The 60948-nt window shown below is 40.9% G+C and overlaps 1 pseudogene; it reads left to right on the top strand.

The window, feature by feature from the left end:
- Positions 1–606: 606 nt before the first annotated feature.
- LOC142172103 (putative purine permease 22) lies at positions 607–43340 on the top strand (annotated as a pseudogene).
- The last annotated feature ends 17608 nt before the right edge of the window (positions 43341–60948 follow it).

The raw sequence follows: 60948 nt of genomic DNA, 5'->3' as shown, positions 1-60948 counted from the left end.
AATGATTTGTTTTAGGTTTGTAAGATATTAAAAGGAAGGAGAGACTCTGCTAGGAAAGAAATTATCTTTTAACGTATATAAACTACTCTCTCCTCCATTTTATGTAGCTGGTTCGGACAACAGAATAAAATTACTTAACTTTTGGTATGAATATAGACTTAGATTCTTTAGTTAATTGAAATAAAATTTAGTACATATATATATAGATCACATAAAAAATTACTATAAGTCACAATAATTAATAATTAATAATTCAAATTATTCAAAAGTACTTGAAAAAATAGTTCCAATTCCATCAACCTGCTCTTATCAGTTTCTGCTCTAATTGTTAGATGAAATGACAGAGAAAATGGAAAAATAAACAGAGAAGCAAGATTCTTGCAAATAATAACGTAGGAAGATTGACCAATTGTAACTTTGCCTTGAAATTCTTTCAGAGTTTTCAAGAGAGTACTGTTATCTTTCTTAGGTGACATGACTGACTATACAATGAGTTTCACAACTCAACGATTGTGTCTTTTCTCTATCCTTTTATTATTTTACTTTCTTTATATATACATATTTACTCCATTTTATTTTTGTTTATTATGCATTAGAATATTGATTTTGTCTTTAGCTCACATGGGCGTCCCAAATAGTATTCCTTCAATAACAATACTTTGCTCTGTTTCTTTCTAAACTTGCTCCTGCCGTCCAAAAGCAACTCCTTTCTCAACTAAAATAAGAAAAAGAGTAGCAAGTACTTTGATAATTGTACTTCTTTTGCTTGAAGAGTAGAGGATCTTGACAAATCTGAAGCACTTGGCTATATATCATTTTCAATGGGAGAAGCTCAAGAAAAGCAACTCAATATTTTTTGTAAGCTTTCTCACATTTTTGTAGTCATACCCCCAACTTTCTTGATCTCCTTTTCTTTTTGTTCATCATCTTTTATGAAATCTCACCAATATATTAAGATTATATTTAAAAGAGGAGTTGATCTGGCTTGTGTACATTTCAATTTGCATATTAATTCATATATAGTTCAAGAAGAAGCTAAGGACGCAGATCATACGGAGAATATTAATGCAAATGCTTTCCCTCAATCCTTCACTTGGTGTTGGTGGTATGTAAAATACAATAAGTGGATTGAAATATTTTTCAATATAGTGTTGGTCCTGACTTGCCAATCCGCTGCTACACTCCTTGGCGAACTTTATATTTACTACAAAGAGGGTGGTAAAACCACATGGTTGATTTCACTTTTGCAAAATGGGGGATTTCCATTACTTCTCCCCATTTATTTCTTGAATAAAATTCCTAATAAAAGTACTCCTACTAGTGTTGACGACGTCTTTAATTTCTTGGTACTCTACTAGGTGGATCGATGTTGTATGTTGAGTGCTGTGGGCCTGTTATACCTTCCTGTTTCAACATTTTTCCTCATTAACACAACCCAATTGGAATTCAGCACTTTGTTCTCATTCTTTCTCAACTCTAAAAAGATAACTTCTATATTCCTACTCACAATCTCCTCCATTCTTCTTGTGTTGCAACGAGATGACTACTCTTCAGACAATTATAAGAAAGGCGGGAAACATATATTATACAATAGGATTTATATGCAAGCTATTTGCCTCAGCAGGTTATGCATTGTTGTTATTCAGGAACATCATTAAGAAACGCACAATGAAAGAAATAATAAATTAAACTTAGTGATTTGGCAATCGTTTTTCGCCACTTGTGTCATTCTCATTGGCCTTTTCGCGAGCGTAGGATGTAAAGGGCTTAATGATGGGTCCATCCCAGGTGAAATGAAGACATCTTGTTTTGGCTTTGAAATGTGAAGCCAACCCAAAATCCAACTATGGTCGTGATGACGCCTATCGTATTACAAGGCAAGTCTATTTCCCAAAATATTACTACTAAATCGATTATAAGAATTTAATAAAATATTTCCAACATTTGAATTTTTCATAAACTAAATCAACCCTAAATATAATTATAGAAAATACGGAAACGAGCCCCAAATATCGGGGTGTCACTAAGTCATGAGCGTCTAAAACTATAAATTAAGATATATAAATTGTCTAACTGTCCAAAAGAAGAAATGACAAAAGGAGTAACAAGGTCCTGCGGACACTAGCAGCTACCTTGCAATCTCCACAGATAGCCAGCCTGAACTCAACGATCGCCGCGCTCTAACTCACCTGGATCTGCACATAAAGTGTAGGGTGTAGTATGAGTACAACCGACTCAGTAGTAACAGAAATAACTAAGGAACTGAGCAGTAGTGACGAGCTAAGTAAAACAGTCCAATTATTTATTTTCACAATTTAAAAATAAACAGAAATAAACAGGTAAATTTCATAACTCAGTAAATGCCACAAAGAAGTTTAACAGATAAATACAGTAATAACACAAATAAATACAAACTCACAACAGTGTCACTTCATCACTCATCACTCGCACTCAGCACTCAACACTCAAAACACTCAACACTCTGCGCTCACTGGGGGTGTGTACAGACTCCGGAGGGGCTCCCAAAGCCCAAGCTCTAAGCACGGATAACTCACGTGCCATCATATCAATACCTGGATCCGCACGGTCAACTCACGTGCTACTCTTTTAATCACGCGCTATGGTATCAATACATGGACCCGCACGGTCAACTCATGTGCTACGCGGACAACTCACGCGCTATGGTATTAATATCCTCACAACCAGGCCCTCGGCCTTACTCAATCATGTACCTCACTAGCCTCACCATCATCAACAAATAAGGGAACACAGTCCACATCAAGTATCACAACATATTAGCAAATAATAGAGACTGAGGTAAACATGTACAATAATTTCTATGACTGAGTACAAATAATGTGAGCATGAATAAAGCCTAAGCATGATCTCTAACATGAAGGCAGGCAAGTTCAACAACAAGTAATTACATAAACACAGATGATGGACATGAGGCCTCACGGGACGGACCAAGTCTCAATCCCTCGAGGTATACACCCACACGCCCGTCACCTAGTGTGGGTATCACCTCCAAACAGTCACACGATATCAAATTCTCCGGGTTTATACCCTCAAAGCCAGAGTTAAAACTGTTACTTATCTTAACAATGTAAAATCCTACTCCGGGATGCCCTCGTCTCTGGACTCGGTCTTCAAAAGCTCCAAATCTAACCATAATCAGATTAATACCATCAACATAGGCTAACGAATTGAATTCCACAATAAAAACTACAAAATATGCCAAAAATCTGAAACCGGCCAAAACCCCACCCCCGGGCCCACGTCTCGAAATCAGTCAAAAATGGCAGAATAATAAACCGCGTCCTTTTCTGAGTCTAACCATATAAAATTCATCAAAATCGGACTCCGTTTGGTCCCTCAAATCCTCACTTAAACTCTCAAAAACTCAAACCCTAACTCCCTCAATTTCACTTTGAAATTATCAATCAAATCCCAAAAACGAAGATGGATTCATGAAATATAATCAAAACTGAGTAGAGAACACTTACCTCAATCCTTATGGTGAAAATCGCCCCCAAAATCGCCCAAATCAGAGCTCCTCAACTCAAAATATGACAGAATGAACAAACCCTCGTTTTATATATTTTTCTGCCAGCTATTCTGCCTCGTTTCTCATGCCAAATGATCCCAAAACTCACGTTTTATGCCTCCAATGGATTTTTTGTGAAAGTTTAGTCAAGTTAGACTTTTGAATCACTCAATTTGACCTTATAATAAAGGAGATATGTAGGTTTTAATATTTGCAAATCGTGCAGATTTTTAAATACACCGTTAGTGGCAATTTCGTAATTAATCTAAAAATTTGGTAACCTAATTCTTAGTAAAATGACCATAAAATTCTCATACGATGTCCAAATTCAACAATTCTTTTTGCTACAGGTCCGTAATTACGATACGGATCTAATGCTGCAATCAAAAAAGAAATCGGAGCTCATTTGTTCAATATGATATCATTTATGCTTGAAGAAACGACGCCAAAACATAAGAAAAACGAGCGCAACACAACCCAAACCTATCCGAAACTCACCCAAGGCCCTCGGGACCTCAACCAATAATTCCAAAAAGTCATATATCACTACCCAAACTTAGTCGAACCTTCGAAACACCCAAAACAACACCAAAACACCAAATCAACCTCAGATTCAAGCCTAAGAACTTCTAAACTTCCGACTTTTGCCAATTCAAGACTAATTCTACCACAGACCTCCAAATTGCATTTCGGACACACTCCTAAGTCTAAAATCACCCAACGAAGCTAATCAAATCATAAAAATCTACATTTCCGAGGTCGTTTACACATAGATCCATATCCAGTTGACTTTTCTAACTTAACTTTCTAACTAAGAGACTAAGTGTTCATTTCACTCCAAAACTACTCCGGACCCAAACCTACCAACTCGATACAACTCAACACCGCTGAACAATACATAAAGAAGCAGGAATGGGGAAACATGGCTATAACTCTCGAAACGACTGGCCGGGTCATTACAATCAATCTTTCACTAAATCGAAAATGATAATTATAGAGTCACTAATGGAATTAAGCATTATTACATCGAAATCTAATCTAGTCTAAAAATCAGTAAAAAACATTATCTCCTGGTCTAGTTGGTCCTTAAAGGACCTAACAAAGAGAGTGATTTACAGAGTAAGAAACAAAATACTCCGTGAGGAAAAAATATAGAGAGTTTGAGCGGTATTGTAGTGAGGTAGAAAAATCAAAAGAGGGTTATTTCTTTTGAGTGTTTAGTGGTCTTGGAATATTTTACTCGGTACCACAAATTGTAAAATCCTTGCTATAGTGAAATCAGTTGCTCCTCTCGGGCCGTGGTTTTTCCCTTATTCAGAAGGGTTTTCCACTTAAAAATCTGGTGTTCTTGTTTCTCTTATTATTGCCATTGATTACTGTATGTTAGTAATCCGTATTTATTATAGTCGTATACAGTAAATATTATTTTTGTGGGAGTTAAATTTCCCAATACTTAAAACAGAGATGCAATAATATAAGCTCGGGAAATTGTCCTATGTTATGACACTGGTATGGATGCTTTGTGTTGGCAGATTTATACAATTTTGTTCTTGTATGGGACAAAATCTACCCTAGAATATTTAGGGTAATATAACATTAAGGGAATAGTTAGCCGAGGTCGACCAGGGAGCAGCAAGATTCGTGGTCGAGACGTCAATAATGACCGAGGTCGAGCACCACTGACAGAGCAGTAACGACTAATTTTTGAAATAGGATATTAAAGAAAATATTCTAGTGAATATTCTTTGCACTTGTACCATTAGGGTTTGTTAGAGATATGTCTCAAATAAATAAGAAAAGAGAGGGGGAGAAGGCATGTAATATTCACTTGATAAGAACACTTTTCAGAAGAAGATTCTCTCTCTCTTGTAAATATACAAAGCTTACCTTTTTATCAAGATTCTTGCCCATATTATTCCACACTTTTTCACCAGATCCGAGAATAGTTCAGACAAACCTTGAATTTATTTGTCATTCATCATTGTCAGGAGAAACATTCGTCCAATCCACCCTTTATTGGGTGAATCATTCCTCTTATTTACTTAAATGCCATTTATTGTTATTTATTGCTAGTGTAACACCTCAAAAAATTTTGAAGTACTTAAGTGTAAAGCCCGATAAAATTTACAAAGAAAATAATGTTTTATTGTGCCGGACTAGGCTTACGGGTTTAAGAAAATTTTTTGTCGGAAAAGTGCATTTATGCGGTCAATTATGCGACCACATAATCACTCTGCGCGCCGCAGAAGTGAGCAGGAGAGGGCTATTCTGGAAGCAGCTATACGGTCGACTATGCGTCCGCATAGTGACCGCATACACAGGCAGTTCTTTTGGCTATTTTGTAACCAATTATGTGACCGATATGTGGTCCGTATAACCATTATGCAGTCGCATATGCGACCGTAGAACCTGTTCCGGAGCTTCATTTTTGGGTTTTTAAAACCGACCCTATTTCGTTAAATACACATTTTGGGCCATTTTTGAGATATAATCTGATATTTTAGAGTGAGACAGAGTGCCCTAGAGTGAGAAGGTGTTCTTCAATAATTGTTCTTCAATTGCTCAAGTTTTGGAAGATTAAGAAGGCAAGCTCACTAGGTCTTCATCCTAGAGGTAAGATTCTACACCCTAAACCCTAATTTTGAAATCATCTGAAAGTGGGTAATTAGCAAGATAATTTTTGGGCATGAGAGTTGATTTTTTTACATGCATGTGATATCAAGGGGTGTAGGAAGATTGTTGAACTAAGTATGGTAAAGATTGGGTTGTGGGATGATGGAATCCTCCATAAAAGGACCTTGAAACCTTGTGCACATCTAGTGTTTGATAAAATGCTCAAATGAGCTAGAACCATGATCATCTTCATAATTTTGATTCAATTTGTTATATTTCTAAAATAGATTGAAGTTGCTAAGAATTCCGGAATGTTTTAGAGTTTAAGGAAGCTCAATTGAGGTATGTTGGCTAACCTCTTCTCTTAGAATTGAATTCTACGATATTCATGTAAATTATGTAAGTCCCAAGTGATTCATTATGAAATTGGCGATCCCGAGTAAGATTGGGTTGAAAGATATATGTTCAACAAGGATCCCAAATGCTCTATTCATGTTATGTTACCAATTGAGGATGTGTTAAAATATGGGCTGTGCATTAATAATTTTCCGACTTTAAGTCAAGTTCGAATGAAGGCTATTATGCCAAATTTTGTAAAATATCTCTATGTGCATTAGTCTCTAAATTGCTCACATGTGTACTACACACCTTGATTTGAATTGTATTTGTCGTTGATGATGTGGATGATATTTGAAATCGATAAGGTGAGCATGAAATACTGAATATGGCTAATGTGCCAAGAATGATCTTATAATTATGACCACTAGTGCCAATGAAATGAAAAAAAGGTGAAAGTATTATGAAATTCGATGATTGATATAAAAAGGTTGATGTCTCTAATGGATGTCCTAGCCGATCGGGTCGTGATCGGACTCCGTGTTAAAAATGGTGGTATTGATATTGAGAGTAATTGTGGCTAATGTCCCTAATGGATGGCCTAGCCGATCGGGTCGTGATCGGACTCCGTGTTAAAAATGGTGGTATTGCTATTGAGAGTAATTGTGGTTGATATCCCTAATGGATGGCCTAGCCGATCGGGTCGTGATCGGACTCCGTGTTAAAAATGATTCTATTAATATTGAGGGCAATTGTGGTTGATGTCTCTAATGAGATAGCCTAGCCGATCGGGTCGTGATTGGACTCTGTACTGAGAATATGGTGGTACTAGTATTGTGGACAATAGTATATCGATACTAAAGATCTCCCAATGTGAGATGTGGAAATTAATTTGAACACTGTCTTGATCCTAAATTGAGGTTTAATGTTGATTATGGTTTTCATTGATATTATGATAATCTTGTTTGTATTAATTGTCATTCTATTGAGAGGGTGTTTAGTTATACATACTAGTGCTATTCGACGGTACTAACGTCCCTTTTGCCGGGGGCGCTGCATCTTTAAATGGATGCAGGTGGTTCCACAACAGGAGATATTGATCAGTGATAGCAGTGCACCTTCTTCCCAGCTAACTTGGTGAGCCCCACTTCATTCCAGGGTCATAAATCTTTTGTACTTTATGTATTCTGTTTGAGGTATAGCCGGGGACTTGTTGCCAGTATTATCATTGTACTCTTCTTTATCTATAGAGGCTCCATAGACATAGTGTGGGTTGTGTATTGGTGCTGGAGAAAGACAAACTATGTTATGTTGTGGATGTATTACTTGTCCATTTGAGACTTTAAAAATGATGAAACAATTGGAAATGAATTGGTATTGTAGACATGAACACATTTTCATCTATTTAATGATAATATGTATTATCTCTATTCATGGATGAGTTTGGGTAGAATGAAATCTAACAGGCTTACTCGGTCGGGTTCACTCGGTTGAGCGCCGGTTGTGCTCCTTGGTTTTGGGGCGTGACAAACTTGGTACTAGAGCCTAAGGTTTTAAAGTGTCCTAGGATGTCTCAGAGCCGTGTCTAGTAGAGTCCTTATTATCGGTGTGTTGTCGACCAAATCTATAATTAGGATGCTACATGGGCATTTAGGAATATTATCCTTCTTTGATATTCTGAATCGTGCGATGAAACTAGTTATGAAACTGTTCTTCCTCCAACTCGTGCGTTGAGGTTCAAGGTAAGTTTAAATGCTCTTTGGTTTATTCCAAGTAATGTTGTCATGTGACATGACGAAAAGGTAAAGGCTTGAATATTAAACAGATGGCACATGTATCATGTTGAATGAATAGTATGACATATGAGACAAGTATATCGTACCATGAGCATACTTTATATGGAAAGAGTGCTAGAAGTGATTACCCACCTCGAAAGAGGCAGTGACGTGATAAATGAGACATAAGCTTAACTAGTACATGTGGATAGTGTGGGAACCACGTATATGATTCTAAGATGTAAACATGTTACATAGGGACGTGATATATGAAAGACATGGCCTGGAGAGTAATGATAAATGTGTAGGTCTCTCACGGGAGACAAGAAGTTATGAAAGGAGAGTTGATTGAACCCACAATGAGAAGACCCTAGCACTATGAATGTTATAAGAATCCTAGGAATGTGCGAAGTGGTGTTACACTCCAAAAAGGATATTGACATGAGGGAGTTGGATCCCAAGCCTATGTGGCTGAATAAGAGTAGAGAACGTATGAGGTTAATACCATGGTGACTTAAATCTCCCTAATAGTCGAACGTATATATGAGGGATAGAGACATGAGACATATGTCCCCGAAGTTACTAAATTCAAGACTTGTGTCAAAATATGAATCATTCACCCCAAGTGGGGGAGGAAAGGCCATAGAGAGGCCACTTAAATACAATGAAACAAGAGTAAGACCATGTAGCTATGATGTTTGAATATTTTGTTGAAGACATGTGTAGTCTAGAAAAGAGATAATGGGTAGCATGATTCTCTGAAAGGATATGCTAATGATAGACCACTAGTACCCCAAAAATAAGGTGGAAGGTCGAGAAATGCAAATTCTTCGTACGTGGCAATATACATGACAAGGTCAACGATACTAGAAACTAAGAGTGAGGTTTGCAATAGGGTTTTATACATGTCAGAGAGTTAGGGACAATGGAACCCAAGGAAGTACTACAGATCAAATGTGAAAGGCTTGCGAGTTCTTAGAATGAGTTAATCACGGATTTGGGATTTAGCTAAAGTTCCAAGGCTTTAAGAAAGACAGAATGAGTGGGAGATATAAATGTGATGTTATAATAACCCAAGAGCGCATCTGGGCTTGATAGAGAGTCTCTTAAGAATCTTACAAGCAAGGAAGTGTTAAGTGATACATGGATGGACACACTTTCCCACTGATATCCCAACAAATGTCGAGAGGTGAGCAACATGAATTCCCAACTAAGGGAAAAGATCATGTAATGTATGGAAGAGCGCATAGCTATTCACTAATTAGGAGGAATGAGGCGAGAAGAATTGGAAGAAAATCTATAAATTGAGATGGTCATGGTTATTGCAAAATAGTTTGTATCATAATGGTGGACTCACCTAGAGCACAAGTGTTAATAGAAAATATAAAGGATCAACCGTAATGCAACTGACTTGAGTGACACCGAATATCAACTAAAAGGTTTAGAGGGAGTTCATGTCTACATATTACTTTGGAAAGTGAGACTACTGGTGATGAAGTGGTGGTGTGATAAACTTAACAAACCAGGCACAATGATACTACGAGTTCATGGGAGGCAAACAAGTGTGTGGCACAATAAGATTGTCAACTATGAATTAAGTGAAAAATGGGATGGGAGTGAATGTTCTAGTCACAAAGGAAATATAGTACCAACATATTATCTAGACCAAAGGGGAAATGTTTGAAACATATTAAGAGAGGATGAACACTTGTTACGAACCAAACATGTTTAACATGATAGCTCTTAGGCTGCAATACTAGGAAACACTATTGGTAACTACAATACTGGGAATAAGGTGAGTTACTCATCGAGGATGGAATAAGGTGTACTAAGTCCTACACTTATAAGGAAAACAAGAAGTCGTCGTTGAAGAATTTAGGAGGATCTCAAGTTTCATAAAAGGCCCTGTTTGGGCCAATGAGTTTGGTTGAATTAAATACATATGAAGGGTGTTGATATGTGCTTTGGGAAGTGTTTAGTAGTTAAGAGGGATCGTGAGAATGTTCACAAGGGAAATAAAGTGGTTCCTTAAATTCTTATAAGATTTCTAATGAGGAAAGAGGGTGGCTGGGAAAGATTTGAGCACGATGTTATTTCACATTTGAGGCTATGCCATGCAAGTTGATGTTATCAGTGTGTGCGTGCAAGATAGTAGATGTTATTCATTTGAAACAGATGGTCCCATATGAAAACTGACTTAGAGATGTCTTTTGTTGAGAAATTTGGAAAAATAAGTTGCAAGTACTAATAAGATCGTAACCGTATCAAGGAAATTTTGTAGAGCTGAATTTCTAGGAGGTCATATGAAAGGTAAATATGATATAGATGTTTCACTAATGATGAAATATGACAAGATGATCATTTATACCTCTAGGAAACTAAAGAATCATGAAAAGAACTATCCAACACATGATTTAGAACTTGCGGCAGTGGTATTTGCATTGAAAATTTGGCGTCATTTTTTATATGGGGTCCATGTGGATATATTCACGGACTATAAGAGCCTTCAATATATTTTCAAACAGAAGGAATTGAATCTGAGGCAGAGAAGATGGCTTGAATTACTCAAGGATTATGACATTGATATTTTATACCATCCGGGGAAGGCTAATGTTGTAGCGGATGCTCTTAGCCGAAAATCTATGGGTAGCTTAACACACTTGGAGGCATATCAAAGGCCATTGGCTAAAGAAGTTCACCGATTGGCTAGTTTGGGAGTTCGTCTTACGGATTCTAGTGAAGAAGGAGTAATTGTGCAAAATAGGGCTGAATCATCGCTTGTTGTGGAAGTCAAAGAGAAGCAATACAACAATCCATTGTTGGTGCAATTGAAAGAGGGGATTCATAAACATAAGACCATGGCCTTTTCTCTTGGCATGGATGATGGTACACTAAGGTACCAAGGCCGACTGTGTGTTCCAAATGTGGATGGTCTCCGTGAAAGAATTTTGATTGAAGCTCACACTACTAGGTATTCCGTGCACCCGGGCTCTACAAAAATGTATCATGATCTTAAGGAAGTCTATTGTTGGAATGATATGACGATATATGTGTCATACTTTGTGGCAAGATGTCCGAATTGTCAGCAAGTGAAGGCCGAACACTAAAGGCCCGGTGGGTTGGCACAGAACATAGAAATTCCAATGTGGAAATGGGAAATAATTAATATGGAATTTGTGGTAGGATTACCGCGCACTCCGCGCAAGTGTGACTCAATTTGGGTGATTGTGGATCGACTCACGAAGTCAGCACACTTTTTGCCGGTTAAGTCTACCAACACAGCGTAGTAGTATGCTCAGTTGTATATCAAAGAAATCGTCAGGTTGCATGGCACCCCAGTTTCCATCATTTCTGATCGGGGAGCACAATTCACTGCTAATTTTTGTAAGAAATTTAAGCAAGGTTTAGGTAATCAGGTGAATCTCAGTACAGCCTTTCACCCGCAGACTGACGGGCAGGCAGAGCGGACTATTCAAACGTTTGAGGATATGTTGCGTGCTTGTGTGCTAGACTTCAAAGGTAGCTGGGATGATTATTTACCACTTATAGAAATTACGTACAACAATAGCTATCATGCTAGCATTTAGATGGCACCGTTCGTGGCTTTATATGGTAGGAGATGTAGATCTCCCATTGGGTGGTTCGAAATTGGGGAAGCAGATTTGATAGGGCCAGACCTTGTGCATCAGGCTATGGAAAAAGTTAAAATCATTAAAGAGCGGTTGAAGACTACTCAGATTCGTCAAAAATCCTATTAGGATCTTCGTCGTAGGGATTTGGAGTTCAAAGAAGATGATTGGGTATTCTTGAAAGTTTCCCCCATGAAAGGTGTAATGCGATTTGGTAAGAAAGGGAAATTGGGTACGAGGTATGTCGGACCGTACAAAATCATTCATAGGATCGGTGAGGTGGCGTACAAGCTTGAGCTACCACCTGAGATGTCATTATTACACCCGGTGTTTCATGTGTCTATGTTGAAGAAAGTAGTCGGAGATCTAACACTCATTGTTCCGGTTGAGACTATTGAGGTAAATGAGAAATTGACTTACGAAGAGATTCCGGTTTCTATTATTGATCGGCAAGTCCGAAAATTGAGAAATAAAGAAATTGCCTCCGTGAAAGTGTTGTGGCGAAACCAACAGGTTGAAGAGGCTATTTGGGAGGCCGAGGAAGAAATGAAGAAAAAGTATCCTTATTTGTTTGAATGACCATGTATTTAAAATTGTGATATAGGAAAAAATTATAAGATTTACTTTTTATGAATTTTATATCATGTGAACAATTGGCATTAAGGGTGTTCTTTTCTGGATATATATTGCTTATGAGACACAATTTGGTGTTGTTTTGTATTATGTTATGTCGTTGGAATACGTATATGTTGTAAGGATATGTTTCTGGGGCTCTCTGACAGGCGGATAGGCCTAGTTACAAGGGAAACTCTTGCGAAATATTTGGAAATTTTGGGAGTTAGTCAAATTTGGGGCTGCTCGAAATTGGTATGAAACAAACTGAGTTGCATAAGATGCTAATGACGGATTTTTACCCTCATTCGAGGACGAATGATCCTAAGCGGGGGGGGGGGGGGAATGTAACACCCCGAAAAATTTCGAAGTAATTAAGTGTAAAGCCTGGTAAAATTTGCAAAGAAAATAATGTTTCATGGTGCCGGACTAGGCTTACGGGTTTATGGAAAATTTTTGCCGGAAAAGTGCAATTATGCGGTCCATTATGCGACCGCATAATCACTTTGCGCGCCGCATAATGGCCGCAGAAGTGAGAAGGAGAGGGCTATTCTGGAAGCAGCTATGCGGTCGACTATGCGACCGCATAGTGACCGCATACACAAGCAGTTCTTTTGGCTATTTTGTAACCAATTATGCGACCGATATGCGGTCCGCATAACCATTATGCGGTCGCATATACGACCGCAGAACCTGTTCCGGAGCTTCATTTTTGGGTTTTTAAAACCCGACCCTATTTCGTTAAATACACGTTTTGGGCCATTTTTGAGATATAATCTGACATTTTAGAGTGATAGAGAGTGCCATAGAGTGAGAAGGTGTTCTTCAATAATTGTTATTCAATTCTTGCTCAAGTTTTGGAAGATTAAAAAGGCAAGCTCACGAGGTCTTCATCCTAGAGGTAAGATTCTACACCCTAAACCCTAATTTCGAAATCATATGAAAGTGGGTAATTAGCAAGATAATTTTTGGGCATGAGAGTTGATTATTTTACATGCATGTGATATCAAGGGGTGTAGGAAGATTGTTGAACTAAGAATGGTAAAGATTGGGTTGTGGAATGATGAATCCTCCATAAAAGGACCTTGAAACCTTGTGCACATCTAGTGTTTGATAAAATGCTCAAATGAGCTAGAACCATGATCATCTTCCTAATTTTGATTCAATTTGTTATATTTCTAAAATAGATTGAAGTTGCTAAGAATTCTGGAAGATTTTAGAGTTTAAGGAAGCTCAATTGAGGTATGTTGGCTAAACTCTTCTCTTAGAATTAAATCCCACGATATTTATGTAAATTATGTAAGTCCCGAGTGATTCATTATGAAACTGGCTATTCCGAGTAAGATTGGGTTGAAAGATATATGTTCAACAAGCATCCCAAATGCTTTATTCATGTTATGTTACCAATTGAGGATGTGTTAAAATATGGGTTGTGCATTAATAATGTTTCGACTTTAAGTCAAGTTCAAATGAAGGCTATTATGCCAAATTTTGTGAAAATATCTCTATGTGCATTAGTCTCTACATTACTCACATGTGTACTACACACCTTGATTTGAATTGTATTTGTCGTTGATGATGTGGATGATATTTGAAATCGATAAGGTGAGCATGAAATACTGAATATGGCTAATGTGCCAAGAATGATCTTATAATTATGGCCACTAGTGCCAATGAAATGAAAAAAGGTGAAAGTATTATGAAATGCGATGATTGATATAAAAAGGTTGATGTCCCTAATGGATGGCCTAGACGATTGGGTCGTGATAGGACTCCGTGTTAAAAATGGTGGTATTGATATTGAGAGTAATTGTGGTTGATGTCCCTAATGGATGGCCTAGCCGATCGGGTCGTGATCGGACTCCGTATTAAAAATGGTGGTATTGATATTGAGAGTAATTGTGGTTGATATCCCTAATGTATGGCCTAGCCGATCGGGTCGTGATCGGACTCCATGTTAAAAATGATGGTATTAATATTGAGGGCAATTGTGGTTGATGTCTCTAATGAGATAGCCTAGCCGATCGGGTCGTGATTGGACTCCGTACTGAGAATATGGTGGTAATAGTATTGTGGACAATAGTATATCGATACTAAAGATCTCCCAATGTGAGATGTGGAAATTAATTTGAACACTGTCTTGATCCTAAATTGAGGTTTAATGTTGATTAAGGTTTTCATTGATATTATGATAATCTTGTTTGTATTAATTGTCATTCTATTGAGAGGGTGTTTAGTTATACATACTAGTGCTATTCGACGGTACTAACGTCCCTTTTGCCGGGGGCGCTGCATCTTTAAATGGATGCAGGTGGTTCCATAGCAGGAGATATTGATCAGTGATAGCAGTGCACCTTCTTCCCAGCTAACTTGGTGAGCCCCACTTCATTGCAGGGCCATAAATCTTTTGTACTTTATGTATTCTATTTGAGGTATAGCCGGGGGCTTGTTGCCAGTATTATCATTGTACTCTTCTTTATCTATAGAGGCTCCGTAGACATAGTGTGGGTTGTGTATTGGTGCTGGGGAAAGACAAACTATGTTATGTTGTGGATGTATTACTTGTCCATTTGAGACTTTAAAAATGATGAAACAATTGGAAATGAATTGGTATTGTAGACATGAACACATTTTCATCTAATTAATGATAATATGTATTATCTTTATTCATGGATGAGTTTGGGTAGAATGAAATCTGTCAGGCTTACTCGGTCAGGTTCACTCGGTTGAGCGCCGGTCGTGCTCCTTGGTTTTGGGGCGTGACAAACTTGGTACTAGAGCCTAAGGTTTTAAAGTGTCCTAGGATGTCTCGGAGCCGTATCGATTAGAGTCCTTATTATCGGTGTGTTGTCAACCACATCTATAATTAAGATGCTACATGGGCATTTAGGAATATTATCCTTCTTTGATATTCTGAATCGTGCGATGAAGCTAGTTGTGAAACTGTTCTTCCTCCAACTCGTGCGTTGAGGTTCAAGGTAAGTTTAAATGCTCTTTGGTTTATTCTAAGTAATGTTGTCATGTGACATGACGTAAAGGTAAAGGCTTGAATATTAAACAGATGGCACATGTATCATGTTGAATGAATAGTATGACATATGAGACAAGTATATCGTACCATGAGCATACTTTATATGGAAAGAGTGCTAGAAGTGATTACCCACCTCGAAAGAGGCAGTGACGTGATAAATGAGACATAAGCTTAACTAGTACATGTGGATAGTGTGGGAACCATGTATATGATTCTAAGATGTAAACATGTTACATAGGGACGTGATATATGAAAGACATGGCCTGGAGAGTAATGATAAATGTGTAGGTCTCTCACGGGAGACAAGAAGTTATGAAAGGAGAGTTGATTGAACCCACAATAAGAAGACCCTAGCACTATGAATGTTATAAGAATCCTAGGAATGTGCGAAGTGGTGTTACACTCCAAAAAGGATATTGACATGAGGGAGTTGGATCCCAAGCCTATGTGGCTGAATAAGAGTAGAGAACGTATGAGGTTAATACCATGGTGACTTAAATCTCCCTAATCGTCGAATGTATATATGAGGGATAGAGACATGAGACATATGTCCCCGAAGTTACTAAATTCAAGACTTGTGTCAAAATATGAATCATTCACCCCAAGTGGGGGAGGAAAGGCCATAGAGAGGCCACTTAAATACAATGAAACAAGAGTAAGACCATGTAGCTATGATGTTTGAATATTTTGTTGAAGACATGTGTAGTCTAGAAAAGAGATAATGGGTAGCATGATTCTCTGAAAGGATATGCTAATGATAGACCACTAGTACCCCAAAAATAAGGTGGAAGGTCAAGAAATGTAAATTCTTCGTACGTGGCAATATACATGACAAGGTCAACGATACTAGAAACTAAGAGTAAGGTTTGCAACAGGGTTTTATACATGTCAGAGAGTTAGGGACAATGGAACCCAAGGAAGTACTACAGATCAAATGTGAAAGGCTTGCGAGTTCTTAGAATGAGTTAATCACGGATTTGGGATTTAGCTAAAGTTCCAAGGCTTTAAGAAAGACAGAATGAGTGGGAGATATAAATGTGATGTTATAATAACCCAAGAGCGCATCTGGGCTTGATAGAGAGTCTCTTAAGAATCTTACAAGCAAGGAAGTGTTAAGTGATACATGGATGGACACACTTTCCCACTGATATCCCAACAAATGTCGAGAGGTGAGCAACATGAATTCCCAACTAAGGGAAAAGATCATGTAATGTATGGAAGAGCGCATAGCTATTCACTAATTAGGAGGAATGAGGCGAGAAAAATTGGAAGAAAATCTATAAATTGAGATGGTCATGGTTATTGCAAAATAGTTTGTATCATAATGGTGGACTCACCTAGAGCACAAGTGTTAATAGAAAATATAAAGGATCAACCGTAATGCAACTGACTTGAGTGACACCGAATATCAACTAAAAGGTTTAGAGGGAGTTCATGTCTACATATTACTTTGGAAAGTGAGACTACTGGTGATGAAGTGGTGGTGTGATAAACTTAACAAACCAGGCACAATGATACTACGAGTTCATGGGAGGCAAACAAGTGTGTGGCACAATAAGATTGTCAACTATGAATTAAGTGAAAAATGGGATGGGAGTGAATGTTCTAGTCACAAAGGAAATATAGTACCAACATATTATCTAGACCAAAGGGGAAATGTTTGAAACATATTAAGAGAGGATGAACACTTGTTACGAATCAAACATGTTGAACATGATAGCTCTTAGGCTGCAATACTAGGAAACACTATTGGTAACTACAATACGGGGAATAAGGTGAGTTATTCATCGAGGATGGAATGAGGTGGACTAAGTCCTACACTTATAAGGAAAACAAGAAGTCGCCATTGAAGAATTTAGGAGGATCTCAAGTTTCATAAAAGGCCCTGTTCGGGCCAATGAGTTTGGTTGAATTAAATACATATGAAGGGTGTTGATATGTGCTTTGGGAAGTGTTTAGCAGTTAAGAGGGATTGTGAGAATGTTCACAAGGGAAATAGAGTGGTTCCTTAAATTCCTATAAGATTTCTAATGAGGAAAGAGGGTGGTTGGGAAAGATTTGAGCACGATGTTATTTCACATTTGAGGCTAAGCCATGCAAGTTGATGTTATCAGTGTGTGCGTGCAAGCTAGTAGATGTTATTCATTTGAAACAGATGGTCCCATATGAAAACTGACTTAGTAATGTCTTTTGTTGAGAAATTTGGAAAAATAAGTTGCAAGTACTAATAAGATCGTAACCGTATCAAGGAAATTTTTGTAGAACTTAATTTCTATGAGGTCATATGAAAGAGAAATCTGATATAGATGTTCCACTAATGATGAAATATGACAAGATGATCATTCATACCTCTAGGCAACTAAAGAATCATGAAAAGAACTATCCAACACATGATTTAGAACTTGCGGCAATGGTATTTGCATTAAAAATTTGGTGTCATTATTTATATGGGGTCCATGTGGATATATTCACGGACCATAAGAGCCTTCAGTATATTTTCAAACAGAAGGAATTGAATCTGAGGCAGAGAAGATGGCTTGAATTACTCAAGGATTATGACATTGATATTTTATACCATCCGGGGAAGGCTAATGTTGTGGCGGATGCTCTTAGCCGAAAATCTATGGGTAGCTTAGCACACTTGGAGGCATATCAAAGGCCATTGGCCAAAGAAGTTCACCGATTGGCTAGTTTGGGAGTTCGTCTTAAGGACTCTAGTGAAGGAGGGGTAATTGTGCAAAATAGTGCTGAATCATCGCTCGTTGTGGAAGTCAAAGAGAAGCAATACAACAATCCATTGTTGGTGCAATTGAAAGAGGGGATTCATAAACATATGACCATGGCCTTTTCTCTTGGCATGGATGATGGTACACTAAGGTACCAAGGGCGACTATGTGTTCCAAATGTGGATGGTCTCCGTGAAATAATTTTGATTGAAGCTCACACTACTAGGTATTCTGTGCACCCGGGCTCTACAAAAATGTATCATGATCTTAAGGAAGTCTATTGGTGGAATTTTATGAAGAGAAATGTGTCAGACTTTGTGGCAAGATGTCCGAATTGTCAGCAAGTGAAGGCCGAACACCAAAGGCCCGGTGGGTTGGCACAGAACATAGAAATTCCAATGTGAAAATGGGAAATGATTAATATGGACTTTGTGGTAGGATTACCACGCACTCCGCGCAAGTGTGACTCAATTTGGGTGATTGTGGATCGACTCACGAAGTCAGCACACTTTTTGCCGGTTAAGTCTACCAACACAGCGGAGCAGTATGCTCAGTTGTATATCAAAGAAATCGTCAGGTTGCATGGCACCCCAGTTTCCATCATTTCTGATCGGGGAGCACAATTCACTGCTAATTTTTGTAAGAAATTTAAGCAAGGTTTGGGTAATTAGGTGAATCTCAGTACAGCCTTTCACCCGCAGACTGACGGGCAGGCAGAGCGGACTATTCAAACGTTTGAGGATATGTTGCGTGCTTGTGTGCTAGACTTCAAAGGTAGTTGGGATGATTATTTACCACTTATAGAAATTACGTACAACAATAGCTATCATGCTAGCATTTAGATGGAACCGTTCGTGGCTTTATATGGTAGGAGATGTAGATCTCCCATTGGGTGGTTCGAAATTGGGGAAGCAGATTTGATAGGGCCAGACCTTGTGCATCAGGCTATGAAAAAAGTTAAAATCATTAAGGAGCGGTTGAAGACTACTCAGATTCGTCAAAAATCCTATTCGGATATTCGTCGTAGGGATTTGGAGTTCAAAGAAGATGATTGGGTATTCTTGAAAGTTTCCCCCATGAAAGGTGTAATGGGATTTGGTAAGAAAGGGAAATTGGGTACGAGGTATGTCGGACCGTACAAAATCATTCATAGGATCGGTGAGGTGGCGTACAAGCTTGAGCTACCACCTGAGATGTCATTAGTACACCCGGTGTTTTATGTGTCTATGTTGAAGAAAGTAGTCGGAGATCTGACACTCATTGTTCCGGTTGAGACTATTGAGGTAAATGAGAAATTGACTTACGAAGAGATTCCGGTTTCTATTATTGATCGGCAAGTCTGAAAATTGAGAAAAATAGAAATTGCCTCCGTGAAAGTGTTCTGGCGAAACCAACAGGTTGAAGAGACTACTTGGGAGGCCGAGGAAGAAATGAAGAAAAAGTATCCTTATTTGTTTGAATGACCATGTATTTAAAATTGTGATATAGGAAAAAATTATAAGATTTACTTTTTATGAATTTTATATCATGTGAACAATTGGCATTAAGGGTGTTCCTTTCTGGATATATATTGCTTATGAGACATAATTTGGTGTTGTTTTGTATTATGTTATGTTGTTGAAATACGTATATGTTGTAAGGATGTGTTTTTGGGGCTCTCTGACAGGTGGATAGGCCTAGTTACAAGGGAAACTCTGGCGAAATATTTGGAAATTTTGGGAGTTAGTCAAATTTGGGGCTGCTCAAAAATTGTATGAAACAAACTGAGTTGCATAAGATGCTAATGACGAATTTTTACCATCATTCGAGAACGAATGATCCTAAGCGGCGGCGGCGCCGGGGGGGGGGGGAGGGGGGGGGGAATGTAACACCCCGAAAATTTTTGAAGTACTTAAGTGTAAAGCCTGGTAATATTTGCAAAGAAAATAATGTTTCATGGTGCCCGGACTAGGCTTACGGGTTTAAGGAAAAGTTTTTCCGAAAAAGTGCGTTTATGCGGTCCATTATGCGACCGCATAATCACTCTGTGCGCCGCATAATGGCCGCAGAAGTGAGCAGGATAGGGCTATTCTGGAAGCAGCTATGCGGTCGACTATGCAACCGCATAGTGACCGCATACACAGGTAGTTCTTTTGGCTATTTTGTAACCAATTATGCGACCGATATGCGGTCCGCATAACCATTATGCGGTCGCATATGCGACCGCAGAACCTGTTCCGGAGCTTCATTTTTGGGTTTTTAAAACCCGACCCTATTTCGTTAAATACACGTTTTGGGCCATTTTTGAGATATAATTTGACATTTTAGAGTGAGAGAGAGTGAGAAGGTGTTCTTCAATAATTGTTCTTCAATTCTTGCTCAAGTTTTGGAAGATTAAGAAGGCAAGCTCACTAGGTCTTTATCCTAGAGGTAAGATTCTACACCCTAAACCCTAATTTCGAAATCATCTGAAAGTGGGTAATTAGCAAGATAATATTTGGGCATGAGAGTTGATTATTTTACATGCATGTGATATCAAGGGGTATAGGAAGATTGTTGAACTAAGCATGGTAAAGATTGGGTTGTGAGATGATGGAATCCTCCATAAAAGGACCTTGAAACCTTGTGCACATCTAGTGTTTGATAAAATGCTTAAATGAGCTAGAACCATGATCATCTTCTTAATTTTGATTCAATTTGTTATATTTCTAAAATAGATTGAAGTTGCTAAGAATTCCGAAACGTTTTAGAGTTTAAGGAAGCTCAATTGAGGTATGTTGGCTAAACTCTTCTCTTAGAATTGAATTCTACGATATTCATGTAAATTATGTAAGTCCCAAGTGATTCATTATGAAATTGGCGATCCCGAGTAAGATTGGGTTGAAAGATATATGTTCAACAAGCATCCCAAATGCTCTATTCATGTTATGTTACCAATTGAGGATGTGTTAAAATATGGGCTGTGCATTAATAATTTTTCGACTTTAAGTCAAGTTCGAATGAAGGCTATTATGCCAAATTTTGTGAAATATCTCTATGTGCATTAGTCTCTAAATTGCTCACATGTGTACTACACACCTTGATTTGAATTGTATTTGTCGTTGATGATGAAGATGATATTTGAAATCGATAAGGTGAGCATGAAATACTAAATATGGCCATCGTGCCAAGAATGATCTTATAATTATGGCCACTAGTGCCAATGAAATGAAGAAGGTGAAAGTATTATGAAATGCGATGATAATCTTGATAATCTTGTTTGTATTAATTGTCATTCTATTGAGAGGGTGTTTAGTTATACATACTAGTGCTATTCGACGGTACTAACGTCCCTTTTGCCGGGGGCGCTGCATCTTTAAATGGATGCAGGTGGTTCCATAGCAGGAGATATTGATCAGTGATAGCAGTGCACCTTCTTCCCAGCTAACTTGGTGAGCCCCACTTCATTGCAGGGCCATAAATCTTTTGTACTTTATGTATTCTATTTGAGGTATAGCCGGGGGCTTGTTGCCAGTATTATCATTGTACTCTTCTTTATCTATAGAGGCTCCGTAGACATAGTGTGGGTTGTGTATTGGTGCTGGGGAAAGACAAACTATGTTATGTTGTGGATGTATTACTTGTCCATTTGAGACTTTAAAAATGATGAAACAATTGGAAATGAATTGGTATTGTAGACATGAACACATTTTCATCTAATTAATGATAATATGTATTATCTTTATTCATGGATGAGTTTGGGTAGAATGAAATCTGTCAGGCTTACTCGGTCAGGTTCACTCGGTTGAGCGCCGGTCGTGCTCCTTGGTTTTGGGGCGTGACAAACTTGGTACTAGAGCCTAAGGTTTTAAAGTGTCCTAGGATGTCTCGGAGCCGTATCGATTAGAGTCCTTATTATCGGTGTGTTGTCAACCACATCTATAATTAAGATGCTACATGGGCATTTAGGAATATTATCCTTCTTTGATATTCTGAATCGTGCGATGAAGCTAGTTGTGAAACTGTTCTTCCTCCAACTCGTGCGTTGAGGTTCAAGGTAAGTTTAAATGCTCTTTGGTTTATTCTAAGTAATGTTGTCATGTGACATGACGTAAAGGTAAAGGCTTGAATATTAAACAGATGGCACATGTATCATGTTGAATGAATAGTATGACATATGAGACAAGTATATCGTACCATGAGCATACTTTATATGGAAAGAGTGCTAGAAGTGATTACCCACCTCGAAAGAGGCAGTGACGTGATAAATGAGACATAAGCTTAACTAGTACATGTGGATAGTGTGGGAACCATGTATATGATTCTAAGATGTAAACATGTTACATAGGGACGTGATATATGAAAGACATGGCCTGGAGAGTAATGATAAATGTGTAGGTCTCTCACGGGAGACAAGAAGTTATGAAAGGAGAGTTGATTGAACCCACAATAAGAAGACCCTAGCACTATGAATGTTATAAGAATCCTAGGAATGTGCGAAGTGGTGTTACACTCCAAAAAGGATATTGACATGAGGGAGTTGGATCCCAAGCCTATGTGGCTGAATAAGAGTAGAGAACGTATGAGGTTAATACCATGGTGACTTAAATCTCCCTAATCGTCGAATGTATATATGAGGGATAGAGACATGAGACATATGTCCCCGAAGTTACTAAATTCAAGACTTGTGTCAAAATATGAATCATTCACCCCAAGTGGGGGAGGAAAGGCCATAGAGAGGCCACTTAAATACAATGAAACAAGAGTAAGACCATGTAGCTATGATGTTTGAATATTTTGTTGAAGACATGTGTAGTCTAGAAAAGAGATAATGGGTAGCATGATTCTCTGAAAGGATATGCTAATGATAGACCACTAGTACCCCAAAAATAAGGTGGAAGGTCAAGAAATGTAAATTCTTCGTACGTGGCAATATACATGACAAGGTCAACGATACTAGAAACTAAGAGTAAGGTTTGCAACAGGGTTTTATACATGTCAGAGAGTTAGGGACAATGGAACCCAAGGAAGTACTACAGATCAAATGTGAAAGGCTTGCGAGTTCTTAGAATGAGTTAATCACGGATTTGGGATTTAGCTAAAGTTCCAAGGCTTTAAGAAAGACAGAATGAGTGGGAGATATAAATGTGATGTTATAATAACCCAAGAGCGCATCTGGGCTTGATAGAGAGTCTCTTAAGAATCTTACAAGCAAGGAAGTGTTAAGTGATACATGGATGGACACACTTTCCCACTGATATCCCAACAAATGTCGAGAGGTGAGCAACATGAATTCCCAACTAAGGGAAAAGATCATGTAATGTATGGAAGAGCGCATAGCTATTCACTAATTAGGAGGAATGAGGCGAGAAAAATTGGAAGAAAATCTATAAATTGAGATGGTCATGGTTATTGCAAAATAGTTTGTATCATAATGGTGGACTCACCTAGAGCACAAGTGTTAATAGAAAATATAAAGGATCAACCGTAATGCAACTGACTTGAGTGACACCGAATATCAACTAAAAGGTTTAGAGGGAGTTCATGTCTACATATTACTTTGGAAAGTGAGACTACTGGTGATGAAGTGGTGGTGTGATAAACTTAACAAACCAGGCACAATGATACTACGAGTTCATGGGAGGCAAACAAGTGTGTGGCACAATAAGATTGTCAACTATGAATTAAGTGAAAAATGGGATGGGAGTGAATGTTCTAGTCACAAAGGAAATATAGTACCAACATATTATCTAGACCAAAGGGGAAATGTTTGAAACATATTAAGAGAGGATGAACACTTGTTACGAATCAAACATGTTGAACATGATAGCTCTTAGGCTGCAATACTAGGAAACACTATTGGTAACTACAATACGGGGAATAAGGTGAGTTATTCATCGAGGATGGAATGAGGTGGACTAAGTCCTACACTTATAAGGAAAACAAGAAGTCGCCATTGAAGAATTTAGGAGGATCTCAAGTTTCATAAAAGGCCCTGTTCGGGCCAATGAGTTTGGTTGAATTAAATACATATGAAGGGTGTTGATATGTGCTTTGGGAAGTGTTTAGCAGTTAAGAGGGATTGTGAGAATGTTCACAAGGGAAATAGAGTGGTTCCTTAAATTCCTATAAGATTTCTAATGAGGAAAGAGGGTGGTTGGGAAAGATTTGAGCACGATGTTATTTCACATTTGAGGCTAAGCCATGCAAGTTGATGTTATCAGTGTGTGCGTGCAAGCTAGTAGATGTTATTCATTTGAAACAGATGGTCCCATATGAAAACTGACTTAGTAATGTCTTTTGTTGAGAAATTTGGAAAAATAAGTTGCAAGTACTAATAAGATCGTAACCGTATCAAGGAAATTTTTGTAGAACTTAATTTCTATGAGGTCATATGAAAGAGAAATCTGATATAGATGTTCCACTAATGATGAAATATGACAAGATGATCATTCATACCTCTAGGCAACTAAAGAATCATGAAAAGAACTATCCAACACATGATTTAGAACTTGCGGCAATGGTATTTGCATTAAAAATTTGGTGTCATTATTTATATGGGGTCCATGTGGATATATTCACGGACCATAAGAGCCTTCAGTATATTTTCAAACAGAAGGAATTGAATCTGAGGCAGAGAAGATGGCTTGAATTACTCAAGGATTATGACATTGATATTTTATACCATCCGGGGAAGGCTAATGTTGTGGCGGATGCTCTTAGCCGAAAATCTATGGGTAGCTTAGCACACTTGGAGGCATATCAAAGGCCATTGGCCAAAGAAGTTCACCGATTGGCTAGTTTGGGAGTTCGTCTTAAGGACTCTAGTGAAGGAGGGGTAATTGTGCAAAATAGTGCTGAATCATCGCTCGTTGTGGAAGTCAAAGAGAAGCAATACAACAATCCATTGTTGGTGCAATTGAAAGAGGGGATTCATAAACATATGACCATGGCCTTTTCTCTTGGCATGGATGATGGTACACTAAGGTACCAAGGGCGACTATGTGTTCCAAATGTGGATGGTCTCCGTGAAATAATTTTGATTGAAGCTCACACTACTAGGTATTCTGTGCACCCGGGCTCTACAAAAATGTATCATGATCTTAAGGAAGTCTATTGGTGGAATTTTATGAAGAGAAATGTGTCAGACTTTGTGGCAAGATGTCCGAATTGTCAGCAAGTGAAGGCCGAACACCAAAGGCCCGGTGGGTTGGCACAGAACATAGAAATTCCAATGTGAAAATGGGAAATGATTAATATGGACTTTGTGGTAGGATTACCACGCACTCCGCGCAAGTGTGACTCAATTTGGGTGATTGTGGATCGACTCACGAAGTCAGCACACTTTTTGCCGGTTAAGTCTACCAACACAGCGGAGCAGTATGCTCAGTTGTATATCAAAGAAATCGTCAGGTTGCATGGCACCCCAGTTTCCATCATTTCTGATCGGGGAGCACAATTCACTGCTAATTTTTGTAAGAAATTTAAGCAAGGTTTGGGTAATTAGGTGAATCTCAGTACAGCCTTTCACCCGCAGACTGACGGGCAGGCAGAGCGGACTATTCAAACGTTTGAGGATATGTTGCGTGCTTGTGTGCTAGACTTCAAAGGTAGCTGGGATGATTATTTACCACTTATAGAAATTACGTACAACAATAGCTATCATGCTAGCATTTAGATGGAACCGTTCGTGGCTTTATATGGTAGGAGATGTAGATCTCCCATTGGGTGGTTCGAAATTGGGGAAGCAGATTTGATAGGGCCAGACCTTGTGCATCAGGCTATGAAAAAAGTTAAAATCATTAAGGAGCGGTTGAAGACTACTCAGATTCGTCAAAAATCCTATTCGGATATTCGTCGTAGGGATTTGGAGTTCAAAGAAGATGATTGGGTATTCTTGAAAGTTTCCCCCATGAAAGGTGTAATGGGATTTGGTAAGAAAGGGAAATTGGGTACGAGGTATGTCGGACCGTACAAAATCATTCATAGGATCGGTGAGGTGGCGTACAAGCTTGAGCTACCACCTGAGATGTCATTAGTACACCCGGTGTTTTATGTGTCTATGTTGAAGAAAGTAGTCGGAGATCTGACACTCATTGTTCCGGTTGAGACTATTGAGGTAAATGAGAAATTGACTTACGAAGAGATTCCGGTTTCTATTATTGATCGGCAAGTCTGAAAATTGAGAAAAATAGAAATTGCCTCCGTGAAAGTGTTCTGGCGAAACCAACAGGTTGAAGAGACTACTTGGGAGGCCGAGGAAGAAATGAAGAAAAAGTATCCTTATTTGTTTGAATGACCATGTATTTAAAATTGTGATATAGGAAAAAATTATAAGATTTACTTTTTATGAATTTTATATCATGTGAACAATTGGCATTAAGGGTGTTCCTTTCTGGATATATATTGCTTATGAGACATAATTTGGTGTTGTTTTGTATTATGTTATGTTGTTGAAATACGTATATGTTGTAAGGATGTGTTTTTGGGGCTCTCTGACAGGTGGATAGGCCTAGTTACAAGGGAAACTCTGGCGAAATATTTGGAAATTTTGGGAGTTAGTCAAATTTGGGGCTGCTCAAAAATTGTATGAAACAAACTGAGTTGCATAAGATGCTAATGACGAATTTTTACCATCATTCGAGAACGAATGATCCTAAGCGGCGGCGGCGCCGGGGGGGGGGGAGGGGGGGGGAATGTAACACCCCGAAAATTTTTGAAGTACTTAAGTGTAAAGCCTGGTAATATTTGCAAAGAAAATAATGTTTCATGGTGCCCGGACTAGGCTTACGGGTTTAAGGAAAAGTTTTTCCGAAAAAGTGCGTTTATGCGGTCCATTATGCGACCGCATAATCACTCTGTGCGCCGCATAATGGCCGCAGAAGTGAGCAGGATAGGGCTATTCTGGAAGCAGCTATGCGGTCGACTATGCAACCGCATAGTGACCGCATACACAGGTAGTTCTTTTGGCTATTTTGTAACCAATTATGCGACCGATATGCGGTCCGCATAACCATTATGCGGTCGCATATGCGACCGCAGAACCTGTTCCGGAGCTTCATTTTTGGGTTTTTAAAACCCGACCCTATTTCGTTAAATACACGTTTTGGGCCATTTTTGAGATATAATTTGACATTTTAGAGTGAGAGAGAGTGAGAAGGTGTTCTTCAATAATTGTTCTTCAATTCTTGCTCAAGTTTTGGAAGATTAAGAAGGCAAGCTCACTAGGTCTTTATCCTAGAGGTAAGATTCTACACCCTAAACCCTAATTTCGAAATCATCTGAAAGTGGGTAATTAGCAAGATAATATTTGGGCATGAGAGTTGATTATTTTACATGCATGTGATATCAAGGGGTATAGGAAGATTGTTGAACTAAGCATGGTAAAGATTGGGTTGTGAGATGATGGAATCCTCCATAAAAGGACCTTGAAACCTTGTGCACATCTAGTGTTTGATAAAATGCTTAAATGAGCTAGAACCATGATCATCTTCTTAATTTTGATTCAATTTGTTATATTTCTAAAATAGATTGAAGTTGCTAAGAATTCCGAAACGTTTTAGAGTTTAAGGAAGCTCAATTGAGGTATGTTGGCTAAACTCTTCTCTTAGAATTGAATTCTACGATATTCATGTAAATTATGTAAGTCCCAAGTGATTCATTATGAAATTGGCGATCCCGAGTAAGATTGGGTTGAAAGATATATGTTCAACAAGCATCCCAAATGCTCTATTCATGTTATGTTACCAATTGAGGATGTGTTAAAATATGGGCTGTGCATTAATAATTTTTCGACTTTAAGTCAAGTTCGAATGAAGGCTATTATGCCAAATTTTGTGAAATATCTCTATGTGCATTAGTCTCTAAATTGCTCACATGTGTACTACACACCTTGATTTGAATTGTATTTGTCGTTGATGATGAAGATGATATTTGAAATCGATAAGGTGAGCATGAAATACTAAATATGGCCATCGTGCCAAGAATGATCTTATAATTATGGCCACTAGTGCCAATGAAATGAAGAAGGTGAAAGTATTATGAAATGCGATGATTGATATAAATAGGTTGATGTCCCTAATAGATGGACTATCCGATCGGGTCGTGATCGGACTCCGTGTTAAAAATTGTGGTATTCATATTGAGAGTAATTGTGGTTGATGTCCCTAATGGATGGCCTAGCCGATCGTGTCATGATCGGACTCCGTGTTAAAAATGGTGGTATTGATATTGAGAGTAATTGTGGTTGATGTCCCTAATGGATGGCCTAGCCGATGGTCGTGATCGGACTCCGTGTTAAAAACGGTGGTATTGATATTGAGGGCAATTTTGGTTGATGTCTCTAATGAGATAGCCTAGCCGATCGGGTCATGATCGGACTCCGTACTGAGAATACAGTGGTACTAGTATTGTGGACAATGGTATATCGATACTAAAGATCTCCCAATATGAGATGTAAAAATTAATTTGAACACTGTCTTGATCCTAAATTGAGGTTTGATGTTGATTAAGGTTTTTTTGATATTATGATAATCTTGTTTGTATTAATTGTCATTCTATTGAGAGGGTATTTATTTATACATACTAGTGCTATTCGACGGTACTAACGTCATTTTTTTCGGGGACGCTGCATCTTTAAATGAATGCAGGTGGTTACACAGCAGGAGATATTGATCAGTGATAGCAGTGCACCTTCTTCCCAGCTGACTTGGTGAGCCCCACTTCATTCCGGGGTCATAAATCTTTTGTACTTTGTGTATTCTGTTTGAGGTATAGCCGGCGCCTTGTTGCCGGCATTATCATTGTACTCTTCTTTATCTATAGAGGCTCCGTAGACATAGTGTGGGTTGTGTATTGGTGCTGGGGAAAGACAAACTATGTTATGTTGTGGATGTATTACTTGTCCATTTGAGACTTTAAAAATGATGAAACAATTGGAAATGAATTGGTATTGTAGATATGAACACATTTTCGTCTAATTAATGATAATATGTATTATCTTTATTCATGGATGAGTTTGGGTAGAATGAAATCTAACAGGCTTGCTCGGTCGGGTTCACTCGGTTAAGCACCAGTCGCGCTCCTCGGTTTTGGGACGTGACAGATAGTTACACCTCCATTATTGCTCATTCTTTATGAACATTTTGTGCCTATGATTGTCAACATTTCAATGGATTTGTCCCATCTCACGCATGTTTTTAAGATTCACATCTAGAGTTATTATCTTTAACTAAGTTTAACCCATTATTACATAAATTTAATAGTTTAGCCAAAATTTACACTTTTTGGTCAAACAATTTGGTGCCGTCTGTGGGGATTACCTAGTTAACTCTTTTAGTTACTTCTAGATCTACAACTGACACTGGTCACTAACATAGAAAAAAACACAAGAACAAGAACTCTTTTCCCTCTGCATACATAGATCTAACATGGCAGGTAAAAGAGAAGAAAGAACGAGAATAATGAGTGACCCCCAACCAACCTCATGAACATCATTCATGAGAGCTCTCAGTGGACAAGGACACAACACCCAATACCTCCCCCAGGCGAGGTGGGTCACCCCTCCCCACTGCAGCATCACAAAATCTCTTGGTAAGATATCCTACACATCCGCGGTAGAGGAAGCACCGCCAGCAATAAAGAAGCTCCTTGAGGCCTGGCTAACTGATACACTAACCAGCGTCCTCCATAAGCCCATTCGAGATACACCTACAGAAAACGCAAGGACTTGTGTTATACCACCAGTGGAAGAGCAACATGATCAACCTCCTCCTCCCGCAACGACAGGTATTACTCACAATGTTGTTAGCAATGCAGGTGACGATGCCCTCACGACCATTCTGAAAAGGATGGAGGAAATGGAAAATGAGAACAAGGTACTTCGGGACCAAATGAGAGAACACCAAGAAAGAGTAGATTAAATACCGGGCGCTCCTAAGCTCTTTCCAAAGAGGGATGCCGGTCGGTTCATCGAGCAACCATACAGTGACAGTGCTGCCCCACATGCCATACCAAAGACCTTTAAAATACCACCCTATCTGAAAATATACGATGGTACAACCGACCCCGAAGATTTTGTGACTCACTACGTCACCGCCGTGAAAGGCAATGACCTCGCTAAAGAACAAGTATCCTCCGTTCTACTAAAGAAATTCGGCGAGACCCTCACGTGAGGCGCGTTAACTTGGTATTCACAAATGCCCGCACGTTACATTAAAACCTTCAAGGAAATGGCCGATAAGTTCGTAACGGCCCATACCGGGGCCAAGAAGGCCGAAGCAAGAGTAAACAACGTCTTTGCTATTAAAAAGAGTCCGGGAGAAGGGCTGAGGGACTTTCTCGCCCGCTTTAACCGAGTAAGAATGACCTTGCCAAATGTATTTGAAGGAATGGTGGTAGCAACATTCCAAAATGGGTTGAGCAAAAATGGTTCAAGGGTGACAAGAAAGTTATTAAGTCAGCTTATGAAGTATCCCCCAATGACTTGGGACAAAATACATAACGCATATTATGCCGAAGTCCGAGCAGACGAGGACGACCTCAATGGGCCGACCCATCGACTGACCTCAGTGCAAGCAGAATCCAGTAAAGATCGAAGAAATGATATCAGAAGAGATCCCGCGGCCTCACGACCAAACCGGGAACGACATCTCCCATATGTCAGAACCATCGCTGTACCCTTATCCCACCATGAAGAAGGCCTACCCCGATCAAGAACAGGGACTCACCGGAACGAGAGAGGTATGCCTCCTTTACTATCCGCTCACAATTTTTGTGTGTCAACTATAGAGATAGTATTCTCCTTGGAGAAGCTCGGACCAAAGGTGAAATGGCCACAAAAGATGAGGTCAGACCCGAACACCAGAAAATCAGATACCCTCTGCGAGTTCCATCAAGAGCGAGGACACAAAATCGGAGATTGCATCGCCCTAAGACAGGAGGTCGTAAACATGCTGCGACAGGGACACCTCAAAGAATTGCTGAGCGATCGGGGAAGGACCGACTTTGCCATAGGATGTGAACAACATCAAGGACCGCCGAAACTGCCTTCTCTAGCCCGCACCATCCATATGATCATCGGTGGTGGGTACGACGCTTCCATCAATAGTGTAAAGTTCACCACAACCCACAATCTCAAACGGTCGATCACCCACAAACGGTATGATGAACTCGAAGAAAGTATCATCTTCGATAAGTCAGATACCAACGGTCTGGCTTTCCCTCACTATGATGCCCTTGTTATCACTTTATGAATTTTAGATACCGACATGAGATGGATTATGGTAGACGATGGGAGCGGCGTGTGTATTATCCATCCTCGAGTACTTGCACAAATGAAACTCAAGGACAAGATAGTGCCATGTTGCATCACACTAACAGGTTTTAACAATGCAGTTGAGCGAATATCAGGCAAGATCACACTCCCCATCCTAGCAGGTGGTGTCACTCTGGAAACCACATTCCATATCATGGACCAGGACACAGTGTAACAATGCCATAATAGGGCGACCAAGGATACACACCATGAGAGCCACCCCTCCAGCCTGTACCAAGTCATCAATTTCCCTACTCCATGGGGAATATTCAGTATACGAGGGGAGCAACACATGTCCCAGGAATGCTACCGCATCGCCTTAGACTGTATGACCACCCAACAAACAAAGGATAAATAAAAAGAGGCATAACAATCAACATGGTCGAGGTCAATGTGCGACGACAACGAGGACATCATCAGAGACCCCGATATGGTCGAGGCCGCAGGATCGACCATAGAGGACCTCGCCCCCGTTCAGTTAGATGGCAACAACCACAACAAGAAAGCTTACAACGGCTACAAACTTTAGGAACCAAGTAAGTTTCGTGAATTTTTAACTGCTAACGCCAATTTGTTTGCCATTAGCCACGCAGATATGCCAGGTATCCCAAAGGAGATTGCCATGCACAAATTGAACGTCAATCTACTCTACCTCCCGGTGTGGCTAGGCTAGGCATAAGTTAAACTCCGCAATTAATGACGCAGTACACGAAGAAGTGGAAAACGTGTTGGAAAATGGCTCTGTCAGGGAGTCGAAGTACCCCCCAATTGGTCGCCAACATAGTCTTGGTAAAAAAGAAGAACGGCAAATGGCGGATGTGCGTAGATTTCACTGACCTGAATAAAGCTTGTCCCAAGGATTCATTTCCATTATCCAATATTGACCAACTCATCGACGCAACGGCCGGGCACGAGCTACTAAGCTTTTTGGATGCCTACTCGGGCTATAATCAGATCCTCATGGAGGAAGAGGATCAGGAGAAAACCACCTTCATCACCCACCAGAGGACATACTGCTTCAGGATCATGCCCTTCAGACTGAAAAATGCGGGGGCAACTTATCAAAGGTTGGTGACGAAGATGTTCAAAGACCAACTCGGTAAACCGATGGAGGTCTACATAGACGGCATTCTGGTCAATTCCAAAAGGAAATAAGATCACATCGACCACTTGAGGGAAGCCTTCGGTATACTCAGGCAATGCAGCATAAAACTGAACCTCGAAAAATGTGCATTCGGAGTGGCCTCAGGAAAATTCTTGGGTTTCCTAGTGTCGCAGCGAGGTATCGAGGTCAATCCCGATCAAATTAAGGCCATCGAGGGGATACCAGAGTAATTGAACACCAAACAAGAGGTCCATAGGTTAACTGGCGGTATCGCCGCCCTTTCGAGGTTCATTTCACGATCCTCCGATAGGTGCCATAAGTTCTTCGGCGTACTAATTAAGGATAACAGCCTCCAATGGACCCCTGAGTGCATCAAAGCCCTGAAGGAGTTAAAGATGTACTTGTCATCACCACCGTTGCTATCAAAATCAGAATCGGGACAACCTCTCCTCGTCTATCTCACCGTGTCCGAAGTATCTGTGAGTGTTGTGATGACCAAAAATGTCATCTTTAAATTTAATAATTAATTATGTGTTCTAAGACCTCAAAAAGCACTATTTATCATTCCTCGACTTGCGTGCATAGTCCGTAAAATTTTTTTGGAAAGTTTTTATGTGAAAAATGGATTAAAATGTAAATTAGAGCTTTAAAACTCAACTGAGTTGACCTTGGTCAACATTTTTAGAAAACAGACTCGAATAAGTGTTTTGATAGTTTTGGTAGGTCCGTATCGTGATTTGGGACTTGGGCGTATGCCCGTAATCAAATTCGGAGGTCCCTAACCTGAGATATGAAATTTTGAAGAAAGATTAAAAGTTTAAATTCAAATAGTGACCGGATGTCGAATTATGTGCAAATGACCCCGGAATAAAATTTTGATGATTCCAACAGCTCCGTATGGTAATTTTGGACTTAGGAGCGTGATCAAAATTTTATTTGGAAGTTCGTAGTGAAATTAGGCTTGAAATGGCCAAAATAGGAATTTAAGTTTGGAAGTTTGACCGGGGAGTTAACCTTTTGATATCGGGGGCAAAATCCATTTCTGAAAATTTTCATAGCCTCGTTATGTCATTTATGACTTGTGTACAAAATTTGAGGTCAATCAGACTTGATTTGGTAGGTTCCAGTGTTGTTTGTAGAAATTGAAAGTTTCAAAGTTCATTAGGCTTAAATCTATGAGCGATTCGTGTTTTTAGTATTGTTGGATGTGATTTGAAGACTCGACTAAGTCCATATGGTGTTTTAGGACTTGTTGGTATATTTGGTTGAGGTCCCGAGGGGCTCGGGCGTGTTTCGGATGGTATTCGGAGTATTTTCCTTCATTTTGGCACTGCTGGTAGCTGCTGATTTCTGGTATTTAAAACCTTCTTCGTGATCGCGAAGATTGGGACGCGATCGCGTAGGCTTAGTTGAGGCAGTGTTAATTTTGTTCTTCGTGATCGCGTGAGGTCAACCGCGATCGCATAGGTTTGGCAAGCTGTGCATCGCGATCGCGTGGCATTGTTTGCGATCGCGTAAGGTTAATTGAGGGATGCTAAGTTTTGTGCTTCGCGATCGCGTGAAGCGGGATGCAATCGCGTAGCTTTGAGACCTTTTGACTCGCAAATGCGTGAAGAGGACTGCGATCGCGTAGAGCTGGGAATTCTATGCTCTGCGACCGCGTGAGGATATATGCGATCGCGTAGAGTTAATTTGGACAGTGGTAATTTTTGCTTCGCGATCGCGTGTGGATGTTCGTGATCGCGATGAGTAAAAGCCTGGGCAGAATGTTTAAGTTCTGAAAATGGGACTTCGTCCCATTTTCCATTTTTAATGAATTGGAGCTCGGATTGAGGCGATTTTTGAGAGATTTTCAGTGAAAACATTGGGGTAAGTGTTCTCAACTCAATCTTTGTTAGATTACCCGAATCTATCACTATTTTTAACATTTAATTGATGATTTAAGTTGGAAAATTTTGAAAACCCTCTTGGATAGATTTGAGGATTTGAGGGTCGAACTGTTATTGAAATTTAGTCATTTTGATATGGTTAGACTCGTGGTTGAATGTGCGTTCATATTTCGTAACTTTTGCCGGATTCCGAGACGTGGGCCATTTTTGAGTTAATTTCGGATTTTTATTGAAAAATATAGTATTTTCTTACAGAATTAATTCTATAATTTTTGTTGACTGTATCGAATTAATTATGACTAGATACGAGTCAAACGGAATCGGAAAACCGAGGAAAAAGCATACTACTTGGTTAAATTGGAGTAAGTCGAGGTAAGTGACTTGTCTAACCTTGTGTGGGGAAAATTTCCCCTAGGATTGGTATTAATTGTAATGTGATGAAAGTCGTGTACATGAGGTGACGAGTGTGTACACGGACTAAATGTGAAGGATTATGTTTTTAAATTGTGAAGATCACTGTTGCATATTAATTAATTTATTAAATCTTGTTATATTCTCCATCATTGATTTGATTTGTATACTTTAAATTTGCTTGACCTTTTTCTGCTAATTGTTTTACCTGTTTGGTTGAAACTTGGTTTCTTTTATTATGTGCATTATTTGAAATTGATTTTCTTTAAATTAAATATTATTAATATGAAGTATTTGACATTTTAAATTTGGTATTGAAGCAACGCATTAAAGATTTTGAAATATTATTTTGCTAAATTATTTATTCCTGAATATTTTTGTAAGATTTTTGTACTCATTGTGATGGAGCCGTAGGCTCTTTATTGTAGAAAAATATTATTGATGATTTGTGTTGGTATGAGCCGTGAGCTCTTTATTGTGGAAAATATCGTTGATTTATTTTGGCAAATTGAAATATTTGGGCACTTGAGGTGCAAATTATGATATATTATGATATTGATATGCATGCGGTGGTATAAGGTCTGGGTATTGAAACACATGCGGTGAGATAAGGGTGGTTTGATACGCGTGGCTAGTAAGGGGAACTACTAGAAGTCATGCGATGTGATAAGGATAGCTAAAATGCGGGATGCTATTTCGGGAAAAATATTTTCTTTAAAATAAATTGTGAAGGCTCCCGCGGTGAGATAAGGAAATGAGATATTGTGAATTTATTTATGATTTGGGACTACGAGGCGGTACCTCGGTAGTTCCCTTGTTGATATTGATTTATGGCCATAGTTGCCTTCGATTAATATTTGTGATTTTCATAAAGTTGAAAGGAATTCTGTTTTGATTCCACGAGATATTACTTGCAATTATTTGGTGTCATTAAATGTGACATACTATTTGATTCATTTCCATAGTCATTTTATCTTATTAAATTGTTTGAACATTTTTCCAAGTCATTATCTATTCTCCAGTAGGGCCTGACCTGACCTCGTCACTACTCTACCGAGGTTAGGCTTGACACTTACTGGGTACCGCTGTGGTGTACTCATACTACGCTTCTGCACATCTTTTTGTGCATATCCAGGTACATCTTACCAGTCTAGACGTCAGTGAGTTACCTGCGCACGAAGACTTCGAGGTATATCTGCCAGCGTCCGCAGACTCTGGAGTCCCCTTCTATCATTTTATGTTGCTTCCTTATTTTTCTTTAGACCTTGATACATAGAAACATTGAGAATAAATTTTTAGAAGCTTGTGACTTATTTCTACCAGGTTTTGGGAGTTGTAATTATTTGAATTGTAGTTTATTTATTTCAGATATTTATGATTATTTCGCATTGACATGCTTACCTAGTCTTAGAGACTAGGTGCCATCACGACCTCCTACGAAGGGAATTTGGAGTCGTGACAAGCGTGGTCCTGGTACGAGAAAATAAAGGTACGCAATCCCCGATCTATTACATTAGCAAAACACTATTCGATGCTGAGACAAGATACCCCCACCTCGAAAAACTAGCTCTGACCTTAGTCGTAGATTCACGAAAGCCTAGACCATATTTCCAATGCCACCCCATCTCGGTCGTCACGACTTTCTCCTTAAGAAGCATTTTGCATAAACCCAAACTATCAGGCATGTTGGCCGAATGGGCCATCGAACTGAGCGAGCACGATATTACATATCGGCCGCGAACGGGGATAAAGTCACAGGTCCTCGCAGACTTCGTCGCTGACTTCAGTGCAAAAATAATGCCCGAAGTCGAAAAAGAAGCCATCCACGCTTCTCCCCAAACACAAGACCTCTGGGTCCTGTACACTGATGGCGCATCTAACCCGTCAGCGTCTGGCTTGGGACTAGCGCAACCGTATTGTTACATATTTGCAGGATGGAATACTCCCCAACGATAAAAAATAGGCCAAGAAGCTGCGAATGCAAGCAGCCAGATACAACATCATTCACAACGACCTATACAAGAGGAGATATGGCGGCCCTCTGGTGGAATGCTTTGGCCCAAATCAGACGCGACGCGTCCTTGAAGAAGTACACGAAGGCCACTGTGGAGCTCACTCAGGCAATCGAGCTTTGGTCAGATGCCTCATATGGGCAGGGTATTACTGGCCCACCATGAAAAAGGAGGCCGCGGATTTCATGAAACAATGCGAGCAATGCCAGAAGTATGCCCCAATGATCCACCAAGCAGGCAAACACCTACACTCAGTAACTTCCCTTTGACTATTCATCAAATGAGGAATGGACATCGTGGGCCCCTTCCCGGCAAGACGAGGTAACGTACGATTTCTTTTAGTTTTAACTGACTATTTTTCTAAATGGGTAGAGCATGAGAATTCGCCCAAATACGCGAATAGGAAGTGATCGCCTTCATATGGAAAAACATCATATGCCGTTTCGGTCTCCCCAAAGATATCAGCTGTGACAACGGTCCCCAGTTTGCGGGAAAAAGGTCGATGAGTTTTTTTGAAAAAATGGCACATCAAAAGAATACTCTCAACGACATACCACCATGCGGGCAACGGGCAAGCGGAATCCTCCAATAAATCGATACTGAACATCATGAAGAAGAAAGTCGAAGACGCCAAAGGACTGTGGGCGAAAATATTGCCAGAAGTACTATAGGCCTACCGTACAATGCCAAAGACGAGCACAGAGAGATGCCATACTCATTAGTCTATGGGACTGATGTAGTAATACTGGTCGAGGTCGGGGAGCCCAGCCTAAGATACTCCCACGAAAGATGACCCCAGAACGATGACAACAGAAGGCATGAGCTTGACGAAGTAGAGGAACAAAGAGATATGTCCTACGTAAGAATGGTCACCCAAAAGCAACAAGCAGAACGCTATTATAAAAAAAAGGTCACGATCAGGCCACTCAAAGTTAGGGATTATATGCTTAAAGCTAAAACACAAGCGAGCAAAGACCCACAGGAAGGCAAACTAGGAACAAATTGGGACGACTCGTACAAAATTACGGCAACAGCAAACAAAGGGTCATTCCAACTAGAAACGATGGAAGGAAAGCGACTACTAAGAAACTAGAATATTACACACCTCAACTACTTCAACTTCTAACAGATGAAGCGCCCCAAAGTCGTACTCTTTTTTCCTCACTTGAGTTTTGTCCCAATTGGGTTTTCTCGAGGAAGTTTTTAACGAGGAGACAAGGGGGACACTTCACGTCGAAATATGCATAGAACGGCTAGTTCATTGCTTGAATTCTCAATACTTCTCCAGCTCAACCAATGAATAGACTAGATAGACTGGGACTGAAATGCCAGCCATCGCCCGAAAAATATGTAAATTTCTCCAAGTGTATGTACAAAGAACAAATGCATGAAGTTTATTTCTATTTCCTCTAAGTGTACAACCAAAGCAACGTCGCCTTAAAATCATACCGCCGACAAGTGTAACACCTAATCGGCCCTTGGCCATAATTAAGCATAGGTGATATTCGACCTCATTCAAATCAACTCCTTATCGGGCCTCGACTATAATCAAGCATAGGTGATATTCGACCTCGTTCGAATCAACACCTAATCGGACCTCGTCCATAATCAAGTATAGGTTATACTCGACCTCTTTCGAATTAATGCCTAATCGGCCCTCGGTCATAACTAAGCATAGGTTACATTCGACCTCATTCGAATTAATGCCTAACCGACCCTTGGCCATAACTAAGCATAGGTTACATTCGACCTCGTTCGAATTAATGCCTAACCGACCCTTGGACATAACTAAGCATATGTTACATTCGACCTCGTTCGAATCAACACCTAATAGTCCCTCGGCCATAACTGAGTATAAGTTACATTCAACCACGTTCGAATCAACACCTAATCGGCCCTCGGCCATAAGTAAACACACGATATGCTCAACCTCATTCGAACTAATGTCCACTGGCCCCCGGCCATGATCAAACCTAAGTTTGTTTCGACCTTGTTTGACCCCACTCGAGCTAAATCATTACGACCAAGAAAACCAAGGCAACAAATTCAAAAAGCATACAAACTCAAACAGAAGAAAAAAGCTTCAGGTACAAATAACGAAACTGGTATTTCATACTTAAAATATATTTTTACAAAAGCTCGAGAAGATGCCTACCAAAAAGTGCACAAGTCTGTGGCAACACAAAAGAAGGAAAAGAAAAGCTACTAATCGCTGCGTGGCTCAACCGCACCATCGGCCTGGTCGCCTAGACCATTGTCATCCGCCCCTTCACTGTCACCATTGCCATCAGGATACTCATCTTCATACCAGGCGTCCTCTTTAATCTGGTCCACGCCCGCATCCTCCTCGTCGTCATCGGCCTCCGGTGTAGCAGGATCGTAGCCACATGCTATCCGAGCTTCACGGGCCTTAACACAAGCATCCTCAAGGACGGCTTCCGAAATGATTCCCACCTTCATCAAATCTCTGAATATATCCAGCTGGGCCTCAGCGTGAATCCGCTCCTCGTATAAATCTCGAGGAACATCAGGGACGTTAGAAACATGGGAAGAGGATGGTCAAGCCAATAATTGTGCCTTCTCGGCCTCTAGAGCGACGACACGTTCACAAAGGCCAGAAGCCTCTTTCTCCAATTCTCCAATTCTCCAATTCGTTCATCAAGCTACTTTTCTTTAAGTCTGGCCATCTCTAAGGCATTCTCTTGCTCGGATCGGAGAACACATATGACGATCTCCAAAGCCTCCATCTTCCTCATTGCCCCCGACCGAGCTAACTCTGCCTTCTCAAGATCCGCTGCCTTCTCAGCGACCTCGCCTCTTAAAGTATCGGCTTTGAATTCACACCCCTCAATCTCAGCGCGCAATGAGAGCCCATGGGCTTGGAGATCGCTGTACTGGGCTTCGACCCCTCTACTAACTTCCAGTTCCTCCTCTTTGTCCCTTAGTGCCCCCTCGAGAACACTGCATTTTTTGCTGACCTTCACTAGCTCGTCATCTTTTTCCTTTAGCTCGTCCCTAAGAGCTCAGAAGTTTCCGCTTTCGCCAAACCACATACAAATCTCACGATACTTACCGCGGTATTCACGGTATTTTCTCTCCATCTTCAGAAAAATAGCCTTATGCCTCTCCTTTCTTCGGACGCTTTCAATCTCCAAAATCATAGTCTGAAAGAAAGAGGAAAAAATAACAAAGAGTAAGAATGAAACAAAATTTGAACTCGACAAACAAAAATGAGAGGGATCGAAAAGCCTACCCTAAGAGTGAGGTCGGATATTCTCCTGGATAAGGTAGCATCCTTCAGCTTTTCGAGGGTTTTATCCTCCACATCAGAGTAGAGGGGACCGAGAGAAGGGACCACGTCCTCCGTGTTGACCAACAAATCTCGATCTATGGGGATCGCAATAGTCCGCGTGGACCCCTCCAACCTTACTTCGAGTCGGGTAAATCCCTCCCCCATTATCATCACCTCATCGGCATCCACGTCAGATCCCGTCTTGTAACCATCCTCAGCTATGAACTTTCCTTTTATGTTGGCCATCGAAGAAGAATCCTCGGCCAGTCACGAGGCTGATGGCTCATCCCGCCACAAGTTATCAGGGACTCTCGCCGACGGCCTTTCAACTTCCATCGTGGTTTTAGAAAGAGACATATCCTCTATGGCTTCAGTCGATGGCGAAACCACGGGCGATAACTCGGTGTCATCTTCAAGCTCTATAGTTGCCGTTTATCGGATGACAAAATCGCCCGTCACTGAATCCACTGCCTGAACAACCCCTTTGCCGACACCACCAATCTCTTCTTGTGGGGAACCAAATTACCACCACGCAATGACAATTACTCTTCCTCATCCTCTTCCACTAGATGAAGCCAACGAGAAGTCAGAAACTCCGTCGTCAATATATCCGTGGGCACAGAAGAAGATGGTGCTAAAATAACAGTAGGTATGGTCGACGAACGAGTAGGCCTGGCTGCGGCAGAAGAACGAACAAAGGTAGATGATCAAGCAGGCATAGCCACAGTCACAGCAGGAACATACTCCAAAGCAGAATCGACTTTCCTCTTGCGAAACAAGGAGCCCTCAGCCTCCTCGAAGACCCTCGAACTGAAAAAGGATAAGTTTCGCCTCCACCAATAATGAACTGTAGCGTGCAATCTATCATGTGGTCAAAAGAGAATTGAAAATAATAGACGAACTCACCAGCCAAGGAAGAAGCAGGCCCGAACCCCTTGAGAAAGCCCGGCCACTCACGAATCTCCACCGTGTGAAGAAGAATCCGGCCAACCCAGTCGGAAATGTCCCCGACCAAAGGAGGAAGCACGACTTTGGTTGTACAGGGAAGAGAGAATGTTAGAACCTACTACTAGGAACAAACAAATCAAATACCTCTCACAAAAAACAGGTACTTACGAGCATGATTCCAGGTCTCAGGAAAGTCGTCCGCGTTGGCTACCACGTCCTCGGTTTTGACGAAGAAGTTGTTGAGCCAGAACTGACGATTCACTTTATCGTCCATCTTTACCACCAAGCATTTACTTCCTCGGTGGTGAAGATGCACCATCGTCCCCCTATAAAAGCTAGGGGCGAAGAGATGCATCAGATGGCAGAGTGTGACCTCGACTCCGACCGACTCAGCAAATTTTGAGAGCATCCTGATAAGCTTGTAAATGTATGGAGAGAGTTTGGCCGGGCAGACACCGTAATAGCGGCAAAGTTCCTCTGCCAATGGGAGAAGGGGGAGAGTATTGCCGACCTAGAAAGTATATGCGTAAAACGCGCCTTTGAGAAATTGGACCTAACTTTCTCACTCCGAGGGATTATTTCCTCTATCGTAGGAAAGTTCTCTTCCTATATGGCAACAGAAACCCTTCAACATGAGGGGGTATAAGCACCGCCAAAGGGACATGATCAGTTGCCATACTAGAAATAGAGGACACATTAGTCATGTTGATTAAGGGAGGGTATTCAAGCAATGAAGTGTTAGAAGCAGCGAGAATCGCTAAAATCGGTAAGAAAATACACGACAATGGAGGAAGAAGAAGAAGAAAAAGATAGAGCTCTTTGATGCTAGGGTTTTGTAAAAATTGAAACATTACCCACACACCCCTATTTATAGAAGATCAAGCGTCGAAACCAAGAAATTAATCATCATTACCTGGAACTGTAACCGAAGCGGCAGACTCAATCAGGAGACGTGTGCGAAACAAAGCAACGTCTCAGGAAATCATGCCATAATGATGTCAGTCGCCATGACGTCACCCTAATTCATGGGATTTACAACCCCAAAAATTATGGCTCATAAAAGGACACGTTACCAACTCGCCACAATCATCACGACACGTTTAGGTCGTCCAAATGCTTCAATCACATTATACAATATCCGCTCATCGAGCCCGCCTGAGGCCGGCCTTAATAAGTGGAGGGACTAACTGTATGAGATAAAATCTACCCAAGAATATTTAGGGTAATATAACATTAAGGGACGAGTCAGCCGAGGTCGGCCAGGGAGCAGCAAGATTCGTGGTTGAGACGTCACTAATGACCGAGGTCGAGCACCGCTGACAGAGCAGTAACAACTAATTTTTGAAATAGGATATTAAAGAGAATATTCTCTGCACTTGTACCATTAGGGTTTGTTAGAGATATGTCTCAAATAAATAAGAAAAGAAAGGGGGAAAAAGAATGTAATATTCACTTGATAAGAACACTTTTCACAAGAAGATTCTCTCTCTCTTGTAAAGATACAAAGATTACCTTTTTGTTAAGATTCTTACCCATATTATTCCTCACTTTTCCACTAGATCCGAGAATAGTTTGAACAAACCTTGGATTTATCTGTCATTCATCATTGTCAGGAGAAACATTCGTCTAATCCACCCTTTATTGGGTGAATCATTCCTCTTATTTACTTAAATATTATTTATTGTTATTTATTGCTAGTTACACCTCCATTATTGCTCATTCTTTATGAACATTTTGTGCCTATCATTGTCAACATTTCACTGGATCTGTCCCATCTCATGCACGTTTTTAAGATTCACATCTAGAGTTATTATCTTTAACTAGGTTTAACTCATTATTACATAAATTTAATAGTTTAGCCGAAAGTTACACTTTTTGGTCAACCAGTTCTTAGCTTAATTACGAAGGTGTCTGCCCTATTTGCTAATGTCATTACTGCATTGACTATACCTCTTATTCCAATTCTTGCTGTTATTATATTCCATGAACAGATGAGTTGGGTAAAGGTTGTTTCTATGATTTTGGCCATTTGGGGATTTTTGTCCTATGCTTATCAGCAATATCTTGATGAACTAAAGCTCAAAGCTGATATTTCAAAGGCCAATGAAGAATATGAAGTTTCCCTTGTTGAACAAGGATGAATTGGTGAGTGTCACGACCCGGAATTCCCACCTTTGGGATTGTGATGACGCCTAACATTTCACTTGCTAGGCAAACGAGTGCTAGAGGAATCTTTAAACCAATTTTGGTCAATTTAAATAACATAATCAATTAAAATAAATAGAAGCTAAAACTGAAATGCCGAATAACATAAAGCCCATAATATCTGATACAATTTGGATCTAGAGTCACAACTCACGAGCTTCTAAGATTTTCTACAAAAAGAGTCTGAAAGAAATACAACTGTTATGAATGAAAAGAAACAGTAAAATGAGGGAGATAGAAGGGGACTCCAAGGTCTGCGGACGCCATCAGATCTAACTTGAGTCTCCAATAAGCAAGTCCAAGCTGCTAAGCCTCAGGATCAGCTAGGACCGGTACCAAAATCTGCACAAGAAGTACAGAGTGTAGTATGAGTACAACCGACCCCATGTACTCGTAAGTGTCGAGCCTAACCTTGACGAAGTAGTGACGAGGCTATGACAAGACACCCATATAATAAACCTGTGCAGATAATAGTATATGTACAAGAAAACAACAATAACAGCTAAACATGTACTATTGGGAGGGGGGACATGCTAAAGGGGCACAAGATATAAGATATACAGCGGAAATGATAACTAGAACAATCAGCATGCTTTTAACCAGTGAAAACAACTAAACATAATGAAGAAAATTGAAAGGCATCACCCTTCGAGCTTTTACTCTCAACCTCACAATGAAACAATAGATACGGCACAACATTACCCATCATGCATTAACTCTCATAACATGGCACGACATTACCCTTCGTGCATTAACACTCACAATATGGCACGACAACACCCTTCGTGCATTAACACTCACAATATGGCACGACATCACCCTTCGTGCATTAACACTTACAATACGGCACGACATCACCCTTCATGCATTAACACTCACAATATGGCACGGCATCACCATTCGTGCATTAACATTCTCCCTTACCATATAACAATGAACAAGTAATAGCAGGGAGATAAAATCAACAAGAACAAGCCTTACTTCAACAATGGTTCCACAATACCAATCTCAACTTTGGAATCAATACTTAATTATCACAAAAGCTGCAAACACGATAAGAACAATCAAGTTAGTAAGTAACTAATCTAAGCATGGATAACAAGATCAAAGTAAGCAATAAACTACAAGGAACAAGTCCCACCCGCATGCTTTAACCCGACAACAACACATAAGTACTCGTCATCCCACACATACGTTATACCCAACATCTAAACATGTAGCAAATAGACAAAACAAGTCCTAATCCCTCGAGTCAAGGTTAATCACGACACTTACCTCACTCCAAAAGGTCCACTTAAAGCTCGATCACAGCTTTGCCTTTCAAACAAGCCTCCGAACCAATAGGATCTAGCAAATTACCAACCAAACGATTCAAATTAAGCCTTAGGAACTACCCACGATTGCAAAGGATTTAATTTAGGTTATTATTGAAAAAGTCAACAAAAGTCAACTCTCGGGCTCGCTTGGTCCAATCCCAAAATTCGGACCAAAACCCGATTACCCATTCACCCCTAAGCACGGTTATATAATTTGTTTTGAAATCCGACCTCAATTTGAGGTCTAAATCGCCATTTTATAAAAAACCCTAATTCTACCCAAACCCCCAATTCCCACCATGAAAACACTAGATTTTAGGTTGAAATCTTAAGAAATATAGTGAAAGATTGAAAGAAACTAGTTTAGAATCACTAACCAATGATTTGGGGAAGAAATGTTCTTTGAAAAATCGCCTCTAGGGTTTCTTGTTTTGAAAATTTGAGAGAATGAACCAAAATCCCGTCTAAATTGATAACTAGGGATTTTGACTACTTATTTGCACTCTTTTACTTTAGTTTTAGCTCAAAAATACTTAAAGCTATTCCCGAAAACTGATAAAATGTGCTTACTTGCAGGAGCATTGAAAAAAGAGTCAAAACGATGAAATTTGGACAAGGACTAAAACCAAGCAAAAAGAGCAAAGTGCAGACCGCACAATATTGAGTGCGGCCGCTGACTATGAAGGATCTCTGACAGAATGCCTTTGCAAAGTGCTGACCGCACAATTATTGTACGGCCGCAGAAGATGAGATTCAAAGAGATGGAGTTCTGAGTCCATGAAGAAGTACGGACCACACTATTATTGTGCGGAAACAGAATTCAAGAGTGCGGCTGCACTCAGAAATGTGCGGTTCGCAGAAGTCCCTCCTGTCAAGCTCAAATTTAAGAGTGCAGCCGCACTTAGAAATGTGCGGTCCGCAAAATCCGAGGACGTGCGGCCGCAACCCAGAATTGTGCGACCGCAGAAGTCCATCCTGTCAAGCCCAGCTTCAAAGTGCGGACCGTACACAGAATTGTACGGCCGTAGAACCTCCACAGGGGCAATTTTGTTCGATAATTTTGGCTGTGTATAAATAGTTCTTTTTGTCAAATTTAGGTTAAGTTTGAACTCCAAAAAGCAGATAGTCATTTTTCCTTTACTGCTTTGGGAAACTTTGTATTAGTTTATCATTTTAACATTGGATTTTCATCCCTTTATCATCTATTATGAGTTTAATCTTATTTTCTTCCTTAGTGTCTTCAGTTTTGCCTATGAGTAGCTAAATCTCTAGCTAGGTTTGTTACCCAACCCTAGTGTGGGTACCTAATGGGTGTTTGATTTAGAGCTTGTTTAAGGTTGGGTGTCTGATATTTAGCCTAATTCTTGCTTGAATTTAGGAATTAATGGTTGCAAACATTGATTCATGCCTAATTGACTTAGTCTCTACTTGAGAAAGAGAGATTAAGTCTAGGAAAACTTGGCCAACAAGAAATTGAGTGAACTCAAGAAATTGATAGCCCCAATTAAAGGGTTGAATCTAGAGATAGTAAGACCCGACTTGAGCATATATCAACGGTTTATTGAATTACCCATTTGGACTTGAGAAAGCCAAATTGGGCAAAACCACTCTAACTATCGAGAGGTATCGAGTGGGTAATCGCGTGTTGAATGCTATATTACACCCCGACTAACGAAACATGACCTAAATCCCAAAACCCGTTAGGTAACCACCTAGGTGGAAGTCACAGCCCTTCTACAGGGGGATCAATACTACCAATCAATGCATGGTCAACCAACTTGCCGGTGGAAATTTCATGACAACACCATATGCCGAAGCTTGTGAGATTTTAGATGAAATGGCGGATACTTCATCGGCATGGCAAAGTAGAGCTAATGTTCCTCAAGGTGATCCAAATATGATTCACCTATACAAAGAATTGCATGATCATGGGCAAGCAATTGCCGAGTTGACCCTAATAATGAATCAATTAGCCAAAGCTCAACTTCAACAATTTCAAGGTCCTAAGCAAATAAATGCAATGGAAGGTGTCAACATGATGGTGAACAAGCGAAGGCAAAAGGGTCAACAAGTGCAAAACCGTGTGGAACAATTTGTGTAAGATGATAGTGGGTTTGACCAAGACGAATCATACAATGAGCAAGAGGAAGAAGTGCAATATATGGACAACTCTCAAGGCTCGAATAAAAAACAATGGCAATCTCAAGGAAATTGGAACAATCAAAACCACCAAGGCAATTGGAGTGGTGATAACAACAATCAAGGTAATTGGAAAAATAACAATAATCAAGGCAATTGGAATAATCAAGGCAACCAAGGCAATTTGGGTGGCAACAATCAAGGATATTGGGGAGGCAACAACCAAGGTGGTTGAAATAATAACTAAGGGAATCGGGGGTCGGGCTTTCAAAGCCCCTCGATGTATCAACAACCAAGCAACCCGCCTCCTTATCCATCTCATGGTTCTAGCTCTTCCAATAATGAGATGGGATGGATTGAAAATATGTTCAAAGCTTCTCATAACAGCCTCTCACAACACTTCAATCCGCAATTTGGAGGTTCAATTAGGACAAATCTCGCAAGCTTTAAACACTCGTCCTAAGAGGGTACTACCTAGTGACACGATGGTGAACCCAAAGGGTGGGAACAACACGGGACATGCCATGGCCGTAACCACAAGGAGTGGAAAAGGTGGAGAGGCAACAATCTCAAACCAATGAAGAATTGTGGATGATGATGTAGTGATTCAAGAAGATGAAATTCCAAGCAATGTGGTTCAAGCTAATGATGAAGTGAGAATTGATATTGATGAAAATGTGGAGGAGACTCAATAAGAAGTGAACCCGTCTAGGGAACACGTAATTGACATACCGGAACTGGTAGTGCCAAAGACCAAGGCACCAATGCCAAGGCCTCCTCCTCCATACCCTTAAAGGCTCGCCAAGAAAAATAGCAAGAACCAATTCAAGAAGTTTATTGACATGATGAAGAGCTTATCCATTAATGTGCCATTGGTTGAGGCGTTGGAACAAATGTCCGGCTATGCAAAGTTCATGAAGGATTTGGTGACAAAGAAAAGATCAATGAATTGTGAGACTATCAAGATGACACATCAAGTGAGTGCTATTGTGCACTCAATGGCTCCGAAATTGGAAGATCCCGGCACTTTCACAATCCCTTGCACTATTAGGAGCGCCGACTTTACCAAAGCTCTATGTGATCTAGGGGCGAGTATCAACTTGATGCCCTACTCGGTGTTCAAAACTTTGGGAATTGGGCAACCAAGACCCACATCTATGAGGTTACAAATGGCGGATCGTACTATAAAGAGACCATTGGGTATTATTGATGATGTGTTGGTTCGTGTTGATAAGTTCATCCTCCCGGCGGACTTTGTGATTCTTGATTTCGAAGTGGACTATGAGGTGCCTATTATCTTGGGTAGACCTTTCCTTACTACATGGAAGGATCTTGTTGATGTGGAAGCCGGTGAGCTCACCTTCCAGGTGGGCGATGACAAGGTGGTTTTCCATGTATGCAAATCTATGAGGCAACCGAATAGCAATGAAGTTTGTTCGTTTGTGGACTGTGACCGAGGTGATTGTTGATGATGTTAAGGCCATGATGAATGTTGATGATACTTTGGAGGCCGTATTGCTTAATCATGATGATGATTAGAAGGAAGGCTATGTGGAATGTGTTAATGCATTGCAAGGAATAAGGTCATACACTTATGAACCTCGAAAATTGTCCTTAGATCTTGAGAACCATAAGACTCATCCAACAAATCCCTCAATCGAAGAGCCTCCCACTTTGGAGTTAAAGCCATTGCCTCCACATCTAAGGTATGAATTCCCTGGGCCATGTTCTACTTTATCGGTTATTATTTCCTCTTGTTTGACTAACGTGCGGGTAGACTCTACTTTGGCAGTGCTACAAAAGAGGAAGAAAGCTATAGGATGGACATTGGCGGACATTCAGGGTATAAGCCCCGCCTTTTGAATGCACAAGATTATTTTGGAGGAGGATGCCAAACCCTCCGTTGAACATCAAAGAAGATTAAATGAAGCAATGCAAGAGGTGGTGAAGAAGGAGATCATAAAATGGTTGGATGCCGGGGTTGTTTACCCCATTTCCGATAGCTCGTGGACCTCTCTGGTGCAACGTGTCCCAAAGAAAGGGGGCATGACTGTTGTCACAAATGACAAGAATGAGTTGATCCCCACAAGAACGGTGATCGGGTGGAGAGTGTGTATGGACTATCGGAAGCTCAACAAAGTCACTCGGAAAGATCATTTCCCACTCCCATTCCTTGATCAAATGCTTGATAGGTTGGCCGGTCGAGCTTTATATTGTTTCCTTTATGGATATTCCTGCTACAATCAAATTCTTATTGCTCCGGAGGACCAAGAGAAGACTAATTTCACTTGTCCCTATGGTACTTTCGCATTCTCGCAAATGCTATTTGGGTTATGCAATGCACCAGCGACTTTTCAACGGTGTATGATGGCCATATTCACCGACATGGTGGAGGATTTTCTTGAGGTCTTCATGGATGACTTTTCCGTGGTTGGAATTTTTTTTGATGATTTCTTGAACAACTTGGATAAGGTCTTGGTAAGATGTGAGGAGACAAACTTGGTTTTGAATTGGGAGAAATATCACTTCATGGTCGAGGAGGGCATTGTCCTCATCCACAAAATTTCAAAGCATGGTATTGAGGTCGACAAGGCCAAAATAGAGGTAATCTCTAAAATCCCACCCCTTGCATCTGTGAAGGGAGTGATGAGCTTCTTGGGTCATGCAGGGTTCTATCGCCGATTCATCAAGGATTTTTCCAAAGTGGTGAACCCCTTGTGTAAACTGTGGAGAAGGATGCCAAGTTCCATTTCAACGAGGACTGTATGAAGGCATTCGAATTGCTCAAGTTCAAATTGACTACTACTCCCATTATCATCACACCAGATTGGAGCTTGCCTTTCGAGCTCATGTGTGATGCAAGTGATGTGGCGGTTGGAGCAGGTTTGGGGAAACATATCAACAAAATCTTCCATCCGATATACTATGATAGCAAGACCATGAATGATGCCCAAGTCAACTATACAGTGACCGAAAAAGAGCTACTTGCTATTGTCTTTGCTATGGAGAAGTTTCGCCCGTACTTGATGGGTACAAAAGTGATTGTCCACACCGATCATGCGGCGCTTCGGTAGTTAATGAGCAAAAATGATTCAAAGGCAAGGTTAATGCGATGGGTGCTTATATTACAAGAGTTAGATCTAGAGATTCAAGACCGCAAGGGTAGTGAAAACCAAGTGGCGAAGCACTTGTCTCATTTGGAGGAGGAGGGGAGGCCACATGACGGCCTTGAGATAAATGATTTCTTCCCCGACGAGCAACTTCTAGCCATTTCAATGACCGGGATGCCATGGTTCACCGACTTAGCAAATTATCTTGTGAGTAATATTGTACCGAATGAGTTCTCTTCAAACCAAAGGAAGAAGCTCAAACGGGATTGCCTTGACTATTATTGGGATTAGCCGTATCTCTTCCGGATTTGTACCGATGGTGTGATTCGACGATGTGTACCGGAGGAAGAACAAGTGGAAATTCTTGAGGCTTGCCACTCTTCACCATATGGTGGTTACCATGATGGAGCTAGAACTGTAACAAAAGTGTTGAGTTGTGGATTCTATTGGCCTACTCTTTACAAGGACGCTAGAGATCTCATCAAGCATTGTGATGAATGTCAAAGGGCCGGTGGGATTTCTAAGAAAAATGAGATGCCCCTAACCACCATCTTGGAGATTGACATTTTTGATGTGTGGGGCATTGATTTCATGTGTCCGTTCGTGAGCTCTTATGGGAACACTTACATTTTGGTAGCTGTGGATTATGTGTCAAAGTGGGTTGAAGCCGTGGCTTTACTCAACAATGAAGCTCGAAGTGTGGTGGCATTTTTGAAAAAGAGCATCTTCACAAGATTCGGTACTCCAAGGGCCATTATTAGTGATGGGGGATCGCACTTTTGCAACAAAACTTTTGATACCTTACTCACCAAGTATGGTGTCACTCACAAAGTCTCGACCCTTTATCATCCTCCAGCAAACGGGCAAGTGGAAGTCTCCAACCGGGAGATCAAGAGTATTTTGTCAAAGACAGTGAATGCCAACCGGACGGATTGGTCAAAGAAACTTGATGATGCTCTTTGGGCTTATAGGACGGCTTACAAAACACCGATTGGTATGTCTCCATACCGGTTAGTGTTCAGGAAAGCTTATCACCTTCCGGTGGAACTAGAGAACAAGACTATGTGGGCATTGAAGAAGCTTAATCTTGAATGGGATATTGCCGCCAACTTAAGGGTGGCACAATTGAATGAGCTTGATGAATTCCGGTACTATGATTATACAAGTTTGTCCTTATATATGGACAAGATGAAGTACCTCCACGACAAGTACATCCGGAACAAGGAGTTCAAAGAAGGTGATCTTGTGTTATTGTTCAATTCTCGGTAACGAATGTTCCCGGGAAAGTGGAAGTCTAAGTGGAGTGGTCCGTTTGAGGTTGTGAATGTGACACCATTTGGTGCATTAGACTTGAAGAACAAAAATGATAAAGTGTTTAGAGTCAATGGTCACCGGGTAAAACATTATCTTGGAAAAGTTGATGATGGCCACGTCGTGGGGTTAATTCATTTCAAGTGATTGATGGTAATCTGCGTTATGCCGCGACGTTAAATCAAGCGCTTCTTGGGAGGCAACCTGTGTTTCTTTTCATTTTTTTATTTTCTTCTTTTTAGATAGGTTTTGTATTGAGCTAACTAGTTTTGAAGTGAATTGCAGGAATGAGTGCGCATTGCAGGTACTGTGTTCAAAATAATTGGCCAAGTGTTGAAAAAATGCGGACCGCACAATTTTGTATGCCACAGCAGAGAAGAATCTGCGGCCACTCAATTCTTTGTGCGGCCGCACAACTGGAGACCCAAAACTCCAACTCTCTGAAGTTTTGAATTGTAGAGAAAAGGCCATTCTGCGGCTGCACACAAAATTGTGCGGACCACACAAATTTCTTCGGCCACACTCACTTTTGTGCGGACAGCAGAACTTCAGCAAGGTTTAGGTAAAGAGTGCGGAACACACTCAAAATTGTGCGACCGCACTCAGCTTCAATTTTGACAGACGTTGGTCAACCTATAAATAGGATCTCATTGCACTATTCACAACTTTACACACTCTGAACTTTTGAGACCTAAGCAAGCACAGTGCACACAAAGTACCTCACAATCCACATTCATTTCATCAGTGTAGATTCTTACTTGCATCCTTCATCACTGGTATGTTCAATTCATGTTTAGATTTTTTTTTTTTTAGTTTTTGTTCTTAATTAGTATAGTTATTTTTAGGCCTAAAATGTCAAATGTTCTTCGTGTGTGCTTGAAATTGTGTGTGTAATTTCATGTGTGCTCATTGGGGACTGGGTAGATCATTCATCATATTTAATTTGCAAATACCATGTTTAAATTGTGCAAAAATTGCAAAATCTAAGTTAGTGCCGTTTTATTTTTGATTGTGTGGCCGCACACAAAATTGTGCGGTCCACAGATCTTGAGTTAGGGCAAAATGTGATACATGAAAAGTGCGGACCGCACTCAAAATTGTGCGGTCCGCAGAAAAATTGTGCGGTCTGCAGAAAAATGTGTGCGACCGCACTTTGGAACTTCAGAGAACCAGTAGTTTGAACCTGGTTTTGTGCGGCCGCACTCAAAATTGTGCGGTCCGCACTTCAGCATGTGCGACCGCACTTTGAATTTGTGCGGTCCGCACAAGGCAGTCTGCGGCCACACTCAATATTTTGCGGTCCGCACTGTCTATTTTGTACACCGATTTTCTGCAACTATTAACATGCTTCTGAACTTTAACTGATTTATGTGCGTTGTATTACAGACAATGGTTCGATCACGAGGCAGAGGTGATACATCTAAAGGGAGGGGTGAACCCTTCCGAGGCCGAGGAAAGGGCACTCAACCTCTGGGAGTGCAATAAAAAACAATAGCCAAAAGGCTGACCATTGGGAGAGGTAGGGCCACAGAGCCCTCAGAATCAAGCTCGTATGTCCCGTCTAGGGAAGCCTCCGAGGGTCACTCAGTGGAGGTACAGCCTGAGGCCCCGTCCCAACCACCACAATTCACTGGGAGATACCAACTGCGCAACGAACCCTCTACCACAGCAAGTTCTTCTGAGGGTTCCGATGCTGGTAGCCAGGGTTCAGAGCCCTCCTCTACACACACTCCATCTGCACCAGTTGCAGTAGATGATGATGATGTTCCTGATGATGGTAGGGAGGTGACACTAGAGTGGGCGGCCTAGAGAGGTCGAAGAAGAAGGAAATATGGGAAGATAGGTTCGTGAGTTTGACTGCCTTCACAAAGTTTAGAGAGTGGTAACCCTAGAGATCGCTCACACTTGAGCGGCAATTCTTGCTGAAGGATTTGGATAAATACAATCCAAATGTCCTCAAGCAGTTCATGGAGCGCAAGGGGTGGATGCGGTTCACCCAGAGTGTTATGGATGCCAAAGAGCACATAGTATGGGAGTTTTATGCCAATGTGGCACACATCCAGAAGGGTACCAAAGTGACCAAAGTGAGAAATTTGAAAGTCAGATTCGACCCAAGCACTTTGAACACGTACCTGGGATTCGAGGAGGTAGAGGCAAGCCAGTACTTGGAGAAGCTTGCTATGGGTGATGCAGCTCGCCCTTGGTTAGCAGAGAATTTGGCTCCTCTAGGACCACCACCACCGTGGATCACAGCAGGGGTTCCCATTGCACGGGCCATCCTCAACTTTGAAGCAAATGGGTGGCAAACTTTTGTGTGCAGCCGTATTGACCCAAGCCAGAATGAGAACAATCTTCCGATTCCCCGAGCAGTTTTGGTGGCATCTATCATGGTCGGGTACCCAATCAATGTGGGTGCCATCATGTCAGCCAATATGTCAGTGGTTGTCCGGAAAGGTGAAAGCTCCTACCCATATCCCAACACCCTCACAAAATATCTTACGGATGCAAAGGTGGAGCCGAGGAGTATTGATACAAAAGTGCGGGCCAAGAAGCCCTTCTCATGGTACTCCTTGCAAGGTTTTGGAAAACCAAAGTTCAAGGGTAAGGAAATTGCCACCGTTGGCCAGTCTGATGAGCTATCGGTGGTGGTTACAGATTCTGCTGCTGAGCCATCTATAACTCCCATGCCTTCCACATCGGCCGGTCCTTCCACCGAGACAACTAACATGCTACCACCTTGATCTTCTAGACCATCAGCATCAGTACCAGTGCCTGCCTCATCCACATATCCACTGACTGCGCTGCGAGTCTCCCAGACATTGGCGAGTCTCAACAACTGGATACAGATAGCTACTTCAAAGCTATCTGACATATCCAATGCTGTTGCAGCACAGTCTTCTACACCAGCAACACCACAGGTTCCTCCGTTAGTAGAGGAAACATTGAAGAAGATCATGGATAACCAGAAGACCATTATGGATGCACTGGTGGCACGTGGGGGAGCTATTGAGGAGTTGGGCAAACAAGTGAAGAAGATGAGGAAATCCCAGGCCTCGAAGAAATCAGTGGAGAGATTGAGAAATGAGGTGACAAAGATTGCAACAGATGGTGATTTACCATTTGACCTACTGATGGAGACAGATCCATCAGTACCAGCAGACCAAGCAGCACCATCAGTAGAGGCACCAGCTGGCCAGTCTGACGAGCCAAACCTTGTTGCCCATATTGCCGAGAAGGTGCTTTAGATGTTCACCAACCCCATTGTTCCCCGAGCAGAGGATGGTGAGATCCAGTTGGATGAGCCCGAGGGTGGTGATGCTACCATGCACCCTGAGACCACATAGGGAGTTTTCTTTACTCTCTACCCTCCCTTATTTTGATTTTGCTAAGCATTGAGGACAATGCTTATTTTTATTCAGGGGGTGGTCTATTTTGGTAGGTTTGATTTGATGACATTGTCCTGTAATAACTTTAATACTATTTTTCTTTTATCTTTATTTTCTCTTTCATTATGTATATATTCCTCCCTCTCTTTTGATGTATATATTCTATTCCCCTCGGTTTGTATGTTCATTTGTCTTACTTTCAGTAGCTTATTTCATAGCTTTTTTATTTTATTTTCTTAGTAGTCTAACTTCTTATTTATGTTAATAACTTCTTTTTGATTCGGCAGCTTCTTTTTTTTATGTTTAAGTGAGCAATAAACCTTTGGTTTTCTTAATGCCACGGTTCTTTCCAAAGGTGGATTTTGTGTGAACTGGGTGGCTCTTCCCAACGATGGATGGCGTGACAACCTTCTTAAGGGATTGAGTCCGTTTTTGATATTTAGGTAGAAACAGTAGTATTAATGAATAAAAAAAGGGTCAAGCATACGTCACTTGGTACCAACACACTTAACTACACGCTTATGGTTAAAAACAAGCTTTTGGAAAGAAATGGCTCTAGTTAGTGACCTTGTGACTCTTGTGTTGACTTAGGCAATCATCGGGTGGTTTAGTTGAACCATTAGCGATCTTCAATCTTGAATACAGTTGTTGTGGGCACTCGACTCTATCCTCTTTAATAATCCGGTTGTGTGAGAGGTGAGATATTTTGTTACAAGTCTAAGTACCTATGCGAATGGTCTAGAATTTTCCCCGAATGTGTTTCTAGGCAAAATTCTAAGTTTTCTTGGCTTGAGAAGTGATTGTAGGCTCTCCTTGACCCGTTTTAAAACCTTCCATGGCGCACCAATGATGTTATCCTTAATCAACCCTTTTGAGCCTAAAGCCTTTTTCATTCGATAAACATGTTACAAGCCTTTACCCATTTTATAGTGACCCTCTCTTGGCACCCGAGCTTTTCTTAGCACTCATGAGAAAAAAATGGCGAAAACATAAGTTTGGGGGAGATATGAGGAGTTTGAAAGTGGTATCAAGGCATAAGAAGAGAAAAGAAATGAAGAAAAGGAAAGGCAAAGAAAAAGAAACAAAAGAAAAACACAAAAAGAAAGTGAATAATTTGAAGGGTTGAAAGGATTCAAAAAAAAAAGCAAAAGTGCAAAGCATGGAGAAAACAAAGAAGGAGAATATGAATATCATGACCAAGAAAGAGTGATGTCAAGTCTCTCTAGTTCCCCTAAGGAAAAAAAAAGAAAATGACTTAAAGAGTCGGCAAAGTATGAGCAAAAAAGAGAAAATGGAGTGCTAAAGGAAAGATGAATCCGTTCTATTCCAACATTTCCCTCCTTATTCCAAAAGCCTTTATTACATGCCGAAAAATCCCTACGTGATTTCAAGCCGAGTGAGCTTACATTAGTGGTGACCTACATGAGGGGCAAGCATATGGTACTTAGAGCCGGACTTGTGACATTCTTTTGAGAGTGATGAGCGAACCTTTCACGAATCATTAAATTGAGTGTTACATTCTTGAGTGAAATGAGCTTATGGAGAGTATAGGAGGATGAGTTTGGGATACACAATGACCTACATGAAAGTGCGGACTTCCTTGATGAGTAAGTCAACTCTTGATGCTCAAGTGTCACATTAGAGCTGTTTGTGCTTTAACATGCAAAACATGGCCTTGTTAATAATTCATGAGTGTGTGGGTAATTGTTGGTCCCAATTGATGTGTGTTTGATGCAACTTAGGCCAGCTGAAATAACTCTTTTCTTGTGGAGGTGGGAATTACCTTATTTGCTTGAGGACAAGCAAAAGCTTAAGTTTGGGGGATTTGATAAGTAGGGATTTTGACTACTTATTTGCACTCTTTTAATTTAGTTTTAGCTCAAAAAATGCTTAAAGGTTTTACCGAAAACTGATAAACTGTGCTTACTTGCAGGAGCATTGGAAAAAGAGCCAAAATGATGAAATTCAACTCAAGAAGGAGTATTTTTGGACAAGTACTAAAACCAAGCAAAAAGAGCAAAGTGCGGACCATACAATATTGAGTGCGGCCACAGACTATGAAGGATCTCTAACAATGTAACGACTCGGCCGGTCGTTTCGAGAGTGTTAGCCCCGTTTCCCCATTTCCTGCTTCTTTTGTGTTCTTTGGCTATATTATAATATGTCGGGTTAGTTGGTTCAGGTCCGGAGTAGTGTCGGAGCTAAATTGAGATACTTAGTCTCTTTATTAGAAGCTTAAGTTGGAAAAGTCAACCAGATATTGACTTACATGTAAACGATCTCGGATTTGAATTTTGATGGTTCCGTTAGCTCCATTAGGTGATTTTGTACTTAGGAGCGCATCTGGAATGTGATTTGGAGGTCCGTAGTAGAATTTGGCTTGAATTGGCGAAAGTTAGAATTTTGGCAATTTTGGTCGGCAGTGGAATTTTTATATCGGGGTCGGAATAGAATTTTGGAAGTTGGAGTAGGTTCGTGGTGTCATTTTTGACGTGTGTGTAAAATTTGAGGTCATTCGGATGTGGTTTGATAGGTTTCGGCACCGTATGCGGAATTCAAAAGTGTAGAAGTTCTTAGGCTTGAATCCGAGTGTAATTTGGTGTTTTGATGTTGTTTTGAGTGATTCGAGAATTTGACTAAGTTCGTATAGGGTTATATGATCTGTTAGTATGTTTGGTTCAGGTCTCGAGGGCCTCGGGGTGATTCCGGGTGATTAATGGATCGTAGTTGGAAAATGTAGTTGAAGCTGCTGCTGCTGGTGTTTCCACACCTGCTGATCGGGAACTGCAGGTGCAAGGCTGCTGGATCGAAGGAAGAGCTGCAAGTTCGGCTAAGGAAGGCCTGGGCTCAGACCGCGGGTGCGATGGAAATCCCGCATCTGCGGTGGTCACAGAAGCGGATTAAGAGGCGCAGATGCGCAGTTGGATCACAGGTGCGGCTTGGGCCCCGCATATGCGATGACCGCAGATGTGGTCAGGTGATCGCAGGAGCGGAGTCAGTCTTTTAATGAATTTTTGTAGAAGCGGAGCCCTTTTCGCAGATGTGGTTTCGCAGGTGCGGTTTTGCTGGGCAGAAAACACCAGCTCGAGGTTTTTGTCTTTCATTTTCCAATTTTGGACTTGAGGAATTCGGAAGAGAGGTGATTTTTCGAAGGTTTTCAAGGAGCAACGTTGGGGTAAGTGATTCTAAGCCATAATGGTATAAATTTCGTGAATCCATGGCTTTATTCATCATCTAATTTGGGATTTGAACTAGAAATTTGGGGGATTTAGGGCTTGAGAGTTGGAGAGTGGATTTTGGGGATTTGAGTGACCAAATGAGGTCGGATTTTGATAAATTTGGTATGGTTAGACTCGTGAATGAATGGGATTTCGGGTTTTATGACCTTTGTCAGATTTCGAGACATGGGCCCAGGGTCGGGTTTGAGTCGATTTCGGATTTTGACTCTAATTTAGTAGTTTTCTTGTGAATTTGATATCTTTAGCCTTTATTGATTGTGTTGAATTACTTGTGGCTAGATTCGGGTTTGGAGGCCGATTTGAGAGGCAAAGGCATCGCAGAGTAGGAATTTTATGCTCGGATTGAGGTAAGTAACATTTTTTAATCTGGTTTTGAGAGTATGAAACCCCGAGGATTGGTATGATGTGAGTGTTTGGAGGTGACACATGCTAGGTGACAGGCGTGTGAGTGTGCACTGTGAGTGATTGTGACTTGGTCCGTCCTGTGAGACTGTAAAGTCGAATAGCCATTGTTATTACTTGTTTTTCCTTGTCTTTGAGCAATTGACTACCTTTTATGTTAGAAACCATGCTTAGGCCATATGTTATCAATGTTGGGACCCGCAGTGGTCGTATACTTGTTGAATTGACTGCTAATTGCTGTCTTGTACTCAGTCACAGTCCTACTCATGTGTTATATCTCAGTTCTCTCTCATTTTTTGTTGATACTTGTTGTATTCTCTGTTTGGGCCGATTATTATGATATTCTATGAGCCCGAGGGGTTGGAGAGGTTAGTGACTGAGATAGGGCCTGATTGTCGAGCTGTGAACTATGTGAGGGTATATGGATCGGGTTGCACGCCGCAACGAGTCTTATGGTTATTTATGGACTGTTTATCGGGTTACACGCCGCAACGAGCCTTATGGCTACTTATATGATTGGGTCGGGCTGCACACCGTAGCGATATAGCGCTTGGGCTGAAAGGAGCCCCTCAGGAGTCTGCACACCCCCAGTAGCACAGATACCTATTGAGAGTGTGTATTGAGGGCTGAGAGCCGAGAGTATGAGCTGTTGAGATGAGTTGAGTGACTGCTGCCTTGAGAGGCTTTATTTGCTGTTATTTATTGTTGCACTTAGTTGTTATCTGTTGTTGTTGTGAAAGTTTTGGAAGATTCATATCTATTTTACTTGAGCTCGAACTGATTTGACTTACACCACTAGAATTGAAAGCATGTTCACTCTTTACTAAAAACTTTTAAAATGTACTGTATTTTTGTATAGCTCGTCATTGCTTCTCAGTTCCTTATTTAATTCTGTTACTTGCTGAGTTGGTTGTACTCATGCTACACCCTACACTTCATGTGCAGATTCAGGTCTGTACGGTTCTGGCGGTCGCTGAGTTCGTGTGCGAGCTGACTATCAGAGAGTCACGAGGTAGCTGCCGGCGTCCGCAGTCCTTGTTTCTCATTTCTTATTATCTTTTCTCTCTTATTTTGGCATTTGGCACAGACTGTAGTAGACTCCATGTTCTAGATTGGTTGTTAGATGCTCGTGACTTAGTGACACCCCGATGTCGGGCTATTTTTCTACACCTATGTTTTAATTGGGTTTTACCCCCGTTGTATGAAAAACTCTAGTTATTTTAAATATCTTAATTCATTTCTGTTAAATTTTGAAAGTGTTTTGGAAAGGTCGGCTTGCCTAGTACCACGATAGGCGCCATCACGATGTGTTAGGTTTTGGGTTGTGATAAGTTGGTATGAGATCCTAGGTTACATAGGTCTCACGAGTCATGAGCAGGTTTAGTAGAGTGTTGTGGATCGGTACAGAGACGTCTGTACTTATCTTCGAGAGGCTATAGAACCCTTAGGAAACTTCACATTCTTAAATTCTTGTCGTGTGCGAATATGTTGATTCTAGTAACTAAACATTTGTTGTTTCATTCTCTCGCAGATGGTGAGGATTCGTACTACCGGGCAGGATGGACAACCACCAGTACCCCCAGCCTGGGCCGCAAGAGGCCGAGGTCACGGTAGGGGCAGAGGTGCAGCCCGCACAACACCTGGGGCAGTACCTGCAGATCCACCAGCTTCCCCAGATCAGGACCAGATTCCAGTTGTTGATTCACCAGCTCAGGCACCACTTGTGCCTATTGTGATTCCAGGCCTTCAAGATGCCTTAGCTTAGATTCTGACCGCGTGTACCAGTCTTGCTCAGGCGGTCTCTGTTCCGGCTGCAACACCTACTTCTCACGCAGGGGAGGTGCTCAGACTCCCGCTGCCCGCGCACCAGAGCAGGTGGTACAGGGATTCCAGACACCGAGGGCACCACCAGCCCAGTCGGTTGCAGCTGCTCAGGACTATGTGGTTCCTGCTATGCCTGAGGATGAGCAGCGTAGATTGGAGAGGTTTGGGAGACTCCAACCTTTATCTTTCAGTGGTAGTAGGGGGAGAGGATGCACAAGGTTTCTTGGACAGGTGTTAGAGGATACTCCGTACAACAGGTATTCTAGAGGCCAGTAGGGTCTCGTTTACTACTTTTCAGTTCTCTGGTGATGCCTTCAATTGGTGGGAGGCTTACGAGAGGCGTATGCCGGTCGACGCAACACCCCTTACATGGCAGTAGTTCTCCGGTCTATTCCTGGAGAAGTTCGTGCCATAGTCCCATAGAGAGGAGCTGCGCAGGCAGTTTGAGAAGCTTCGTCAGGGTGATATGTCTGTAATGTAGTATGAGATGTGATTCTCGGAGTTGGCCCATCATGCTATCTGGTTAGTTCCCAGAGACAGGGAGAGGATCAGGAGGTTTATAGATGGCCTCACTTTTCAGCTGCGATTGCTTATGACCAGAGAGAGTGTCTGGTGCTACTTTTGATGAGATTGTTGACATTGCGCGTCAGATTGAGATGGTTCACAGTCAAGAGTGGGTTGAGACAGAGGCTAAGAGGCCTCGTGGATTGGGTGGATTTAGCGGTGTTCCTTCTGTGGGGCAGTTCTACCATGGTAGGGGTCGTCCTTTTAGACATGCTCAGACGGCTCGCCCAGTCCACCGTGGTGCATCATCTGG

Source organism: Nicotiana tabacum, chromosome 17 (assembly GCF_000715075.1).
Source record: "Nicotiana tabacum cultivar K326 chromosome 17, ASM71507v2, whole genome shotgun sequence".
Taxonomy (NCBI): Eukaryota; Viridiplantae; Streptophyta; class Magnoliopsida; order Solanales; family Solanaceae; genus Nicotiana; species Nicotiana tabacum.
The sequence above is the reverse complement of the archived record's forward strand: the minus strand, read 5'-3'. Positions and strand labels throughout refer to the sequence as shown.